This window comes from Rosa chinensis, chromosome 4 (assembly GCF_002994745.2).
Source record: "Rosa chinensis cultivar Old Blush chromosome 4, RchiOBHm-V2, whole genome shotgun sequence".
Classification (NCBI taxonomy): domain Eukaryota; kingdom Viridiplantae; phylum Streptophyta; class Magnoliopsida; order Rosales; family Rosaceae; genus Rosa; species Rosa chinensis.
In genome coordinates, this window is record NC_037091.1 from 49229282 (window position 1) to 49299574 (window position 70293).

At 38.9% G+C, this 70293-nt stretch overlaps 7 protein-coding genes across 14 annotated transcripts; 4 read left to right on the forward strand and 3 right to left on the reverse strand.

Annotated features, from left to right (window-relative positions):
• Positions 1–11383: 11383 nt before the first annotated feature.
• LOC112200152 (ethylene-responsive transcription factor RAP2-3) lies at positions 11384–13056 on the forward strand. Of its 3 annotated transcripts, none has more exons than XM_024341168.2 (2): positions 11384–11698; positions 12222–13056. In XM_024341168.2, the coding sequence occupies exons 1-2, from the start codon at positions 11506–11508 to the stop codon at positions 12809–12811; spliced, it is 783 nt and encodes a 260-aa protein (XP_024196936.1). In that variant the 5' UTR covers positions 11384–11505; the 3' UTR covers positions 12812–13056. The 3 variants fall into 3 exon arrangements, with proteins under 3 accessions (XP_024196936.1, XP_024196937.1, XP_024196938.1); XM_024341169.2 differs by having other exon boundaries at positions 12237–13056; XM_024341170.2 differs by having other exon boundaries at positions 12243–13056.
• Positions 13057–29669: 16613 nt separating this feature from the next.
• On the reverse strand, positions 29670–33254 carry LOC112201088. 2 transcript variants are annotated; one of them, XM_024342102.2, is made up of 2 exons: positions 32529–33254; positions 29670–29930 (listed from the first exon to the last, which is right to left on the reverse strand). In XM_024342102.2, exon 1 carries the CDS (start codon positions 33133–33135, stop codon positions 32533–32535), a length of 603 nt encoding a protein of 200 aa, XP_024197870.1. In that variant the 5' UTR covers positions 33136–33254; the 3' UTR covers positions 29670–29930; positions 32529–32532. The 2 variants fall into 2 exon arrangements, with proteins under 2 accessions (XP_024197870.1, XP_040375293.1); XM_040519359.1 differs by lacking the exon at positions 29670–29930 and adding an exon at positions 31293–31309.
• A 1265-nt stretch (positions 33255–34519) lies between these two features.
• On the reverse strand, positions 34520–36961 carry LOC121052866 (zinc finger BED domain-containing protein DAYSLEEPER-like). Its single transcript, XM_040518783.1, has 4 exons — positions 36947–36961; positions 35596–36562; positions 34731–35428; positions 34520–34633 (listed from the first exon to the last, which is right to left on the reverse strand). Exons 1-4 carry the CDS (start codon positions 36959–36961, stop codon positions 34520–34522), a joined length of 1794 nt encoding a protein of 597 aa, XP_040374717.1.
• A 1240-nt stretch (positions 36962–38201) lies between these two features.
• LOC112197997 (60S ribosomal protein L19-3) lies at positions 38202–40219 on the forward strand. The gene is made up of 5 exons (XM_024338979.2): positions 38202–38370; positions 38994–39116; positions 39204–39517; positions 39778–39824; positions 39932–40219. The coding sequence occupies exons 1-5, from the start codon at positions 38259–38261 to the stop codon at positions 39957–39959; spliced, it is 624 nt and encodes a 207-aa protein (XP_024194747.1). The 5' UTR covers positions 38202–38258; the 3' UTR covers positions 39960–40219.
• Positions 40220–41177: 958 nt separating this feature from the next.
• LOC112197817 (phospholipase D zeta 1) lies at positions 41178–49777 on the forward strand. 5 transcript variants are annotated; one of them, XM_024338697.2, is made up of 20 exons: positions 41179–41616; positions 41939–42040; positions 42186–42304; positions 42398–42539; positions 42829–42999; positions 43668–43841; positions 44286–44528; positions 44622–44738; positions 44891–45030; positions 45174–45323; positions 45584–45740; positions 45822–46343; positions 46627–46737; positions 47240–47386; positions 47465–47662; positions 47805–47906; positions 48615–48746; positions 48870–48935; positions 49153–49214; positions 49313–49777. In XM_024338697.2, the coding sequence occupies exons 1-20, from the start codon at positions 41383–41385 to the stop codon at positions 49560–49562; spliced, it is 3339 nt and encodes a 1112-aa protein (XP_024194465.1). In that variant the 5' UTR covers positions 41179–41382; the 3' UTR covers positions 49563–49777. The 5 variants fall into 5 exon arrangements, with proteins under 5 accessions (XP_040374092.1, XP_024194465.1, XP_024194466.1 ...); XM_040518158.1 differs by lacking the exon at positions 44891–45030 and having other exon boundaries at positions 41178–41616; positions 44653–44738; XM_024338698.2 differs by lacking the exon at positions 47805–47906.
• Positions 49778–53091: 3314 nt separating this feature from the next.
• LOC112198279 lies at positions 53092–55405 on the reverse strand. The gene is made up of 8 exons (XM_024339375.2): positions 55010–55405; positions 54795–54925; positions 54618–54695; positions 54461–54505; positions 54309–54353; positions 54143–54194; positions 53822–53918; positions 53092–53444 (listed from the first exon to the last, which is right to left on the reverse strand). Exons 1-8 carry the CDS (start codon positions 55332–55334, stop codon positions 53279–53281), a joined length of 939 nt encoding a protein of 312 aa, XP_024195143.1. The 5' UTR covers positions 55335–55405; the 3' UTR covers positions 53092–53278.
• Positions 55406–57663: 2258 nt separating this feature from the next.
• On the forward strand, positions 57664–58432 carry LOC112200569 (major strawberry allergen Fra a 1.08). The gene has a single exon (XM_024341605.1). It carries the CDS (start codon positions 57747–57749, stop codon positions 58227–58229), a length of 483 nt encoding a protein of 160 aa, XP_024197373.1. The 5' UTR covers positions 57664–57746; the 3' UTR covers positions 58230–58432.
• Positions 58433–70293: the final 11861 nt, after the last annotated feature.

Sequence of the window (70293 nt, forward strand, 5' to 3'; positions counted from 1 at the left end):
TTCAGGCTAAGTCACCAGCACCTTTCCTCCAGCAGCAGAGTTCAGTCCCACTTCATCAGCAAGTTCTACTACCAGGCTTCATCAACCGCCTTTGTCCTCAATGTTCTTATTGCAATGACCTTGGACTTGTTGGAAATTGAATAGGTATCCCAAAAAGAAAGGTTATCATCCTAAGGCGAAGGCAGCTGCAGTTCAGTTGGTCTAAGAACCAGACTTCTTTGGTGTGGCCGGACAGGATCATCATACAGCAGGTGGGGCTACTCCTACCGCCTCTATAGCTGGTCGTGGTAAGATTGGTATGGCTTTAAAGGTTTCTAACTTTGTTGGTTCTGATACATGGATTATTGATCCTAGTGCCTCCGATCATATGACTTATGATAAATCATATTTTACTGAATTATCTTCCCCACCAGTGTCCTATGTCACCAATGCCAATGGCGAGGCTTTTCCTGTGTTAGGGTCAGGTTCAGTGCGTATTACTCCCACCTTAGAACTTCATAATGTGTTATATGTGTCTGACTTGTCTTATCACTTGATATCTGTTCCACAGTTGAATACTGAGTCTAAATGCTCTATGACCTTTTATCCTATGTATGTGATTTTTCAGGATCTTCTCACCAGGGAGATAGTCAGTCGGGGGTATATGAGGGGCAGATTGTTCCATCTGGATCAGACATACGCAGGGGAGAAACCAGGAGCACAGTCCCACACTGCTTTGATAATAAGCTAAGTGAAATTTGGTTATGGCATCGCCGTTTAGGACATCCATCTTTTAGTCTTATGAGAAAAACCATGCCAACTTTGTTTATTGGTGTGGATGAATCTGTTTTACGTTGTGAAACATGTGTTTTGGCTAAGAGTCATCGTGCTACTTATTCTCCTAGTGTTTCTAATAAAAGTGTTATCCCTTTTGAGTTGATTCAGTCTGATGTTTGGGGACCTTCTAGAGAGCCCACTATTTTGGGTATGAGATATTTTGTGTTGTTTATTAATGATTGTACGAGATTGTCATGGGTTGCTCTTCTTAAAACCAAAGATGAAGTCTTTCCAGCTTTTCAAACTTTTCGTACTCTTGTTCACACATAATACCACAGCACCATTAAAGTCCTTCGTTCTGACAATAGGGGAGAATATGTTAATCATATGTTCTAAGAGTTTTTTAAAACCCATGGGATTCTTCACCAAACTACATGTCCACAAACACCAGAACAAAATGGAGTGTCCGAAAGGAAAAACCGTCATTTACTTGATATGGCTCTTGCCCTTCTCTTTAGTGCTCATATGCCTAAGTATCTTTGGGGCGATGTTGTCCATGCTTCCTCCCATCTTATCAATCGTCTTCCATCTAGTGTCCTTCAGGGAAAAATTTCATTTGAGGTTCTTGCATCTCATGTCTCCTTACCTTCATTTCATAATCTTCCAGCTCGTGTCTTTGGTTGTGTTGCTTTTGTCCATATTCCTAAAAACCAGAGGTCTAAGTTGGATGCCCGGGCACTTAAGTGTGTGTTTGTTGGCTACGGAGGTTATTAGAAAGGGTACAAGTGCTATCATCCACCTACCAGAAAGTACTATGTCACTATGAATGTTACATTCTTTGAAGACATGAGTTATTTTTCCTCATCAGATACAGCTCTTCAGGGGGAGAATTCATATTTTGAAGAGCTGTATCATGGAGAGGGGGTGGAATCAGAAGGAGAAGGAGAAGTCACACAGGCAGGGGGTATTCCAGTTGAGACCATTAGCTTGTCGCCTCCAGCAGCAGAAGCTCCTGACATCCAGGCACCAGTCTCAATCACTGACAATGAGGTTGAAGACACAACTGCCCCTCCTGCCATTGAAGACGCAATTGCCCCTCCTGCCATCGTGTCTACCCCTGACCCACAGCTTCCTGGTATTGAAGATCACCCATTTGAGGTATGTCCATCCACTGGTACTAGTAGTAGTGAGTCTGATGTTGGGCAATATGTGTTACCAAATAGGACTACTCAAGGTCAATCAGCCAAAATAAATGAACCTACTCTCACTGCCAAATCAAAATACCCAGTAGCCAACTATATGTCCACTAGGAGGTTGTCTAAGTCATATGAATCATTTGTGAATCAAATATCTGTTGTATCAGTACTTAACAAAGTACAGGATGCATTGGGGGATCCAAAGTGGAGGAAGGCAATGGAGGAAGAGATGGAGGCGTTGCAGAAGAACAATACTTGGCACCTTGTGCCTCCACCACAAGGCAAGAAGGTTGTAGGTTGTCGTTGGGTGTTTACCGTGAAGCATGATGCAGATGGATCAGTGAATCGGTACAAAGCACGCCTTGTAGCAAAGGGGTTTACTCAGATGTATGGTATAGACTACAATGAAACATTTGCTCCTGTTGCCAAGATGAACACTATTCAGGTTCTGCTCTCGTTCGCTGCTGCTTTAAACTGGTCACTCCGACAGTTTGATGTCAAGAATGCATTTCTTCATGGAGAGCTAGCCGAGAAAGTGTACATGAGCCTTCCACCTGGGTATGTAGTTGCTTCTCCTGGTGATTTTGTCTGTAGGTTGAGAAAATCTCTGTATGGTCTCAAACAGTCACCTCGTGCTTGGTTTGGAAGATTTTCACAATTCATGTGAAAGGTTGGTTACAGACAGAACCTTGTTCCGCAAGCATATACAAGGGAAGGTAACAGCTCTAATTATATATGTGGATGATATAGTAATCATTGGCAATGATACTGTTGAGATGGATAAACTGCGGAGACAGCTAGCCTCTGAGTTTGAGATGAAGGACTTGGGTGAACTTAAGTACTTCTTAGGAATTGAGGTAGCCAAGGGGAGAGAAGGAATCTATCTGTGCCAGAGGAAGTATGTTCTTGACTTGCTGACAGAGACAAGTCTATTGGATTGTAGACCTGTTGATACTCCTATTGAGCAGAACCATTGTTTAGCTGAGTATCCAGATCAGGTACCTACTGATCGAGCTTGCTATCAGAGGTTAGTTGGGCTCTTGATTTATTTGGCTCATACTAGACCAGATGTTGCATATGCTGTGAGTATGGTGAGTCAGTTTATGCATAACCCAAGTAAGAGTCACATGGATGCTGTTATGCGACTTTTGAAGTACTTGAAGTCAGCACCAGGAAGGGGAGTACTGTTTTCTAAACATAACAACATTCTTGAGGTTTGTGGCTTCACAAGTGCAGATTGGGCTGGAAATATTACAGACAGAAGGTCGACATCAGGTTACTTTACCTTTGTGGGAGGTAATTTGGTTACATGGAAGAGTAAGAAACAGAAAGTTGTGGCACGTTTTAGTGCTGAGGCCGAGTATAGAGGTATGGCTCACGGCGTGTGTGAATTGTTATGGGTAAGAAATCTGTTACGTGATCAGAGTTTCAAACTCAAAAGTACCATGCATTGTATTGTGACAACAAGGCAGCTATTGACATATCACAGAATTTAGTACAACATGATCATACTAAGCATGTGGAGGTTGATCGTCTCTTTATAAAGAAGAAGCTAGATGCCAAAATTATTAGCTTTCCTTTTGTTCCAACTGAAGAGCAACTTACAGATTTACTTACCAAAGGAGTTTCCAGGAAGGCGTTTTATGACTCACTAAGCAAGTTAGGCATGGTTGATGTATATGCACCAACTTGAGGGGGAGTGTAAGCGTGAGTCAGGGCATCACATTAGGGATGTAATATATTGTAACTGTATCATAGTTAGTACTTACCTTTTTTGATGTGTGGTAGAGAATACAGACGTAAGTCAATTGTATTCCTGTAGATCTCTTTATATACCTCTATTGTAAGGTGAATCATATATCAGATAATTCACTTTCTCAATCTCATTATCTTTGACTCACTGTGCTAGCTAGGGTTTTCTCTAGCAAACGTCGACGACTCGACCTAGTCTTTCACCTCCAAGCACTACTTGATGGATTCCTTGTCAGCAATTCTGACCTAAATTGAACATATTTTTGAAATTTGTGACTACTAATTAAATTGTAACTATTTATCCGTTTTGGCATCTTTTATTTCATTTTTTTCTTCTTGTAGTTCACAAGATTGGGGAGGTTCACAAGATTAGGGATTCGAAAGGACTTTGAAAACAAAAATCAGCTGTAGATCGAAAATAAAATGCATTTGTTGAGGCCTAAATTGCTTTTGTTGTTTGTATATAAATCGATTTTGAAAAAACTAATAAGCGTGGTAGATGATCATGCTCAACCAATCTCCCAGAGGAGTCAGACCAGAATGGAAGAAACAATCACAACAGAGTAACAGACACATCCCAAAGAAACAAGAAACAGTGCCGTTTATATGATATGCAGGCCTATTACAAGATTTTTACATGATGGATGTGCCTGGAAAAAATGACAACCAATAGATGCATGGTTGAAATGTCCGGCTCTGTGATTTTTTTTTTTGGAGAAGAAATAGAATCCATTAATAACCAAAAAAAATTACAAAGTATTGGAATAACCAGTTGTGGTATCAACACCACGACACATATTCCTACCAAGGTCCATAGTTATGGGCCTGTCACTAACAGTAACATCCATGAACTAAAAAGGTCCAACCCCTAACCAATTTTTACGCTTATCACCCCAGGCTATAAAGAACGATAATCAATCCCGAGTGTCACGATACGACCTCGTCACCAACATCTAGACGAACCACTCCACCCTCTTCCACACCGTGTCCATAAACTGCCAGACCACGTGCAAGGGAAATCCATCTTTCCGTTGATAACCAAACAACATCGAAATTGTAACATATTGTTCCCAGGAGTAACAACATATAGATGGCTCCACAACACTACCAAAACCTCCAAACCCTAGCTCAATTGAGTAGGGACGTTTTATTTGACCTAACCAAAAACCTGAAACTAAAACCCTAATAAAAAACTGAAAGAAACTACCATGATTGACCAACCGCACAGGCACCGCCACCTCCACTCGCCCAGTAACGGCCCCTCACCCACTGCACAACCACTGCCCTAATCGATTTAACCACCTGATATCTAACCCACCGTCGGTGACTGACCAAACTCCATACATCATCCCAAACTCAAGCCAACGCCCCAGTTTCAGACTCCACACCCACAGAGCCACCAACCACCGCCACGCATCATGAACCCAGACGAGATTGCCACAGATCTCGTCAATCAACATCCTAACACTACCTTCACCTCTGCGCAGCCTCCATAAGCCAAGAGTCATCCACCTCCACCATCTCCAATGTATCCCACCACCATCATGTCGATCACCGACGCTCTATAATGCCCCGTACCTTAAATTCTTTTACTAGTTACATTTTACTGTGGTTGTCCAAGGAGTGACTCTTACTTTAGCCTGGTAAATTAGGAAATTCTTTGTGAATGTCGTAGGTTACAAAAAATTGAGTTCGTGGACATGTAGTTTGTCTAGATCGGAGTTATTACGGGGAAGTTGTGATTTAATGATTGAAGTTACTATTCATTTTTATTTATTTATTTACTGGTTTCAAAAAGAGGAAAGTGGGTAAATAAGAGGAGAGAGAGTGTGAAAAATCGGGACAGAGCTCGACCTCCAGCCCTCCCCCTTTTCTTTTCTCTTCTCCTCGGACCGGACCCAAATTCCTGCGAAATCACCGCAGCCGGACCTTGTTGGACTCGTCGCCGGCCATTGAAGCTTCCTCTCTTCATCCTCTTTCATCTCAGGTACGTGATTTGCGTTGGGTAGCCTTGATTTGAACCAATTTGGGGAGGAATGCCGAACGGGTTTGGGAATTTTTCGATTTTGTTTTCAATTTCTGGCTGTCTCCGGCCGGAAATCCTTGTGATTTTGGTTCTCTGTGAAGTGTTAAACATATTTCCAATCTTATTGCAGCTTGATTTGGCTGGAGGAAGTGGGATTGATGATGAACAGTAGCCATCAGATTTTCCAATTTTGGAGTGAATTTCCGACCACTTCTACTTAGTTTTGGTTGTTATTGCAGGTATAAAGATTGTTGGGTTTGTTGTGGTGATGATTTTGGGCAAGATAGGTTGGCCGGATTTGGGGTTTGGAGTGATGGCGCGTGAAGCCACGCGCCGCCACTGTTGGTGGCGTGTGGAGGCTCCATTAGTTCATTAAAAATATTTTTTTTTAGTTGTTGAACTACATTTATTGTTGGAAGCCCTTGGTTGCCACTGTTTTTGCACATTTTGATGTTGGATGTGGTTTTTAGGCTGATTAAGGTTATAAATTTGGGTTGAGAACTTGTTGTCATAATTTTCGTGGTGAGTTGAGATCGTTGAGAGATTGGAGAAATAAAAATGGATTTTAGAATGTTAAGAGAAATTGGAATTTTGGAAGAAAATATATTTTTTTCTCTTTACTTTGTTGACTAATTGTTGGTGGCGAAATTAGAGATGGAATTATGAATTGAAAAAAAGGAATGAGTTTTGATTGTTTCCTCATTATGGTTAATTATATCATGCCCATTTACTACAGGACATACTGAGCCCTCGAGTGAAGAGGACACGGGCAGGCAGCGGGATTAGCTCCGAGATTCACCTGTGAGTGGACTTTTATTTTATTTAAATAATGCATGCAGCATGGTATTAAGTTTCTAATGGAATATTATTTGAGTTTATTTGAGTAAATGTGGTATCATGAAAGAAATGGATTTAAAGAAAAGAGTTGGCAAGGAGGCTATCTTTAGCGCATGCGTATATTACCTAGTTAGCAGTCCCTTCTAGGTAATAGTCTGGTTGGCAGTCCCTTCTAGACTACATTCTGGTTGGCAGTCCCTTCCGATGCGTCACCTGGTTAGCAGTCCCTTCTAGATGATATGAGATAGTTAGTTGGCAGTCCCTTCTAACTACCTGTGGCTAGTTGGCAGTCCCTTCTACCCACCGCCTCCTATTCCGGTTGGCAGTCCCTTCTGATGCGTCATCTGGGTGGCAGTCCCTCCCAGATGGCATGAGATGATTAGATAGCAGTCCTTTCTAATCATCAAATGAGTTTTCTTGAAAAGGATTGAGTTGGAAATATTGTGGAATCTCGCTGCATGTTGGTTTTGTTAACAGGAGAAATGGGGAAGCATTCAATTAATCGTTTCATAACTTATTTCAGTTTTGTCCACTCACTCTAACGGATTTTAAATGTTTTCCCCTGGGCCCTTCATTTTTCAAATGCCCAGATTTCAGATTTGCCGAGATCGCGTCCAAGAACTTGAGGCATAGGAATCAGCGCTTCCGTTTTTGACTGTAGGTTAATACTTAACTTATCTTGTATGATATCGGCTTAGTTATGTAACACTGCTCTGATAACCTTCTATTTTGGTGAATGTTAATGCTTGAGAATCTGTTATCATATTGAAGTTAAGGTGGAATTCGTACTTACTGAATGTAACTTATACACGTGGAATGTAAATATTGGATTGTGCATGTGAGTAGGATTTTATTATTAACTATGTCCAGGTTTTGTGAAATTTTGGGTTGCCTATTTTAGGGGAGGTTCTGCAGATTTTTCAGTAGAATTTCACCTGAAGTGGGCCCCACAGGCTCGTATCTGGGTTTCGAGGCGAAACTTGGGTCGGGTCCTGTCACGCTCCACCAGACAGAACCACCACGGCAATGAAGGACAGCCCCAACCAGATCACGTCGCCCCGAAGCCATCCCCCAGCCCACACCATATCTGCGTGGGCCAGCCCGCAATACCAACAGCGCCGCCACCAAAGAATGGAAGAAAACCATGCCCAAACAGCCAAGCTTTTTATAGCAGAGAGCAAAAGAACCAGAGGCCCGTCCGGCTGCTCCTATCTCATGCCGGCGAGGCATAGCGTCGTCACTAGCACAGAAGGGCCGCCGGACAAGCAGTAGAAAGCGTTTTGAAAACCCCAACCCTAAAACGCTCCGTTTTTCTCTCTTCCTCCTATTAATTGTGGCACACTTCAAATTAAGGGGCTTGTCTTGCTCTGTGTCTCTGTGATCATGAGTTAATACATAAATTATTTTGGTTTATTGTGGTGTTCATAATTCATAACATATCAAAACTATTTTACAATCAACATGATAAAGAGTAGATAGATATGGAAATATGACCCCAAAAAAGTCATTTGTAGAAGTTTCACTGATTAATAAATACAAACAATTAATATAATTGCTTTTTAGGTACTATGCGGAAGCTAAAGCCTAAATGTTCATATGCCGACCTAGTTTTTTAAAATTTGCATGTTATCAATTTTAATACCGTGATGTTTAGTCTTCTTCTGTTCTTATCTACTAAATGGCTTCATTGCTCGCACAACAAAAATTGCTTCTTTCTTTCCTTTCAAGCGTTACAAAAATCATTAGTCTCATCCATATTTTCCTTGATCACTATTTACTTTTGCTCTTAGATCATGTGTCACTAACTACATGTCAATGACGACTGGAAAGAAATAAAATGCAAAGGGTAAAAATCACAAAAAATACCTGAACTATACCTCAATCTTATCGATGGTACCTGAACTTCAATTTTGATCACAACTAGTATCCGAACTTTTCGATTTCATTTTAAATGGTACCTAGAGCCACCTTCGGTCACTATTCCGACTAAAAATGCATGTGAGGCGATCATAATGATGATCTTTGGTGATTTCAAGGGTTGCGATCATAGTGATGATCTTTTTAGTAATAGGCTTTCCTTGAACTTTTATTTTTATTTTTTTAATTTTTTTTTGGATTTGGCTTTTTTGGCCGGAATAGTTACCGAAAGTGGCTTTAGGTACCATTTAAAATGAAATCGAAAAGTTCGGGTACTGGTTGTGATCAAAATTGAAGTTCAGGTACCATTTGTGATAATAACCCAAATGCAAATTACATACTACCTTGTAGGAAAATTATATGATACGTACATGTATGTCATACTCATTTATAAATGTGACAAATCAAATTTATTGTCTAAGTGGTAATGTTGAGTCCTAATTTGAGAAACTTAGTTCTGTTAATGGTAATAATTAACACCACCTAAAACCTCGTTATAAGATTTTGAACAAATTCGTTGTCAATGTTATAATTTTTATTTAATTATATGTAAATAGTGTAAATGAGTTTGATAATTTTGTTCTCAATGTTGTAATTTTGATCATATCTATTGTAATTTTTGTTTAAATAGATGTAAATTGAGTATATGATAAACATCACAATACCATAACTTGTCCCCTACATTGTAATACTAACAAGAAATAAAGTTCTAAATATTTTGAACTTCTCCAATATCTCATAAACCTGGCCAATATACTGGTCCGATTATTGTCCATATCTCACATACAACATATGCACCAACTTCAATTCATTTTGTAGACGTAAACCTGCCTATTTCTAATGGCGCCGTACAAGAGCTTCATGCATGACTTCTATAGCAAGAACCAAGTCAGTTTATATGATATGCATACACAACTTCCTCATGATATATATATATATATATATATATATATATGTGTGTGTGTGTGATTAGAGTGCGATAAATAACAGTTATTAGTAGAAGTAACTGGTTAACAAAGATCAAGCAGGTCAATGCAGCCGTGAGCCGTTCTATCTCATCATCACAAAGAGCAGGTATGTCAATGGATCGAATACGTATTGTTTTAGTCCTTTATGCTGTATATGCTTGAGTAGTTAAGTATACCCACTGAATCCGAAAGAAACCAGCAAACTCAAAAGAGAAGGAAATACGTACCATACCGTACTACATCAGCAGTGACTAGGATAAAATCATCGCGTGGATGAAAAAGTTGTAGCTCAGTACCCAAATGCAACCCCCCTTCTCGATTAATTATTTGTTTTGGTCCAAACCCGGTTCTCGATTGGTTGTTTAATTTGTTTGGTCCCCAACTCCCCATGCATAACCATAATGGACTTTTCTTCTTTGAAATTTCGAAGCGTGCTTTTTTCTTCTATTGCCATGAAGAGGACAATTTTTCTTTACTATCTTCACTGTTTCTCCGTGGGGAGTCTGTCTGAGTTCCTGGGCACAACCAAATCAAGAGAAATCAGTCATTTAAGTTTCAGCTGCTTCTTCCACGCCTCATAAAGAACGAGATTTCTCAGTTTTAAAATATCTCCTGGCTGGTCTTAAAAGTTGTGAAAAATAGAACTAAGAGCAGTATGGGATGGGTTTTTCTTTGTTTATTTGTTTGTTAGGAAAATTCCATTGGACAGAAAGCGTTGCTTCGCAACTTTGCCCTATTTTCTTGAGCTGCTTCCTAAAAGCCAACTATCTGTGCAATTCTGGCATGAAGATGATATGGTCCTCCATCAATAATATCACACTGTCATTTCCTTCAGGCTTCGTGGTCCATGCTTTGTTTTTCCGAGGCTGTTAAGCCCGTCCATTATATTGGGCTAACTCCGAATTATTAGCTATATACCTCTTAACCCCTCCATTAGCTACCTAGTGGCTAGTAGCTTGTTTTAAGTAACAAGTAATGAATAGTTCGGACAAAAGTGGCATTCATATTATATTATTATACCCATGGATGATCGATTATGAATCAGATCATCTAAAAGTACTATTGTAAATCTATATTACTATTAAAAAACACATATTCTTAGTTATAAAGTGCATAAATAACATAGTTACAATATAAAAGTTTTTTTTTTCTCACGTTTAATACGCCATTAAATTATAGTGACACCGTATATCAAGGAATAAAAACTTCTTCCTTTATTCAAACATTACAACCTTTTCATATTCATGCAATTCGATCAGTTTTGTAAGCACGGATCGCGTGTTGCTGGAGTTTGAATGCACTTGCGTAATGGAGAAAAAACGTTTTTAACACTTCCGAAAGTACTATTTTTAGATCTACATCATTACATTGGCTATGAAATAACTTTAACGGCCTACGTAAGAACTTTTCATAATCAATCAATTCGAACATCAAACTGATAACCCGGACATGACGTAGCTATGGAAAAGAAAAGAAAAAAACCTACTGGCTAAGATGCTAAATAATGCAAAATTTAAGAGTCATTAAGAAACATTGTCACACCAAATGACCCAGGGCAAAGGCAGCCCCATGCAACCGTTAAAAGTTTTGGGCCTTTGGCACCATCCGACGTCCGTTACATTAACAGCGCCAGCAAAACAGCTGGTTTTCCGCGCCACAGTCTCAGTTCAACGTCGTTTTTTGACCATCCCTAATCAACCTACAGTCCCGCCTTGTTACCGCGGACCCCACCCCACTGAATCCTACGGTCAGCATCCATTCACTTTTTATCTTTTTTCTGTTTCACTTTCGACTTTTTTACCGACGCTTCCGGTGCCGTCCGATGGTGGCCCGTACCCGAAAAAGAAAGCCCAGGAAACAGTGCAATTTTTGTCTCTACGCTGAAAGCTACTCGAGAAAGACGGTCTATAAATGCCGATCCTCTTGTGGTTATTGTGTCCTTTACTCCTTCCAGAGAAAAGAAGAGCCTTTTCTTCTCGTTCTCGGTTTTGTTTTTATCGTGTAGCTTTTCTGGGTTAGAAAAAGTTTCTGTTGTGCCGGAATCACAAGAAACATGTGTGGAGGTGCTATCATTTCCGACTTCACCGAGGCCAAGCGTGGCTGGAAGCTGACCGCTGAGGGCCTCTGGTCTGAGCTTGACACCATCTCTGACCTCCTTGGCTTGGACTCTTCCAGCAACAACCGCCAGGTTCCGCACCACAACCTCGCTCAGAAGGCAAAGGTGGACCCAAATCCAGTCACCAAAGGTACATAGCATTTTCCTTAACTTGCCTAAAACTTAAAAGCTTGCATGATCCTTCTTTTTTTTTTTTTTCAGATTTTGTTGGAGTTCTATATAATTTTGGGTGTCTGTATCTAGGATTTATATGAAAATTTGGATTTTTCTTTGAAATTATTGTTTGACAAGGTGCTTCTGAAATCTCTCTCTCTTCTTCTTCTTCAATTTTTTTATTTTTATTTTTTTTTGTATGTCCATGCTTTTAAATGAAGTTATGAATTTAGGATCATTATTGATTTCATCTGTAACTAGATTAGGGGTTAATCCTTTTCAAAAAAAACAAAAAAACAAAAAAAAAAGATTAGGGGTTAAAAAACTGCAATAGGACCCACGCAAGTATTAATTTCTTATAATAATTTAAATTTAATGAGACAACAAAATACGGGTCGTTGAATCAAAAAAAAAAAAAAATACTGGTTGTTGTGTTTATTAATTATTCTGTTTCAAGAAATCTGTAAGGTAGTAGAGTAATTAAGTGGTGACGAAATCAGTGACATGTCTATCAGTTGCAGAAGATGGGAAGACGAAGAGAGTGAGGAAGAACATCTACAGAGGAATAAGGCAGAGGCCATGGGGCAAATGGGCGGCCGAGATTCGCGACCCGCACAAAGGCGTAAGAGTCTGGCTCGGAACCTTCAACACACCCGAGGAAGCTGCTCGGGCCTATGATGAAGCCGCCAGGCGCATCCGCGGCGACAAGGCCAAGCTCAACTTCCCTCCACAACCTGCCCCGGTTCCTGCTCCGGCTCCGGCTTCGGCCCAGCTCCAGCCACCCTCCAAGAAGCGGTGCATGGCTCTCGAGTCGACTGCACCAGCTATGATGGGCATGGAGCCTTACTATCCTTCATTCCAGAATGAGTTCTACTGTAAGAGTGAGACTGCTGCTGGTCACCATGAGTGTGAGCTGAAAGAGCAAATCTCGAGCTTGGAGTCTTTCCTGGGCCTGGATGAGTCAGTGTCGTCGAATGAGGTTATGAGTGGACTTGGAATCGGTGAGCCGGACTCAGTGGACCTGTGGATGCTGGATGACCTGGTTACACATCACCAGCAGCAAGGTCGTGAGCATCAGCTCGTGTATTAGGAAAGCAACCACCATTTAAGCCTATCAGTCCGTCCATTATGTTATGTGTATGTGTTCGTGTGCCCAGTGTGTGTGTTTGGAACTTGAGGCTGGTTCATCATCTATGTTTAATAGTAATTACTGTCTTAATCTGTGTGTTGCTTTGCTGCTGAGCAATCTAGCTATTTGGATCTGTTGCATTGTGAATAGAGTACTATTATATAATTATGTATGAAGAATAAAGAAGCTTGTATTTGCATGCATCATCGTTCTTGTTGTTTCGTTCAAATAATGTCGGTTCATGAATGTGTTATTTGTACTCGAAAGTGTTTATTTATAAGAGATCATATATATAAAATTAAAATAAAAAATACCATCCAGGTATTATATTTTTGGGTTCTTGCCCAAAAGCACCAAAATTAGCCAAACTTTTCTCACTTACCCCAGCAACAGATTTTTGTTTCCACATACACAATTTCACACCAAATGACCATTTTGCACTCAACCCAATTAAAGAATTACAACGACATCACTCTTTCTCCTCTCTCTCATCCCGATCTCTCTCTCTCTCTCTCTCTCTCTCTCTCTCTGTGCCATGGCCGCTCCGGAATCAGAGAACGCGGCACCGCCGGACCTTCACTGCACCTAGACCCCGCCGGACCTTCACTACGCCTAGACCCCGATTGGATCAGAACACAATCTCAAATCCCCGGCCAGTCTAAGCGCCTCCTGCATCCAGCTTCACTGCTTTCAGACCATCGGACCCTCCAGACAAAAATTGACTTCACTGCCGGAAGTTGCAGCCACCAGAGAGTTTGACATTAACAGAAGCAGTTGACTCAGACTCCGATTGAAATCGAGCTACATCACCGGTCAAACTCAATCTCAAAACGGCGTCGCCTCGAATCGACTGACATCATCAACGTCGCGTATCCTCCAGTGCTCGACGCAGGTTGTGGCAGAGAAGAAAGATGATTGGGTGCCCAAAGCATCTTCCTCGAGCATTCCTTCCTCTGAAACTCTGTTAGAGTCGCCGACGATGTTCTCATCGAGCAGTAGCCCACCAAGTTCGACACTGGCAGGTTTGTCGCCTGAGAGTGCTTTGGTCTTGGGTGCCCAGAGCATTTTCTGGGTGCCCAAATCTTTTTTTTCTTTTTTTGTAAACTGTGGGAAGAAATACGAGAAGGAAAGGAAAAAAAAAGTTGTATTGGGGGGCAAATCAAAATGGTGCTACTTCTGTTTTGCAACAGAAGGCCCGAAAGGAAAGAAAACATGAAAAATAATATTCTATTGCTCCCCAATAGACATCTATTGCTCCCCAATAGACATCTATTGGGGGGCAACATACGTCTATTGGGGAGCAATAGACATTTGAATTGATGTAATCTACTCATTTTTGTGTTTAATCAAAGTTTTATTTATCTAATTTCAGGAAAATTAGTTCCCATTCTGGCTATCGAAAGTTCTATTTGGGGGCAATAGACGGCTGTTGGGGGGCAATAGATGTTTTGAATTGATGTAATCTCCTTGTTTTTTTTTTTCTGTAATCAAAGTTTTATTTGTCTAAATTTAGGGAGATTAGTTCCTATTCTGGCAACTGAAAGTCCTATTGGGGGGCAATACATGGCTGATAGTCATCTATTGGGGGGCAATAGACGTCTATTAAGGGGCAATAGACCTCTATTGCCCGTCTATTAAGGGGCAATAGACCTCTATTGCCCGTCTAATAGGGGCAATAGATGTCTATTGGGGGCAAAAAAACTTTCCGGTGAGATTTTCAGTAAATTTCGGTGGGTGGCAGCCTGTGATCGGAATCTGGCAAAAGTTGACCAGATTCCAGCGACCGGTGACAGTTGACCAGGCTCCGGCGAAGTCTCCCATGGTTTCTCTCTCTTCCATTCTCTCTCTCTCTCTCTCTCTCTCTCTCTCTCTCTCTCTCTCTCTCTCTCTCTCTCTCTCTCTCTCTCTCTCTCTCTCTCTCTCTCTCTCTCTCTCAGTAACAAAGGGATGAGGGTAAAATGGTATTAAAAAAAAATAAAAACAAAACAAAAATCTTAATGGGGTATTAGGGAAGACCTCCTTAGAGTGTTTTGGGTATGAGGGAATTAAAAAAACTTAATGGGGTAAGTGAGAAAAAAATCTCTAAAAATGGGGTAAATGGACAAAACCCCTATATTTTTTAGGTATTTATACGTTCAATAATAAGTGAATAATGAAGCTGGTGATTAGTGAAATCTTTTTTTTTTTTGAAGAAACAATTTCATTCATAGCAAACACAGGTCAGAATGGCACGATACATAGATCCCACCAGGGGTGATAGGTGCCACTACACTTGAAAACAATTCCGCTCCTTTATGCAGGAGCCTAGCAGAATAACAAAATTCTAAACTATAACAATAGCAGACAGAGTTCCCGATGTCAATGCGCTCAATTGCGGTACACCAAAGAACTTTGCACCTAAATGTATAGAATCAACTATTATTCTGTAGGCTAAAAACAAAATACCTTAAAATTTCTCCTTGCCCTTCGGGATCTTCCGAAAGACAAGAAATTTATTGTAAATAGACAAAGCTAAAACATAGGGATGGGTCTAGGCAAACACCCCAGCCCACCATAGGAGCCCAAAGGGCAGCCCAAAGAGGAGTGACCCGACCACGGCCCATTAAAGCAACCTTGACATGACCCCAGCAAACCACCGCCATACCAGAAGCCTCTGATGCATTGACATGCGGCCTCGCCACAGTCCGGACCACGTTGTCACAACCCCCGCCAGCCAGATGCCGCTGCCACCCATCCCGCACCCAAAAGTCAAATTGCCCATTCTAACAACACCACGACCCTCGCCTCCTTCGAACCCAAACTGGCGCTGTCAAAACGAGTTCCTCTGATCTCAGGCAACACGGCTACCGGAATACAAAGGCAACCACCGGAATCGCTGCCAAGAACAACCCTACAAAAAACAGTGATCTAGCCACTCTAATCCAAGAGCTACTCAGGCAATCAATCAAATCCCGCCTGGCAGCAAAGCCATGTGGCTTCGGCTTGGTCAAAAGGCCAGCCTAGGCCAGGGCTGCCGCCAGACGAGTGTTGGGGAAGTTTGGAAGCAGCCTCCTTAGGGTTTTCTCTGAGAGAGAATTTGATTGTGATTATTAAATTAGTTCCTTGACAGTGAGAGCTATGGAGATGGGAGAATGCATGTATCTAATTATTTTATGGGACCAAGGGGTGGTCGTCGGGACAAAAATCATAACAAGTGTATCTAATTACTAATATTATAGTTAGATTTTGCTAATCCTAGATATCAACGAACAATTTTGTTTCTGGCTTTATTAATTTGTTTAAATAACGTATTAAGATAGACAATTTAATGAATTTATTAAAATACCCAGAGTGGTACTGCCCACTCATTATTCATTAGAAAATGCTTAATATTTTTCCAGAAGGTCCACTTTTTTTTTCCAAAAAAAACAAAAAAGTTCACATCACATTGTTCATGCATTAAGGAAAGAGATTCTATACTTGAGTATCAAATATTTTTTTGAGTATCAAATATTTTTCTATATCACGAGAAATGGTAAAATTTCGTCAGAGAGAGGAATAATGAAGAAATGATTATTCGGTCGATGGTTTTTTTTTTTTTGGTTCAAACCCGAAAAGTTCTCAAACCAAACATAAAAAACCTGAAAAGTTCAACAACTAGACGAGTAGACGGTTGTCCATTTATGGCCATCAATCCCATCATCGGCCTAAAGCAAGAGGAAACTCAGGAAAGCCCATAAGGTTTGTTCATGTTCAATATTTTCTGTTTCTATGTTTTCTCATGGTAAATTTTTAGCCATTAAAGTACAATTTATTGGAGGGTGTAGTATTGAAACTATAATAAATACATAAGTGATGAAACATTAAGACCATAAGTCAATCCAAATTTACTCATATTTTATTGAAACAATGAACATCTTCATTTGTCATTCATAATTCTCATGTCAGAACGGCAAATTACATATGCTTCCACTGTTAGAGCAACAAGTGAAGTATATAAGAAACATAATTGTATGTAAGATAGTATCATTCGTTCGATATGAAATCTCGATTAATCTAGTAACCAACTAGAATATAAGAAAGCGAAAGCACCCTAAGTGCCTAGACCGGGACTAAACCTGATAGCTTTCAAAACAATGTAGGGATTTATTAGAAAAGAAAAAAAAAACAAGTAAACTTAAAAGCAGCGCTAAGGCCCAAAAGGAAAAGCCTAGCCCAAGACCCAACATAAGCTAGCCCAGCTTTGGCCTAAGCTCCAATCCTCTATAAGGCAGATGTGCACACATCCCGCGACCGTCGAGACCACCACCACTAATCTAGAAATACCACCGTCTCAAAGTCACCACCCAAGAGTCCCGAAACGAAACAACATGCCGAACAGACTCAAATCCAACCGGATACGAATCCACAGTGCCTTAAATTGCCATCAACTCTCATTGATGTCACCACCGATGCTCGGAATAGAACCAAAACCCACCCCAATCTAAAACCCATCCCTTGAATCTATGCCTGCGACCTCCATAGCCTCAGGTTGCAAACTGGAACCTGACGTTGACCCTTCTGTCGCAACCTTCAAGCTTGACAATCCCAAAAAGCCTAAGCCTTCAATAGAAAACAATCACCCAACATTGACAATGGAGTGTCTCCGGATGAGATAATCTCGCAAAGGTCTTGCTCGAGATAGAGGCGCGTTGAGAAATTAGGGTTTGTTGTATCTCATGTAGCCTAATTTACTCATATACGTTTATTGCAATAGAAATACCAAAAAATTGGCCCATCCATGCACCAAGGAACACTCCAGGAGGTTAAATTAGTTTTTTTTTTTTTTTTCAAAAATGAAATTGTACTATTTTCCTATCATTTCTTTTGTGATGAGTAATCATCTGCTAATGTTAAGAACAACATTGTTTAAAAGTTAAGCAGACGTACGTAGTTAATGAAAAAAAATTGTTTAAAAGTCAAGTAGACGTACTAGTTGAGAAAAAAATGAGAAAGGAGAGTAGCACCGCCACTGTTGTGCATTGATCCATGGGGCTTCCCCTCCAGTGTTCACTAAGGCGGGTGAGCATTGCTGGATCTGCTTTGATCTCGCACAACGAATTCAAGCCGTGCATCTCCCGACGGGGCTGAGTTTTGTCAACAGCAACATAGATCCTACTTAGGTTAGGCCTCATCAAAAAGCCCACGGATCAAGTGGGCCAATGGAGGCCTGCCGACCTGAGGGCTAATAGCCCTGCCTGTTAAAAAGCCTGCCTCAGTGGGTAGTGTGCCGGCCTGCCAAAAGCCCGCAAAACCCGGCCCGCCAAAGGCCCGACCAGTAACAGCCCGCTAGGCCCGGCCCGTTAAAGCCCGTAAGATACTATATATATATGTGTGTGTGTTTATATATATTTATATATATATATATATATGTAGATATTTGTGTGTTTATAAATATATATCTACACACACACACACACACAGATTTATATTTGTGTGTGTTTATAAATATATATACACACACACACACAGATTTATATTTGTGTGTGTTTATAAATATATATATATATATATATGTGTGTGTGTGTGTGTGTGTGTAGAAGTTTTTATACTTCTTTATAGAATATGTGCATTAGTGCATATATATAATCTACATATTGGTTGACCAATTCGATCGAATTCGAAAATATGGTGAAATTGGCTAAATTTTTTACCACACTCATAATTTATTGTAATAAACTCATCTAATGGTCGGTTTTTCCATTTTCTTTGAATTTATAGGGGTTGCTCTTTGGAGTGTATGATATATAAAAATTGGTTTATAAGAGTAACTAAGTTTGACCTAGTGGATCGAATTCGAAACGAGAACCAAATTGGCTAAATTTTCTACAACCACCATAAAACATTACAATCTCACCATCGAGCGGTTTGTTTCTCCGAATTCATTTTCCACTTCATGGTTGCTTTAGAATGAACCTCAACAATTTAAATACAATATACAAGTCATACAACTTTAGGAGGAAAATTGGTATAGGCCAATGTGTTTGTAATTAAAATAAATTTTTTTTTATCTCATGTCCACACACATCCATCGATGGAATATTTACAAACGCGATGTGAAAAAATAAGCACGTTTCGCGGTCGTCATGCCATCGGTCAACCAAGAAAACATACAAGTGACGACGGTTGACCAATTCGATCGGATTCGAAAATATGGTAATATTGGCTAAATTTTTTACCACACTCATAATTTATTGTAATAATCTCATCTAACGGTCTATTTTTCCATTTTCTTTGAATCGATAGGGGTTGCTCTTTGGAGTGTATGATATATAGATATAGGTTTATAAGAGTAACTAAATTTGACCTAGTTGATCGAATTTGAAACGAGAATCAAATTAGCTGAATTTTTTACAATCACCATAAAACATTACAATCTCTGAATCGAGCGGTTGATTTCTCTAAATTCATTTTCCACTTCATGGTTGCTTTAGAATGAACCTCAACAATTTAAATACAATATACAAGTCATACAACTTTAGGAGGAAAATTAATATAGGCCAACATCTTTGTAATTAAAATTGAAATTTTTATCTTATGTCCATGCACATCCATCGATGAAATATTTATAGACGTGATGTGAAAAAATAAGCACGTTTCGCGGTCGTCATGCCATTGGTCAACCAAGAAAACATACAAGTGACGACGGTTGACCAATTCGATCGGATTCGAAAATATGGTGAAATTGGCTAAATTTTTTACCACACTCATAATTTATTGTAATAATCTCATCCAACGGTCCATTTTTTCATTTTCTTTGAATTGATAGGGGTTGCTCTTTGGAGTGTATGATATATAGATATAGGTTTATTAGAGTAACTCAATTTGACCTAATTGATCGAATTCGAAACGAGAATCAAATTAGCTGAATTTTTTACAATCACCATAAAACATTACAATCTCTGAATCGAGCGGTTGATTTCTCTAAATTCATTTTCCACTTCATGGTTACTTTAGAATGAACCTCAACAATTTAAATGCAATATACAAGTCATACAACTTTAGGAGGCAAATTGATATAGGCCAACATCTTTGCAATTAAAATTGAAATTTTTATCTTATGTCCACGCATATTCATCGATGGAATATTTACAGACATGATGTGAAAAAATAAGCACGTTTCGCGGTTGTCATGCCTTCGGTCAACCAAGAAAACATATAAGTAAAGACGGTTGACCAATTCGATCGGATTCGAAAATATGGTGAAATTGGCTAAATTTTTTACCACACTCATAATTTATTATAATAATCTCATCCAACGGTCGGTTTTCCCATTTTATTTAAGTTGATAGAGGTTTCTCTTTAGAGTGTGTGATATATAAATATAAGTTTATAAAAAAATTATCTTTAAAGATTTATTTGTAAATATAGCCCGCAAGGCCCGCCCAGAAAAAGCCCGCAAGGTTTAGCCCGGTCGGACCTGAAAAAGCCCGCGAGGCCCGCATTAAGTGGATGGGCTTGGATCCTTCAATTTACAATAAAGCCCGCCCCGACCCGCTACTATTTAAAAATGGAGTAAGGCCCGGCCCGGCCCAAGCCCGCTACCAATGGGCCTGGCCCGACCCGGCCCGTTGATGAGGTCTAACTTAGGTAGATTTGCTTATAGGTTGGGCGTCTGTGGCAATAACCCTACTGCTATAGGAAATTATAATGCGAAGGTTGGTGTGGGACCATGCAGGGTTTTGTCTCTAATTGACATGTAATTCGATTGAGAAAAAAGAATAGCAATCTACCCTTGGCAATAGAGTCTACTAAGAGCAAGTTCACCCGTTGGGTTATCGGGTCACCTACTATTTACTGCTTTTTAGTGTTATTTTCACCCTCTAGGGCAAGAGTACAATATATTTTGTGCCCTAGGTCACCCTGTATCACTTTTTGGGTCACCATGATGATCTGCACAGTGTATTTCGTGACCTAGAGAATGAAAATATACACTAAAAAGCAGTGAATAGTAGGCGACCCGATAACCCAACGGTTGAACTTGCTCTAATAGTACATGGTGTAATCGGTTTCTCTCTTCAGTCCTTCAGCTTTTATATTTTGATTAGTGTATGCACGAAAATGTTCACCTGGTCAGTTATTGACTAAGAAAATAATGCTCAACCACCCTTAGATGTAAATCCAAGGGCAGAGAAAATTATTATTAAGTTGATGTGTTTTGTTTTCCACCCTTAAATGTAAATCTAAGGCTTGTTGAGCATAAATTATTTGGTCATCAACTGATCAGGTGAACACCCACTGAGTGTATGCATATATTCATATAAGGGTTAATGCTCATACACCCCAAATTTGGGAAAATACTTCTCATACACCCCAGTGTATTATTTTTGTTCCCTTTTACACAACTTTTTCTCACTTTCTTTCCTACCTACCCGTCTTTTCAAAATCTCTACCATTAGTACCCCTTTGTTGTTTTGGTCTGTTAGAGTCTGCATCTGCATATGTGTCTTTCATAAATCTATATATGTTGTTTTAGAAACGTGGTGGGCCCATCAGAGTTTGTTTCATTTGAATATATGTATGAAGCTGACAGTCATCCTCTAATTCGAAAGGTAAACAGTACAATTTACTATTCATAATTTCAATAGTAGACAGACTTGAGCTTGTTGCTATATGCAAACATACTACTAAAGAACTGCAGAAAGAGAGAGAAAAACTGAGAAAATTAAAAACCTATCGGGACAGCCTTGATAGAGAATCTCCCAATTACTGGGATATTATTTATAGACTTCAGACTAGAATCTATAAAATAGAAGAAGAGATAGAAAATCTCCTATATGTTCTGGAAGAGGAACAAAAACCTCTGAATTATTTGAGCATTGGTTAGATCCGCACATCACTGGTATCAGAGCTTGTAAAAGGCTCAAAGGAGAACCCCTCCTTAATGGGGACAATGTCCGAATTGTTACTAGAGAAAATAAATTCTCTACTAAAAGCTTCTGATGAGAAATATCAGAAGATGTTACTAGAAATATCTAGATGTCAGTCGACACTAGAAACAATACCTGCTATAATCCACCAATTAGAAAGATTGGAAAACAAACTGGATTATATCAAAGATCTTCCAAAAACGGAAGAAGAAAGACTGACAAGTGTCAGTAGAAAAATCAAAGAACAGCAAAAAACGCTGGAAACTATACTGAAGAACAAGAAATTGCCTACAGTAAAAAAGAAGACTAATGGGTTCAAACCATTAGAGAAACCAGACTCAAATCGTGTTCCTAACATGATTTTTCTGGAACCATCTACTAGTCAGCCTAGTATCCGGTATGAAAACCCGGGAAATACAGAAAAAAGAGAAATGAAGATGTTAAGCATCTTTGGAAAAAAGAAAGGAGTTCAACTCCTAAATTCTGAAGAATTTGAATACAATGAAATCGAGCATGAGGTAAAAAACTCCTCAATTCCAAAGCTAGATTTCAAACAGATCTACCGACGGGGAACATTTGACCTGATGGACAGCCATCATTTCAAAATACTTGAATTCACAACCCCCTCAACAACAGGAGAAACAGATCTCTTGATGATCACCCCTGCTGAAGTTGCCAGAGCACAAGCAAAGCAGTATCAATTTATGCACATTGGAGCAGTCCAAGTCGGCATAAAACTATTGGCAAGAGAAGGCATCAACTGTTCAGTCCTATGTGTCCTGCAAGACAACAGATTGACAGACTTCCAAGCTAGTCTGTTGGGAACTCTAGAAGCATCACTATGCAACCAAGTAGCATATTTCAACTGCTTCCCCAACTTTTCAACCAGCTTGAAGGATGCAGCCCACTGCCTCAGACTGAGAGTCAAGACAGACGGGATCTCAATGAAAGAAGAAATGCAAGAATTGGCAATAGTATACAGAGTGTACTATAAACTGATGAGCACCACAGTGGAACCAAAGACAAGGATCTCCAACATCCCTGGTCTCACTACTGGATTCCTCACCAGCCAGAAAAACCATTCACAGCAGATTCATAAGGTTGCTTGGAATGAAGTAACTTTTCCTCTTGAATGGAAACTGTCCGGTCCAAAAAAGCTGCCGGAAAGAGCAAAAGCAAAGATCTACGAGAGTAGACGCACTGGAGAAATCAGCCTCAACTTTGAAGATCACAGGAAAAGTGATGTCTGTCCTGAAAACATCAGGATAAACAGCAGTCTTCTGAGAAGAAGCTACAGCACCAGAGAAACCGGTGTCAGTGGTACAAAACCCACTGTTGAAGAACCAATATCAGAAGAAGATCTGGAAGCTGATCTATGCAGACCAGTCCATATGCTCAGAGCTGAGAAGCTCTATGATCTTTACAAAGAAGCTGAGAATTGTGAAAGTCCTGAACGATTAGAAAAACTAATCGAGGAAATGAAAGAATTCAAATGCAGAAAGACAAGAAAAGTCTTTCCTTATCAAGATGTTGAAATGGAAGAAGGAGGAAGCTCCAGAACTTTCATAAAAAAAGAAACAAGGGAAATAAAACTCCCAGTTCAGAAAGCCCCCACGGGTAAAAAAGGAGAAAGAAATTCTCAAAGATTCGTCCCCGAGGACAATCTGCCAAGAGTTCCGATCACGAACTACGGCATCTGGTTGAATCTAGACAAGAGTCTAGACAAAAGAAAAACCATTGACCAATGGGTAGATAGCCTGATGATGGCTTCTGCACTGACCCTTGGAAAATTTGAAGCACCAGATTTGCAGGTGTACTATGAAACTACTCTCACTGGAGTAGCAAAAAAGTACTACCTATCTTTCAAGGAAACTACCAGAGGAAGAGACTGGCTTGAAGAGATAAAAAATTCAAAGTCTCCGTATGATTTTGCAGTACCCCTGTACGATCAATTCTGTGGAGATCTCTCAAATCTGAGTGAGAAAGCCAAAGAAACGGCAAAGTCGAATATCTATGCTCTCAAGATCTGTGACATGAGATATTTCGAAGAATACCTGAATGAATTTCAGGAATATTACTGTACAATTGGTGAACTAGAGAATACTGATCTAGTTAATCTGTTGCACAGAAAGCTCCCTGAACCATGGAGAACAGCTGTGAGAGAAAGCATAGCTGACAAACCAATTGAACGATTTTCAATTGGAGGAATTGCCGACAGAATCCGGCAACTACTGAAGGAGCAATGCAAAGCCAATCTTAGAGCTAAGATGGCCAAGAAGCAACTCAAAGGAGTTGAAAATTTCTGCTACGGAATACTGGATATGCCCACAAACTGGGGATGTCATGAATCCAAATTCCACAGAAAGAAGAAAAAAGAAAAATATTACTCGAAAAAATTCAAAAAGAGTAATCAGAGAAAGAATTGGAGATTCAAGAAGAGCTCCAATTACAAGAAGCAACAGGATGAAGATCCAAAAAAGAAATTCTTCAAGAAAAAGAAGAATACTCAGCAGCATAAACAACCTAGCAAGAAAGCTTGCAGATGTTGGTTGTGTAAAGCTGAAGGGCACTATGCCAATGAATGCCCGGAAAAGGGTAACAGATCTACTAAAGCTCTCTTTGAAGAATATGAGCAAATAGTAGAGGTAGCAAACATGAAAGGCTACGAAATAGCCTATTCTGATGATGAAGATGACGACAGGTCAGTCTATTCTGCCTGGTCTGAAGAAGAAGAAAGTTCATCAGAAGAGTCTGAGATAGATTCTGAAGTAGAGTACTTCGAATCCAGACAAATGAACGTTTTGAAAGTCAAAAACTGGGAAGAAAGCAAGACAGAATCCTTCATGTCTTCTTATCAGGTGAACCCTGGTTCATTCGTCTGTGACTACTGCTTATGTCACGAGAAGAATGGTCTCCCTATGTTCTGTGAAGAATCTAAAAAGACGTATCACAAAGAATGCTTCATAGCTGAAGCACGAAGAAAAACCAAGAATGGTCTTGTCAGCCAATGGGTTGAGCAAGAATATGAAGAGTATTTCGCTGAGAAAAAAGCGAAAGAAGTTGAAACTCTGTTCCAGGAAACCATGGAACAAACAAAGAATGTTGCAACGACTGTAGTCCAAGAAACGACTATGGAACAACCATCTTCCTCAGAAATAAAGGAAGAAATCATCGGTGAAGAAACAATCGATGAAGATATTGAACTGGTTGAAATACCAGAAAATGAAGCAAAAGAAGAACTGAAACCACCAGAAATGTTCATCTCTTAGAAAGACAAGAGATAGCTGCGGATACTGATACATGGGATCTACTTGGCCAACCTTCCGGCAAGTTTGATTACAAGGTCAGATATGATCCTCCCCCCTGGTTCAGTAATCCAGACAGCAAGAAGATAACTCCTACAGATTGGGATGATGATGACAAATCACCCACTCAGGAAAATGTTCCAGAAGAATGTAAGCCATTCACTCCAACGGAACAAGCTCAAGAAAATGAGCTTCACCAATCGAAAGTCGTCTCTACTAGTAGATACAGCAACTACATAGAGATCGGACTCAAGTTCCCTGATCACAGGAAATATCATCTACATGCTTTTGTAGATAATGGATCAGGCTTTACTGTTGCAAAGAGATTTGCAATTCCAGAAGAACTCTGGAAGGAAGACAAGAAAAAGTCAGCTACTGGCGTTACATTCGATGGAAGCCATCTCACCATGAAGAAAGTAGCAAAAAATGTTCATATCACCATTGGTGGAGGAACATTTATCATCCAGAATGTTTGGCAGTCTGAAGGCCAAGGATCTGATTTCTTGTTGGGCAATGATTTTATTCTCCAACAACGATTCATTCAGGATGAAGAAGCGATAGGCTTCAGAAAAGGAGAACGGGTGTTCTGGGCTGACCGCCTCCCACATGCATTCAGTGTGACCGGTCCCGGTTTTACTACTCAGTATCAGAGATCGCAACAGAATAGTGGTGATCTTACCCCCTACAAACCCAAATTTCAACCCATACTCCAAATCAAACAACAAGAAGAACTGCTTGTTGAAGAATCTTCAGAAGAAGAAGAAAAAGCTAGTGAAGATGAAGAAGCTAGTTTCATCCATGAGCACAACCTCAAGCACTTTCAGAACAAGCTTGAGTCTCAACAAACTCCCACTCTTGACAAAATCAAGAAACTACTCGAGCAGAATGTGGATACAAATCCTCAGAAGTTTTGGGAAAAAGACCCAGTGGTCTGTGAATTGAGATTGCATGACATGAATGCTATCTGTCATGTCAAAGCCATTCCTCAGTACAAAGAGGAAGATCAAAAAGAATTCAGAAGTGATATTGAAGATCTCCTGAAGAAGAGATTAATTCAACCTTCCACTAGCCCTCATCATGCTCCAGCATTCTACGTGAGAAATCATGCAGAGAATCTAAGAGGAAAAGCTAGAATGGTTATTGACTATAGAGATGTCAATAAGAAGACTGTCAAAGACGGATATCAAATCGCTCAAGTCAGAGTCCTGATCAACCAGCTCAGAGGAGCTAAAGTCTTTTCGAAATTCGATGCAAAGTCGGGTTTCTGGCAGGTCAAGATGCATCCTGAGAGTGTACCTCTCACTGCATTTGGAACACCACAAGGTCATTACGAGTGGCTAGTAATGCCTTTTGGTCTCAAGCAAGCTCCCTCAATCTTTCAAAGAAAGATGGACAACATCTTCAAGCATGTAGCGGAGTTCTGCGTCGTCTATATAGATGACATCCTGGTCTTCTCCAAAAACAGAGAAGAACACATGAAGCACCTCCACAAGGTAGCAAAGCTGATAGTCCAGCATGGAATTATCCTAGGCAAGAAGAAAATCTTCTTTATCCTCGATGAAGTTGATTTCCTAGGATTAAACATCAAGAATGGAGTCATAAAGCTCCAACCTCACATCCTTGAAAAGATCTGGAAGTTCCCAGACAAAATCCCTGATGCTAAGAGTCTAGAGAGATTCCTTGGTGTCATAAATTATGGGAGAGATTTCATCCCTAGAATCTCAGGGTTAACAGCAATGTTATCTCCCAAGACAAGTTCCAAAAGAAAATGGAACTTCACAGAAGATGATGAAAAGATCGTGAAGTAGATAAAAGACCTCTGCAAGAACCTCCCTCCTCTTCAACAACCAGAAGAGAATGATGAAATTATCCTCCAGACAGATGCGAGCGATAATTACTGGTCCGGTGTTGTTCTGGCGAGAGCGCCTGGAACTAACATTGAAAAGATCTGCAAATTTTGTAGTGGCAAGTTCAGCCCTGCAGAACTGAATTATCCCACAGGGGAAAAAGAGATTTTAGCTGTCAAGAAAACAATTTTAAATTCTCCAGCTTATCTGGGAAAAACCTTTACTGTCCGCACCGATTGTGCTAGAGTAAAGAATTTTAAAAATTTTAAACTTGACAAAGCTGCTGATAGAGGAAGATTAGCCAACTGGCAATTGTTTCTTAACCAATATGATTATACTGTTGAATTAATTGCAGGAAACAAGAACTATCTTCCAGACGCATTGACCAGAGAACTGGCAATGTTCAGCCAAAGAGAAGACGACGAAGGTCGTAATCCCAGAAGCAGAAGGACTGGGAAAGAACAGGAATCTGAAGAAGATCCAAAAGAAACCAAGGAGAAAATCCTTAAAAGGTTTCTGCTAAGCTCAAAAGGCTTGGCCTCAACTGATCAATCCCAGGGTAAAGGATTGGCTAGCCCGTCTCAAACGGCAGACGGTAAAGGCACATCAAGACCGTTGACGGCTGCTGCTTTGCCAAAAAGCAGACCAACTCCTAGTGGAGTTATAAATGTTTTTAATTACGAATTAAGAACTTTTGATACTCCTGTGTTCAGAACTGGCAGGAGACTAGCGTATCACCAGAAGGCAATCCTGGACAATCTCTTATTTGCCTTTCAAGAAAGAAGCAGTGGATTAATGTTCCCAGCTCTGTTTGCATTAGCTGAAGAACTCTACGAGAATGGTAGACCACAAGGAGAAGAGCTTCATACACAGCAGAGTGCTGTAAGGAAAGAAAAACTATCCTTCCTTGAAAGTCCAGAAAGTGCTAGGGTCCCTATCATAGCACTCAATGAATCAGATTGGTATGAATTCCATAATCTGATAGGAAGGCACAATCCTGAAAACCTAGTTCCTCCAACCCTCTTTATTGTCTCAGGACCATATGTTGGAAGATACCTGGTAAATGTTCAGAGTGAACATCCTCAAGAACACAAGCTATGGCTTGTTGAAAATGGTTTTGTCCATAATTTATGGACTAAAACTAATGATGATCTAAGAGGCTTGCCGCCTATTATTGTCAACACGGTCAAGAACATCAGAAAAGACAACTGTATGCTTCGTCTGAAGTTCAGATCCACACCTCCTGAATGGATCCAGAAGACAGATGGTGAAGTTGAATATCTTCCTCCATATCATTATGTGAGAATTATTCAAAGAAGATATCTTCAACCAGCCTGTGTAGCATACAACGGCCAACCAAATTCTAGCATTCCCTGGATGAAGGCCATGGCTCTTGACTACATCAAAAAGATCATCTCTGAAGACAGCAACAACACATTCCTGGCAGCAGGAGAAAAGACAATTATCACTGCTTACGATCATCCTGACGTAGTCAGCAGCGATATATTCCTATCTCTAACCAGAAAAGAGATAGACTCGACAATGGCATGCATGCGTTGGGTGGAAAAGCTTGAAAATGACAACCACTACAAGATGTATGTTGATACAGACGTCGAGGATAATGCAACAACAACTCGCATGGCCCAGACAGACAACAACTCCTTTGTCTTTGGCCACCATTCTGAAACGGACGAGAACATGTGAAGCTACAGGTGAAGAATCAGCACCAAAATAGCAACTGTAGAACTTTAGACTTTTCTAAAGCTACTTTTGCTTTTTCCTTTTCAAAAAGAAAAGGTTAAGTGAAAAACATTTCACTTTTTCCTTTTGCTTTTCCCTGACCGACCTCCACCAGCAGGAGCACTACGAAAAGCAGAAGTCACGGAGTTGTCCTGTACATTTTTGTATTTTGAATTCTAGTTTGAGTTCCGCTCCCTATATAAGGAGCTTCAGCTTCTCTTAGAAGGCATTCGAAGTTTAGATCAGAAAAACTCCTCTGATAATAAAAATAGTAGAATAGCAGTGTGCTTCCCTTCCTATCTAGGTGTGAAGTAGTGAGCTTCCATTACAAGTAAGTAACTGGTCTCATTCTTATGAATAGCTAAACAGCTTTTGCTGTTTACCTGAGAATGAGGCTCTGATTGTTTAAAGTTTTATATGTATATTTAAATAAATAAATTCAGATGGATGTTCACCCACTTCTTTAATTTATAAAATGTTTATGTCATTATCTTTACATATTGTAATCATCTTTATCATGCATAGTTTACTATGTCAAAGTTTGAACATTCGAATGCATGCATCCCATGGAAAGCTAAAGTTCTAAAGCCTTACTGTTCAGCCAAAAGAATCAGTCTTAAAACAGAAAAATTAGGACAAGCAGCAGTGATTCCGCCCTGTGAGTAGCCGTTTAGACAGGAAGTCGTTAGGCGAAATGTGGCATGTTGAAGGCTAGTCTTGTTTTTGTTTTAATGTTTTTTGTTGTTTCCTTTTGACTGAATAGAACGGTAGAAGAATCTAAGGTCAACATAGGATACAGATGGCATTTGTTTGTTAAAACTATCCCTGTTAGTCTTTGACTTTTGTCAATAGTGAAATACCAAAGTGTTGGGCAGTTGGGAAAAATACCAAGGATTTTTGGGTATGCGGGAATTACCCCTTTTTTGATCCCGCCGCAGAGATCTACTCTTTAATGTATTTAACTTTTTAAAAAAAAATTATTTAACTTTAGAAAGAAAAAAAATTTCTTTTTAACTGTCACTTCACATTAAGAAATGACTGCTCCATTAGATGAGGTAACAAGTTCGGTCTTTCCTCTCCAAGATCAACAACGCATCACTGAAGATGTGCGCACATGAGAACCCGGAAGCCAAGGAAAGCATCTCCATCAAAAACCAAATGAAAATGTTGCAAGCACAGACAGCGATTTGAAATAAAAGTTGGTGGTCAACCTCAAGTCACAAGCACCGGATTACCGACTGCTACTCACAGAGTCACAGGCACATAATTATTGACTTAACAAACGCTTGATTCCATTTGTCTGCAGAACCCCCAACGCCGAAAGAAAGGAAACGTAAAAATTAAAAAAAGAAGAACGCAAGTGAGAAAAGGATGTAAAAGAAAGCAATTGAAAGTTTGTAACCACTAACCACTAGTAATTAGTAAATAATTTCCAAGCATCAACGAATAAGCATCAACGAATACTTATCTACTAAAAGAATAAAATAAAATAATTTTTCCTCTGTCCTTGCCGTTGCCTTTTCAAGACTCAATAGTCAAAGAAGGTTTAAAACGAATGATGATTCATTGCATAAACTTACATTCATGAATCCATGTACAGCACCATTCATAACCCCTTGATATCGTTCTACTCTTATCTTAGATAGATGTTTACTTTCTCAGATATAAATTCTAGACTAACTACTATAAAATGAAAACTGTATATGAGTCGGGCACTGGTAATTATCATAAGCCTGTCAATCCTAAATCCATCTTGAGCTCTATTTCTAAACAAATGCAAGAGAAGAAAATTGTCTTGTGAGAATGTGACTTCATCGCTCCCGCACCTACTAAACTGATTATTTCTCACTGATAAAGGAAAGGGCTCTGATAGTCATACTGGAACCACCACTAAATTAGACTACAAATAAAGGGAACTAGAAAGCTTTGCCTAGCTAAGCCAAAAAAACTATTGCAATGTCAATTTCTAGATGTAGGTTGGTGCAGCACTTGGACAAAAACAAAGGGAAGGATGCATGAACCAAAGCAAGAACCACGTCTCTAAATCCTGGTGGGTCCTTAACCTAGGTGCCTAGGATAGCTGAAAATCATAATCTATCAGTATCTTAACCCACTAGATTTTTTCCTTATCCTTCGGCCAATTAAATATAATCTTTATTGGAACTATATATGCTCCTGAAAGTCATTTAGAACTACTGTTCATGTCAGCTGACTCAGCTGACCTTCCGAATCATCATCTAGGACATTTTCTGAAAGGAATCATAGCCAAGTTCACTACCAAAAAGACCAAGTGAAGAGAATGAAGTGTTCAACTTGGCAGTTAACTAATAAGTAGTTGCACGAAAAAATAAAAAGTAGTTGCACTTAAGGGTCCCAAAATATATCACTAAAGAATTCTTTTTACTTAACAGTAACTGCAGATTGCAAACTTATAACATTAAAGCTAAATTGCAAATTGTAACGATTACAAATCTTCAACAGTCCCTGACAAACGATAAAGAAAATAGCTGCTGAGACATATACTCCTACTATTCACATCATAATCCTAAATACAGGTAGCAAAATAGCACAGGTAACAGATTAGGCATAAACAAAATGTCATCAATCCAGAAGACTACTTGCAGCATTATTTGAATTGAATTGAAATTAAAATCCAATTTGCATGCAAACACAGTCATCCTGCATCGTAAACTAAAACTGAATCATTTGTCACCTTGATAATTTGAGTTTCACTTACAAAGGCACTGTTACGAATCATGAATCTATACAAACTCAAAGAAAACAAAACCTGATCAGAATCATTCAGGATTAGGCTCAAACTTTTTTAACTATTAGAAAACCAACCCTATGGCATCATATCATTTCACAAACCAACACAAAAGAACCAGAAGTTCATAAATGAATTCTAATGCAACAATTTAGGCTATAAATTTCTGCAAGGATATCATTCGGTATAGGTTTTTCCAAGCATATTAAATATTTAATTTGTATCGTTTCTGCAATGCGCAATGCTTTTCACTGAGACCTTTTCTTTCTCTCTTGAGTCTTGACCAAGTTTGTTTCCCCCTCAATAAAGACAACCAGCCATAAGAAGAGAAATGAATGGGGCATCAACTTAACTCACCTTCACCCATCCTCTTCTGGCTTAAGAATCCACCAATCCATAGTGGGAGTACCATCTGGTACCATGCCTTACCAATGATTAACCATCAACCAACACTAAAATAACCATTATTTTACAAGTTGATGATAATACTTAATTAGCTTTCTTTATTTTACTTCTAAGTAACATACAACTGGACTTGACTTAAACTCAGCCAATTCAATATTCACACTATCATTGACAATAATTCACATTTATCATAGACAATAATAATAGTATAAAGAACCAAATCTAAACAGAAGTATTACCGAGGCCTCAACAACAACAACTTATACCTCCATCTTTGGATCATGGTCTACACATCAACTTTTTACCCTAAAAAGTCACACTTTCAAATGCTTATATTCAAAGCTTTCTTAGATGCAATGAGAAAAGAAGAGGAAGAAAAGGAAAAAAAGAGTTTCCAACGGGGCAAAGGAAAATTCTCGGGGTTTGCACAAGTCTGCTCATCAATTTTCTACCCTAACAAGTCAGCACGACCTTCTCCAATTTGGTACAAAGAACTTCAATTTGTAGTTCTGAAATGCCATTAGCTCATCCTTACACGATCATCAATTCGGGATATACAAATGCATTACTAAATTGACCATACCATCTATTCAGAATACCAATCGAAAATATATACGATATATATATATACAAATTGAGCATCAAATGAATACCCAAACAAACACAGAAATTAAACCCAAATTCTGATCCAGTTTATACATTGAGCAGGTGAGAACGAAACAATACCGAGTCAGCAGACCGAAGCCAATCTCATAGGCACCTTCTCTCTCTCCGCATCGCCTAACCCATCCGCCACGATTCGAATCACCCTCTTGAAAGCAAAGTGCACGCAATTCGAAAGCGCAATCCAACCCATCACCTCGTAGACGAAATCGAACGCCGGATCGGACCGCGACGACGACGAATCATCCCAATTATGCCCTCCGAATCTATCGAAATTCCAACCCCCGCCGCCGCCGCCGCCCCATCCGCCGTTGAAAAACGGGCCGTCGCCGCCGAAGAACCCGCCGTCCTCCTCGCCGCCGCCGTCGTTGGAGTCGTCGCCGCTCGACGATCTCCGCCTGGTGCGCCGCTTCTTGCGGAGGAGGGTGCGGGTGGCGGTTTTGTAGGAGTTGGAACGCACGCGCGGCGGAGCGACGGCGTCGATGGGGAAGATGAAGGCGGAGATCTGGAGGGAGTTGGACGGTGGGGATTCGTCGGGGTGGGAATCGGCGACGGAGATTTGGTTGGTGGAGGTGAGGTGATGGTTGCGAATCGGGAAATTTGAGAACCCTAGACCCTGCGCGGGGGTGCTGGCTACTGAAACGGCGTCGTAGAGGAGGGAGATGTCCATGGTTGGGAATTCGATTTCGGGTGAAATCGAATTGGTTTGAATTGGTGAATTTTTGTTTATGACTTTTTTTTTTCTTGCCGGGGAAGTGCGGGAAAATAAGGAGGGCAAAACGGACAGAAAGAAGGGAACAGAGGAAATAGTCAAATTGGGGAATGCAAGAGAGAATTGGAGACAGCTGTGTAAAGACCACGTGTTGTTGGCGGGTGGCTATTGTACAATATTGAAATGTAGGACTACCACGTATTATTTACGGATGAGTCGGCCACTCGGACATGGTAAATACATCCAATTTACTAGCAGTACATCCTCATAAGAATTGTAGTAACCGTAAAACTCTCAACTTCTTGTAAAACCTAGTAGTAACCGTAAAACTCTTTGTTGTCAATAGGCTTGGGATCGGTTTGACTCGGCTCGGTAACATGCATATACCGATACCGATACCGAGTTTGAAGTCGGCTCGGTTCGGTTCGGGACGCCGGAAACTCAGCTGCCATACCGATTAGGCCCAAAGTCAATCGGTTCGGTACCAATCGGTACCACCTGTTTTGAATAGCAAAATTTCTAGAAACCTGATAAAATGCAGCATTGTAAATTTGCAAACATCTCTAATTAGTTCTCCAATGAACTTCATGCACATTTCTGTCCAAAATGCAGATCAAAGCAGAACTTGGAACTACAAGTTAAACCACAGTAGCAAGTTCTGCAGAAATAAAGAACTTAATATTACATGTTCTAAACCTAACAGCTTAATATTACATGGAAATGTTCAGAAACCAGTTAACCACAGTAGCAAACTAGCAATTGAAATAAGTTCATGAAAATATGAAAGAGTCCATCTTTGCAGCATAAACCAGAAAGTCAGAAACTGATCACATCAAGGCAATAGGCATCAACTGTTTTCTGAATCATCAGACACCATTTCATCCTCGGAGTCATCTTCACTGAGTTGAACAACTTCATCATTAGTTCCAATACCATTCTTTCCCTTAGCTTTTGGAGGAGGACAAGAGGTTGAAGAGGCTGAGGTTACATGATCTACATACCAAAGTACAAAACACAAGAAACTATAGTCAGAATGTAAAAAATAAATGCAGAAACTGAAATGTAAAAACTAAAAAGGGAAAACTGAAAACTAAAAAAACAAACACACAAAGTTAAAAATTTGCACCTTTCTCACACTTTTCATAGAACTCATAATCTTTGATGCATGGTTCATCTTCTATGCAGCTAATATCATTCCCCCTCAACCAACTTTGTAGACAAATCAATGCTTCGACAGATTTAGGAGTCAATGAACTCCTAAAGTTGTCGATTACTCTCCCTCCGGTGCTAAAAGCGGACTCCGATGCAACTGTCGAAACTTGAACAGCTAACACATCTTTGGCTATTGCTTGAAGTATAGGGTACTTGGCTCCATTGATCTTCCACCATAACAGAATCGGGAACTCGAACCCTTCCTTCTCACTTGTGAATTCAAGAGGGTCCAACAAGTATTTGTCTACTTCATGTGAAACCACAGCCACATCAAGCTCAGAAACTACTTTCCTCCAATCATTGATGTAAGATTGTCTTCCTCTGCTGCCGGTGCTTGTTACAGTGCTTTGTGAAGATGAGCTTTCAACCTCTATTTGACCTCTCTTCTTTGCAGGGGCCTCCTTTGGTGCATACTCTTCATACAAGGACATCAACACATCACGTAACTCCGTCGTTTTAGTCCGCACATCTTCCAATTCAAACCCTTCATTTGTCAAAAGATGAGTTACATGCCTTAGCTTGAATCTAGGATCAAGGATCAGCCCCATAAACACCAAGGGATTCAAATCCCGAAAGCCACCATAATACTTGATGAATTTGGACCTCATATTTTCTGCCATATCACTCAAAACCTTCTGGGTGTCCAAACCTGTTGCAATTTCTGGTTCTATGAAGAGCTTGCTAATCTCCGATTCGATTGACAACACATCATGAAAAGTGGTATGAATTGTGGGCCCATTACTTGCACTAACTCTTAGAGTTACTTCATAAAATACCCTAAGAAACTGCACAAACACTTCCGCCTTATCCCATTCATCCTCGGATGGAGGCCCCACTCTAGGCCTCTTGCTTTTACTTGGAACCAAATTCCCATCCTCATCATACTCTTCGTCAGGCTCTTTGAAATAGGCTGAAAAGCCGCTGTCCGGTTGCTCCTCCATCCTTGCAAAGGCTGCTTTGAACTTCAAGGCAGCTTCCTTAAGAATGTTGAATTCCACCTCGTGGGAACATCCATAACAACCAATCCTCTGCAAGGGATCTGTTCCAGTTCTACACATGCCTTAAAACTATCTAACCTTGCTGGTGAAGACCTAACAAACTTCACCGCATTTCTAATGGCCAACACTGATCTATTTAGTCTCTTCAACCCACTACCAACAATCAAATTACAAATATGGGCAGTACACCTAACATGCATGTACTTACCCTCTAAGATTGATTCTGGTTTTTCTCTTTTGTTAAGTTTGGACCTAACAAACTCAATAGCACACTTATTGGCTGCTGCATTATCTACTGTGATGGTTAAAACCTTGCTAATCCCCCACTGAAGCAAACATGACTCAATCAAAAGACCTATGGAATTCCCACTATGATTACAAATAGTGCAAAAATTGATTATCCTCTTATGCATTTCCCACTTATCATGAATAAAGTGTGCAGTTAGCACCATGTAGTTGAAATTTTGAACACTTGTCCAAGTGTCAGTGGTTAGGCAGACCCTATAGTGTGCTAAATCAGTTTTCAACTTCTTCTTTGTCTTATCATACAATGTAAGAAAATTTTTAACCAAAGTTTTCCTACAAGGGACCTTAAACATTGGCATTGCAACATGACAAAAATGCCTAAACCCTTGCTTTTCAACGAAGCTAAAAGGAAGCTCATCAACTACAACCATTTCAACACATGCTTTCATAACTTCAAGAGGATTAAATGCTACCATTTTCATAGAATTACCCTTACTTTTATCACCAGCAAGCACTTTCTGATTTTTATCTATCGCTCTCCTTCCGGGATAATACTTACATGATTTGTTTATGAGCCTAATCATCCCTTGAGTCCCATTTTTGTAGGGATCACAAGCATAGTCTCCTAGAGGACCCTTAGGACAATATATACACTTAGCCCTCCTAAATTCTTCTACAATATCTGCTTGACCCTTTACTTTAGTGACTTTTACATCCTTATATTCCTTAAAGTGCTCCCACACCCAACTATGTTTTCTATCAGCTCGAGGATTGTTACTAACCTTGTCAGATGAGGAAGCTGGAGCTCCTCCATCCGTGACATCTTCTTCAGCTCTGTCAGGGATTGAGGGAGAGGTACCAGTTGAAGAAACAACTAGACTAGAATCTCCTTCTTTCTGTCCTTGAGCTTTCTTCTTACCGCTTTTAAACTGAAACAAGTAAATTACACAACAGTCAGGTTACTCGATTACATATAAACATGCAAATGCAATGCAATGCAATGCAATGCAGCTTATGAAGTTATGAACGCGAAAACAGAAAGTACAGAGCCTCAAAGACTTTGGCTTTTTCTACAAACCATTTGTGACCTTGTGACCCGCAAACAACCACAAATGAGGCATAATCAATAACTAAGACCATCTTATCATTGTCAATTTAAATCAACAGAATCCCAAATTCAAATCAACCCCAAATTCAAATCAATCGAGCTACACAATCATGTTGCTACACAATCCCAAATTCAAATCAAGCTACACAATCATGCTGCTACACAATCATGAAAACAGAAAAATCTGAGAAAGTGAGAGACTTACTCCCAGTTTTCCCATCGATTCGGAGTGGGAGGCTTGAAGAATCGAGTTGAAGAAACGAGTTGAAGAATCGATTCCTTGATGGAGGGCAGAGAGGAGTGAGAGCCTTCGAATCTTCGAGGAGGGCAGAGAGGAGTGAGAGAAGAGCGACAGCTTCCGATCTTCGATGGAGTAGAGGAGTGAGAGAAGAGTGAGAGCCTTCGAGTCTTCGATGGAGGAGACTTGGATCGAGTAGGTAGAGCTGTTGTTTCGGTCTCGGTTCTTCGAGAGGCTGAGAGTCTTCGATGGAGGTAAGCAAAGAGGAGTGAGACTGTGAGAGTGAGAGTCTTCGATGGAGGAGAGCAGAGAGGAGTGAGAGGTTGAGAGGCTGGGGCCTGGGAGTCTTCGATGGAGGAGAGAGGCTCGATTTAGGGTTTGGGTGAGTTTGAGAAATGAGAACGGCAGAAGTAACGCGTTTAGGTTTAGCAGTTTAGGGCTAAAATCAACGACAAGTCGTGCGTCCTATTAGAAAATCGGGTCGGGTCGGTCAAAACGGTATGTATTTTACCCATACCGAGGCCGACCCGTTTTCATGCTATTCGGTTCGGGTCGGGTCGGTATTGTGTGGAATTGAAGTTACAGACCGACCCGATTGGTATCGGCCCGGATCGGTCGGATTCGGTTTTTCGGTATGCTATTCCCAGGCCTAGTTGTCAACCAAAAACAAAAAAACCGTAAAACTCTTAGCGATTGGCCAACACTCCCTTTACACTTTGATACTTTAAACTTAATAGTTATTTAATGTATGTCTTGCAACACCAAAACATAGTTCTTTTAGTTGTCGAAATTTCTTATCTTGTTAACAATATTATAACTTTATGAGAGAGCGATCTATTTCATATTTAGTTCATTGTCTTTTAGACCTACACTTATAACCAGGCTTATGACTATATCCTTGACTTTTTCCTTGGGTGTTAAATTGCAAGCTAACTTTAAAATTGTGGCTAATTACACTTCTACTTTTCTCAATCCTACAAATGCCATCTTCACCCATATGTTTAGTTTTTGTCAAACTTTATTGGCATTTTTCTCGTATATTATTGAATATAAATGAATAGTTAGTCAAAGGGTTAGTTAAATTGACAAATACAATTTAGAAGTGGGGTTGAAGAGCTGGTATCATTCTCTTGGGCCTTTAGTGGAGTGGATCTTAGCCCACATTTGTAAACTTGCAGAAACAGAACCGCTAAAAACCCTAACCATATATATCATCCCGGATCTCAATAATAGCCTCCAGGCTCTCTCTTTCCCGTAAAACCCTAGAGGAAGAGCAGCGATGGTGTCGTTGAAGCTCCAGAAGCGGCTAGCTGCGAGCGTCCTCAAGTGCGGACGTGGCAAGGTCTGGCTCGACCCCAATGAAGGCAACGAAATCTCCATGGCCAATTCCAGTACGTATCTCCCTTTTCATTTCAGGCTCTACTCCAATTATTTAGGGCCTTTTTATTGTTTATGGATCCGAGTTAGTTTGATCTGAAAAATCCTTGATTTTTGATCGACGAGTATAGAATTTCCAATAGGCTCTTATGATGCATTGCAATTCTACTGTAACATTTTCTGGCACAACCATTGAGTTTGTTTCATTTTGTGAGTTTTAATGTGTCACTAGTGAATCCATTATCTTATCTTTTGAAAAGCCCATCCGAGATTCTTTATATCGTCACTTTTAGCTTGAAATATTCGAATTGTTTTGTTCTGTGTAATTGTTCCTTGCTTTGGTTTACTTTGGGTTTTCGTATGGTGTAATGCTGGTATATATTGGCTTGTGTTTTCCAAAAGCAATGTCTTACGTTCCGATGATAGAGATGTTGAATGAGATTAAAGAAAGTTCATGATTCCTGGAGTAGTTAATTATCTACTTGCTATGATTTTGCTAAATTTTTGCTTTCCATCTTATTTCAACTACTCTGCCCTTGTGCTATTGCTTTACAATCCAAATAGGGCATTGCATTCTACTTTTTCTTTTGGGTTTCCTATTGGTTTTGATGTCGCAGATGTTTATGACCTTTTGCAGGGCAAAACATTAGGAAGCTCGTGAAGGATGGTTTCGTCATCCGGAAACCAACAAAGATCCACTCCCGTTCTCGTGCTCGGAGAATGGCAGTGGCCAAGAGGAAGGGACGTCACTCTGGATATGGTATGTGTGGTTTATGTTGAATTATTAGGGACATCACTCTAAGCTATCGATGGTAAAGATTACAATGTGCTTTATGAATTTCTCCAGGTAAGCGCAAGGGTACCAGGGAGGCAAGACTGCCAACTAAGATACTCTGGATGAGGAGGATGAGGGTACTGAGGCGCTTGCTCCGTAAGTACCGAGAATCCAAGAAAATTGACAAGCACATGTACCACGACATGTACATGAAGGTGAAGGGTAATGTTTTCAAGAACAAGCGTGTGCTGATGGAGAGTATTCACAAGTCAAAGGCTGAGAAGGCAAGAGAGAAAACTCTGTCCGACCAGTTTGAGGCCAAACGTGCCAAAAACAAGGCTAGCAGAGAGAGGAAGTTGGCTCGTAGGGAGGAACGCTTGGCACAAGTAAGTACAGACATTTATGAATCCACTTGAAATGCCCTATTTATTATCTATATGTAATGACGTGGCTTCTGATTGGAGGGGAAGATCAATATATGAAACAGAATTTGGTTGGTTTCTAGTTTTTCACTATTTTTAAAACATGTTTTTGCTCAATTGGCTAGGATTTAGTGATTTACATGATGCTAGATTAGTTATTTCAAGTTACATGATGCAACCCATGTTATGATGTATTTATGTATTTGGGTTTTTGAACATTGCAGGGACCTGGAGAGAGAGCAGCACCCACACCTGCATCCCAATCTGCTGCGTAAGTTTACTTGAGAATTACTTTTAGCGGTCGATTGGACGCCTTTTTTGGAAATGCAAACCTCCTATCAGTGTACTTATGAAATGCTCTTTTCTTCAACTTTGTAGGGGAGGAGCGAAGAAAGCTAGGAAGTGAGTAGTGATAGACCTCTGCAGTGAGAACACTGAAGAACAATAACTCTGTTAATGCGCTTAATTTCAAATCTATATAGAAGTTATATTTTTTGAGCTACTACTCTAGTTTCTGATCTCGTTGCAAATTTTCCAGTCCAAAACTATGGAACTATATGAGTTGCAGAGTTTCTTTTCTTAATGTTGATTGATGTGTTTGTGACTTTGGCAAACTTCAAACTATCCGTGTTTAAATATATGTTTTGAGAACCCAAGTTCTATTTATTTGCTTTACAGTTCAGCGGTGCTTAATTGCCCGAGTATGGTGTTGAATCTGAATGTGGTATCTGAATTATGAATGATTTTGTGGTTGTTCGAGGAAGGAATAATATGATTATGCCTTCAAGCCCTAGTTTAAGTACCTTTGAGTCATCAGCACGTGTTATTTGAAAGCTAGGTTCAACTGGGCTAGTTGTTTCTGGTTGTCACTGTTTTTATAAAGAGTTACATTGCCTTCTTGATACGGCATTAATCCATGCCAACCAGATGTGGCTTGGCCTCTCAGCCATCTTGACCCCTTTTTTACTTTCTTTGTTACATTGTAGTATTGTACCAATTAGGCCAAGCTTGCAGAAAATCACAAACGATAAAGAAAGGTTCAATATTGATAGAAATTGTTTTGCACTAATGTTTCGATCAAGGGCACGATAGAGGTGACTGCATTGAACCTAGGTTTGTGTTTGTGTGGAGTACAAGACCGATTGATTCCACTTACCAATCTCCGGCTGAGAAGGTGTTCACATTTTCTATTGTTTTTGGTGCTACCCGACATGGTCTTACACTCTTTACCACCATATGGGATGAACGGGGTGAATTTAAAAAAAAGAAGGGCAAGAAGGGTTTCGATCTAGGACAGAGGTGATGAGATCAAATTTTACCGACATATGAGATGAGCAGGGTGAGAAATAAAAAAACAAGGGTAACGAAGGATTTAAGCCCAAACAAATTGGCCAAAAACATGGACGGAATGCTTGAATTTAACAGGGAGTGTACTTGCATTAAATCCTCTATATTGTTTTTGTCTATCAAAATTCAAAATTCAAAATTAAATGGGACTGACATTGATACAAGGAAGAAGTTTATAACATGCGTCTGATTTTGAAACACCGGACCCTCGAGAGGAGAAACAAGACCACGTATAAAAAGGTATAAAAGGCCAAAATCAAAAACTTTTTCTTCTCTTTTGATCGCACAGTGAAACAAATCTGTCGTTCATAACTGACCAATTCCTTCTCTCTCCCTTTTTCAAAATTGCGATCCGAAACCATTCGCAAAAGGACACATCCTCTTTCTTCTACTAATTATTTTTATCTTTATAGGAATACTATTATATATATACGATATACAAATTCGATCAATTCTCGTAGTGATCGAAAGAAGCGAAAGGGATGGAATCAGAGCAGTTGATATCATCGACGGGGAGCGGTTCCCGGTATATGCAAATGCGATCGGAGCAGTTAACGTCGCCGTCGTCGCTGTTATCGTTCCGGCACTCGTCCTTCGAGCCCCCGCGGATTTTCGACGAGTTGCCCAGCGCCACCATCGTCTCCGTCTCCCGCCCCGACGCCGGCGATATCAGCCCCATGCTTCTCTCCTACACTATCGAGTTCCAATACAAGCAGGCACGATCACCATCTCTCTCTCTCTCTCGCTTCTTCTTTCTTCTTTCTCTATGGACGAGATCGCTTTGCATGACATGCTTGGTTACAGTTCCATCTGAACTATGCTATTGAATTTCAAGTTTTAAACCTTTTTTTTTTTTGTAAATTTGATGGAAGCACTGCTCTCTTTGTGACTTGAACTGTTGGATTTGATAATGATTACTGGTTATTTCGATTTTGGGCTAGCATTACTGCAGAGTGCGCAATTTTATTATTCTGGGGTCTTGGTTCGGTTTTGTTTATATAATTAGGATATGCTAATTAAGGTTTTATCTTAAACCAGTTTAAGTGGCGCCTATTGAAGAAAGCATCACAAGTATTCTACTTGCATTTTGCGTTGAAGAAACGGGCATTTATTGAGGAAATTCACGAAAAGCAGGAACAGGTGTGTAAGTTTTAGAGTTGGATTTTATCATTTGAATTGCTGTGGCCATGTCAGTCTGTGTTTTCACACTTCCATGCCCTTTGGCAGTAAGCTGCTTATTTGGGAATGTTTGGAGTTTAATGTCGTTTCCAACATTATATTAAAGGTTAAAGAATGGCTTCAAAATCTAGGAATAGGAGATCATACGGACGTCGTGCACGATGATGAGGATATTGATGATGAGACTGTCCCCCTGCATCACAATGATGAAAGTGCTAAAAACAGGTTACTACCTTTTGAATTAGATGCATGAAATACTGCTTTCCTCTAGTGAAAAATCATTTATGACTAACAACTTTAGTTGCATCTTTTGTTCAGAGATGTTCCATCTAGTGCCGCTCTACCAATCATTCAGCCAGCCCTTGGTAGGCAGCAATCCATTTCGGACAGATCAAAGATTGCAATGCAAGGATATCTTAATCACTTTCTTGGAAACATGGACATTGTGAACTCTCAAGAGGTGTGTCGGTGCTTGTTCTTACTATGGACTGTTACAATAACAAATTTGTTATAATCCTACCGGTCAGTGGTGTTATCTATCAGATGCAATTGCATTTAATATGGTAACATGTGATTGCTTTGGAGTTCTTAGAGATATCCCTGAATCATCCCATAGTGATGATTTCTAAACATTCACTGCTTTTAGCTTTTGTCATCTACTTTATTCATTTATTTCTCGCACAGCTGTATCCGTTGTTGAAACTACTTTATTTTTTACGTGTCTTACCATAAAAAATTATGGATTGTAGGTCTGCAAGTTTTTGGAGGTCTCTATGCTATCATTTTCCCCAGAATATGGCCCTAAGCTGAAAGAAGATTTTGTAATGGTGGAACATCTACCAAAATTGCCAAAGAATGATCCTTCCAGGAAATGTTGCTCGTGTCGTTGGTTCAGTTGTTGTAATGACAACTGGCAAAAGGTAATGAAGTCCTCTTTGTAGTAAGTTTAGTTCATACTCACCTGATAAGAAAGCCCATATTAACTGTGTTTTCAGATCAACCCATAACATTATGAGTTTTGACCTTGAAAGTTGTTTGTAGTGTTGGAGTTTATTGTTTTTGATTTTTCTTTTAATGGTTTAGTTGGTATCTGTCATTGCATGTTTTTATACTCCTATTGTGTGGAAGTCCTGTGCTCTTTTAGCTTTTGTGGTTATTTCATTGTTGAGAACTTGAGATCTCTCGATGGATCCTTCATAAGTTTATTTTTTTAGTTGATGGCTTCTGGACTAAATGGGCACCTCCTCCTCACAAGCAAAGGTGGAAGGTGAATTTTGGGGGTAAATCCCCTGGATGCATGTAAAAGAAATCAGTCCATTTGCTACCTATTGTTGCATGCACCATTCTAATATCTTTCACACGACAAAGTTTGGTCTGTTGATTCTTTTTGTTTCTTACATAGCAACTATATGCATCTTTTGTTTTTCTTTCCCCAAAAAGTGAATATTAGGCATTTGAGTAATATTCTGAGATATAGAACCTCAAATGTAATAACTTCTTATTTTTATGTTTTTTAATTTAAGGTAATGTTTTCGCACCTTTTGTCTTTTGCATCATACTTTAATTGATTCTCATTGATTCTCTGCAGGTTTGGGCTGTATTAAAACCAGGATTCTTGGCCTTTCTGGCAGATCCTTTTGATACCCAACCTTTAGACATAATAGTATTTGATGTACTACCAGCCTCGGATGGTAATGGGGATGGCCGTGTATCACTAGCGAAAGAGATAAAAGATAGAAATCCACTACGCCATGCCTTTCAGGTTAGTAGCATTGAGGCCTTTTGTTTCTTCTTCTTCCTTGTTAGTCTCTGGTACTCTAGTGCAGTTTCTATAATTTGTTTCTTGAACTTCTAGTGTTGGCTTATAAGTGAAGCAGAGGCTAGTACATATTCTTTTTCTGTAATGTAGGAGGTTGTACATATATGGTTTATGCAAATCTGGGTGTGTATATTAGTTGGAAGAAACTGTGTGTTTTATTCTTAAAATATTAAAGGAGCATTATTGTTTTTTTTTTTTCCGGTACCCAGCACTGGTAGAATTTTTGCTTAATAATGCATTTCATGATAAGGAGCATGCTCAAGTTGCTGGTGGCTATTTCTCTATTTGATAGAATACCTTTCCCTTTTCTACATAATTGGTGGGTGATGCTATCCACCCATTGAAATATCCAGACAACCTCTGATATATATTGTGAAATTTTAAAAGGTGGCTTGTGGAAGCCGGAGCATTAAATTAAGAGTTAAGAGTAGTAGTAAAGTTAAAGATTGGGTAGCGTCAATCAATGATGCGGGACTCAGGCCTCCTGAAGGTTGGTGTCATCCTCACCGCTTTGGCTCCTTTGCGCCTCCAAGAGGCTTGACTGAAGATGGTAGTCAGGCTCAATGGTTTGTAGATGGTCGGGCAGCATTTGAAGCTATTGCTTCTGCAATTGAGGATGCAAAATCAGAGGTCTGTTCCTTTGAGTTCCATGTGTAGAATTCAATTGTTTCACAATTATAGTATTGCATTTTCATCTGGTTGATGATACTGAGTTTCATGCAGATATTTATTTGTGGTTGGTGGCTGTGTCCAGAATTGTACATGCGGCGTCCGTTTCTTACTCATGCTTCTTCTAAACTTGATTCTCTGCTGGAAGCAAAAGCTAAGGAAGGGGTTCAGGTAAACCATAGTTTTGTGCAATCTGTAACCTTAGATATCTACGTGTTCCTCATCTATGATGGGTAACTTAAATTTCGTTGTTCTTATCTTCTAGCATTGAAACCTGTCTTAGTTCAATACCAATGAAGTATGATGCAATAATGTTTCTGCAGATTTACATTCTTCTCTATAAAGAGGTAGCTCTTGCTCTGAAAATCAACAGCGTTTATAGCAAGAGAAAACTTGTTGGGATTCATGAGAATGTGAGGGTATTACGTTATCCTGACCACTTCTCTAGTGGTGTTTACTTATGGTACGCACTTAAGTTGCTGAGTTATTTGGGGATTTTGTTTTACTTGTTAGAAAGTCTCATGGAATTTCTTAGATGCTGATGTTTCAATTAATTGTTTCCTGTGTCTTGTTCGGCTTCTGATATTATATATTTGTTACATATAGGTCCCACCATGAAAAACTTGTCATTGTTGATCATCAGATTTGCTTTGTTGGAGGACTTGATTTATGCTTTGGTCGTTATGATACTGCTGAACATAAAGTGGGTGACTGCCCTCCTAACATTTGGCCTGGAAAGGACTATTACAACCCCAGGTGAGCTTCTTACCTGCACTTCCATTAATCATGGACAAAAGCTAAACACGATCATATTCCATAATTATCTACCTTATTGGCTTATTTTTTCTACTTGCTATTTGAACATTGAGAGTGACACCAATCTCACCTCATCCCTTGCATCTTGAGCTTGGCTTTGTGGATTTAAAATGATATATGTAGTGCTTTTGTTTTTATTTAGCTCGAGTTTTTCCAGAAATGATTGAAGTGAATATGGTTTTTTGATCTAATACTGTTAGGGAATCTGAACCAAACTCGTGGGAGGATACAATGAGAGATGAGTTGGACCGTGAAAAATATCCTCGCATGCCTTGGCATGATGTCCACTGTGCTATTTGGGGACCTCCTTGCCGTGATGTAGCTAGGCATTTCGTTCAGCGGTGGAACTATGCAAAGGTTGGTATCTTGCTATCACAGTATAAATTTTCATAAATATCAAAATATATTATGTTTTAAACGAAATGTCGATTCTTTCAGAGAAATAAAGCTCTAAACGAGCAGGCAATTCCACTACTTATGCCGCAACAGCACATGGTAATTCCTCATTACATGGGGAAAAGCTCAGATGTGGAGATTGAAAATGAGAATGCCAGCAATAGTAAAGACATTAAAAGGCAGGATTCCTTTTCGTCGAAATCATCCTATCAGGATATCCCCTTGCTTATACCTCAAGAGGCTGATGGGTTGAATGAAAACCCAAGACCATATGGGGTGGACTCTGCTCATTGCCTCGATCAGCCAAGCAGAGTTGGTAACAATCTTGCTTTCCCTTTTCGGAAGACAAAAATTGAACCAGTTGGTCCAGATACGCCAATGAGGGGATTTGTAGATGACTTTGAATCTATGGATCGACATGGGAAATTGGCTTTAGATGTGGTGGCATGTCCTGCAATCACAAATTCAGATCCAGAGTGGTGGGAAATACAAGAACGTGGAAATAAGGGTGGTTTCACAGATGAATCAGGACAAGTTGGTCCTTCTAGTTCATGCCGTTGTCAGGTTGGCTAAAACATTTCTGTTTTTTAGATCTGAATATTTATGGTCGAATGTTAACTAACATCATCAAGGATTATGTCACCTTCCCATTGTTACTCCATTATAAGTGTCTGGTTGGTACTAAAAGCAATGTTTTCAAATTAATAAGGGGGTCTCTAGAATTTCCTATAGTTTTCCAAGTGCTGGGGAGATGACATTCGGAAAATTCAAATGTTTCTATTTTGTACCGTATTTCATAATAACAGACCTGCATATTGTACTATTTTTAACAGCATTCTACTTTCAGGTTATCAGAAGTGTCAGTCAGTGGTCAGCAGGAACAAGCCAAGTTGAAGATAGCATTCACAGTGCTTATTGTTCTCTTATCGATAAAGCTGAGCACTTTATTTACATTGAGGTATGATTCTTCAATCTTTCTTATTTTGCAAACACAATAGTTTATTCAATTATCCCCTCCAAAATACATTTTGAATAACCTCATATTCTGCAATATTGTTAATATTACACATAAGGATATATTGTGTAATTAAGAAACTTGTCAGCATGTAGTATAATTAAGAAACTTTTCTTTATTTTTCTCCACTGTAAGGGGAAAATTCATAATGACTGACTACTAGTGCACACATTTTTTTAATGTCAAGTCATATAGGTGCATACATAGGACAGCCTTTAATTCTGGGCATAACATGTGATCATCTAGGTCTCTGACTCAAAAGAGCTGGAAATCCATGGTTTATATTGATAGTGATCTTGATAATGATTATAGCCGCAGTTAGTTTCTTTAATATCTTTAAAATAAAATAAAATTATTCAGTAGTTCTATTGATATCTCTAGCATTCCTCAAGGTCTCTGTTTCATTTTCTTTACTGATTTAAATTCTTTGGCAACTTCTTTCCAGAATCAATTTTTCATCTCAGGTCTTTCAGGAGATGAAATAATACGGAATCGTGTGTTAGAAGCATTATTCCGTCGTATTATGCGAGCATACAATGATAAGAAGTGTTTTAGAGTTATAATTGTCATACCACTCGTACCCGGTTTTCAAGTGAGTTCTTCTCGAAATGCATCAAATTCGAATGTACTTTGCCCATGTATCTTTTTTGTTGATGTTCTAGTTTGATAGGGTGGTTTGGATGATGCTGGCGCGGCATCTGTGAGAGCTGTTATGCATTGGCAATATCGAACCATTTGCAGAGGGCATAATTCAATTCTACACAATTTATATGAACTTCTTGGTCCAAAGACACACGACTACATTTCTTTCTATGGCCTTAGAGCCTATGGTAAACTGTTTGATGGCGGTCCTGTGGCCTCCAGTCAGGTACTTCTAACATCAATATAGCTTATGTAGTTATGCCTATACTCATTCTTTTTAGTCTCAGATACTAGTATTATGGTTGCCAAACTCTAGTTAGTAGCTCATCAAAATGTCATCATTAAGTATATGTTTTTTGATACTGCAGGTGTATGTGCATAGTAAAATCATGATTGTCGATGATTGTACAACTATAATTGGATCAGCTAACATCAATGATAGGAGTTTGCTTGGTTCAAGAGATTCTGAGGTATCTCATCTGCTCTGGGTTTCTCCTACATTTTCGTTAACATATATCATGTGGTGCATTCAAACTGTAAAGTTAGAGAGAATATATATAGAATTGAGATTATTTGAGGTCAAATGCATTAGATCACTTAATAGTGCACAAGTAAAAAAAAAAAAATGCAATGAATTTTGAACTGGACTTACAAGGACAAGTGTAGATAGGGAACTAATGTTGAAGTTAGAGTTTCTGGTATCTGCTTTTATATTGTTTCCATTTTGTCAAATGGGTCACTGCATTCGGCAATTATCTCACTTCATGAATCAAATAGATATAGGCTTCACAAATGAGCTATTTCTATTCTTGACTGTGCTGGTGCTTGAACTTGAAGTCTGGAGATAGGATATGTGCCGCCGGACCATTGTTGGGATGTATAATTATTGGCTAATAGTTTCATATGTTACAAGTTACAATCACATAATTCAGTCATATGAGTTACATGTCACTAATCATTATGAAGCTTTTAGGCTTGTATATTTCTTGGGCAGTGAACCTTGCAAATGTTGTTGAGTGACTTTGTCTAGTCAATTTTGTTGTTAAATTAACTCGTCTTTCCTATATCTGATAAGACTTTTGATTTTAGTATGCTGTCTTGCTCCTTTTGAGACATGACTTTTGTTGTCCTTCACTCCTATGTAGCTTCTGCTAAATGTTTTTTTTTTTTCATATCAGATTGGTCTTCTTATTGAAGACAAAGAGTTGGTTAATTCATATATGGGAGGAAAACCATGGAAGGCTGGAAAATTTTCATTGAGTCTTCGCATGTCGCTATGGTCTGAACATCTTGGTATTCGCGCTGGAGAGGTTAGCAATATTTTGTTTGTATCTCTATTGAAATTAGTTTTGCTAATTTTTGTTGTAGATGACTAGAATTTTTGAAACAGCTCTTGTCGGTTCGCTGATTTTTGTTTTAATTTTTTTCCTCAGATGGACCAAATAATCGATCCAACTGTTGATTCAACTTACAAGGATATATGGATGGCGACAGCTAAGGTAGGAAAAAGTAGGAAAAAAGTATTATGATGGTCAGATATGTAATCCAAGTGGAACCCTAGAACTGGAAACTGGTCAACAAATTATTTCAAGCTTCTTGAACTAGATGAAGTGGGATACGGAAAGCTGGAAAAGAAATAAATATATCTGCTGAATAATAACTAAGTTGTTTTGAATCTGCTAATGGTAATGTGTGCTGCATTTGTGTTTTTAACAGGCAAATACCACCATCTACCAAGATGTCTTTTCCTGTGTACCAAATGATTTTATACATTCTAGGTACGTGCTTCTCTAATCTTTTACAAATTCTCCTGTTTTCTTGCCAATTTAGCTAAGAAATAATTTTTCCTATCTGTCCTTGTGTGATGTATACGCAGAGCTGCATTTAGACAAAACATTGCCTTTTGGAAGGAGAAGGTAGGGCACACAACCATTGATTTAGGAATTGCTCCTGGTACGCTAGAGTCGTATCAAAATGGAGATGTCAAGAAAGCAGATCCCATGGAGAGGTTAGAGTCTATAAAGGGGCATCTTGTTTCTTTTCCTTTGGATTTCATGTTGAAAGAAGATTTGAGACCCGTGTTCAATGAGAGTGAGTATTATGCGTCGCCTCAAGTATTTCATTGAGCATGATTTTGAACTCAAAAACTTATCTCCACACGGCTTTAGTGTTGGATTTTTGTATGAAAATATTTGTCCAACGAACTTGTAGATTTGTAGAGAGATATAGAAATAGTGAAGAAGGCAAAAGCTCTGCTTGCGATTTTGCGAAGTGTTCAAAGAGCTGATTAGAGAATGTTTTTAGAAATAACAATCAAATGAAATTAAATCGATTCTTGTCACTGTGCGAGCGTGAAGACTTTCACCTTACATTCAGTCATGTTACTTGTTCAAACAGCATCAAGACCTTGAGCTACACCTGCTCTAGCCCAAGCAGGCTCTACACCTGCTTTAGCCACTTTTATTTAATGGAAGGGCGGTGCAATTGCAACTTGCCAACTTCTACTAGTGGGCGGTGCTACTGAATCGGCTTGTAATCGGAAGCAAGATATTGGTTCACCTTGTCATTGGCAAGTGAGCTAGGAAACCAAATTCCAAACTCTTAAATGGCAAATTATAGCCTCTCTGAAGGAATCATGGTAATGGATTCATATTTGGAGCAATCCTAGTGCCAGACTCCTAATGTTTTAGACTTGGCATATCATTTTTGACCTCCTATATTTTTTGTAACTTTAATAATCCACTTTACCCCTAATTTAAAAAAAAAAATTTAAAATAAAAAAAAATTCTGAAACTCACCTGACTCAACCTTGTAATATTGTAATCAGAGAAAGCCTTGTTGCTCGACTTCAGGTATCCTAGCAGCTTCAAGCTCTCAAACCTTCTTGCTTCTTGCTACAAGGGAGAGGAAAGGTTAACCAAGGCGTTGAACAAGGTTTAATCTTCATTGAAAAAAACCTTATTAACAAGGTACCAGAAGCTTCCATATTGATCGTTGAAGGAGGAGGAGATCTCTGGAGAAGGCATGCATGTTTTAGGCAAGACAAGAATCCTTTCGTCCTTTGTTTTAGGCATTATCGACATTATGCAGAGTGGAGGTTGAAGAAAAGCATATTATAGAGGATAAAAATAAAAATTTTGTAGGATCCGAATATTTAACCGTTATTTGCATTTTTTATAAAACATGAAAAAAGGTATCTTTCAGAGGACAAAACCTCCTTATTGAAGATATCAAATTAGATCCTGCTATCTTGTACCTAGTAGTTTTATTACAAAAGAACTAACTAACTAATATTAACCTAAAATCTGGAGAGTAATGTATAGATATATCACAAATGACTTTAAGATTTTAATTTCCACAAATATCTTAAACTTAATTGTATCAAAGATCTAGCTAAGTGGTTAGAGCACCTACTACTTAAGATCGAGGTCATAGATTCGAGTCACTATGGTGGTAGGAGTGAAATCATTTGATCTTCTTTAGCAAAAGAAAAAAAAAATTGTATCAAAGATTTCATAGTGATGTTATTTAATATGAAATTAAAAGATAGAGACCTTTTATGGACAAATAGTATTAAATACTACATGAAACAATATAACAAGAAGATCATGATCAACAAAAGTTTTCCATGATATATATATATAGAGTATAGACTTGATAGTTATGATTGAAGGGACAATACGGACATTCTAAACCGATTTATTCCAAATAAATATTTGATCAGAAACAAACTACAAAAGTCATGCATGTTCATTTACTTTTTGTGATTGATAAATCCCACATCTCATCGACAAACTTTTCACAGACCCACTGAAGCAAGCATATCATCTTTTGACTGAAATTATACCAGTTCAGATTTGAATGTTTCAGTGGTAATCAATCTTTATTAGCAATAGGTTTGGTTCATTTTCTAATCTACAAGACCACGAACAGAACCAAATTTAAATTAGCATTAGGTTATTATGATCTCTATTATCTCATTTACCTTAGTAGTAAATACGCTGATAGGTTGGTAATGCATTAGAAATTCTTCAGATCAAATTTTAGAGCAAAGCTGCATTATTTAAGGCATTGATCCTAGATATGAACGTTCAGTTATCAGAGAAGGCATTCTGCATTATAAATTATGCTGGTTTTACAAGTCTTGTTTAACATTTCAAAAACTAAGTTTTGGGGCACCCACGTAGATTCAACCTTCAAGAAACTGGCACTGTATGCTCTAGTAAATGGCAACAGAATCAAATCTCAATAGTTCGTTTTGCGCTCAATGCATTGCTCAATGCCATGTTATAATTTAGGCAAAACAAAGACTCATTTCGTCCTATATGTTAGATTATCGACATTATGCAGTGGATATCCATCTTGTGGATATCCATCCATCTTGTATTGTATGGTGCCCAGATTCTGTCTAATGGGCGAGGTTGAAGAAAAGCATATTATAGAGAATAAAAATAGAAATTTATAATAAATTTTACTGTTGAGGGCTATTTGCATTTTTTATAAAAAAATGTAGAATACAAGAATAAATTACCAGAATTTTATAAACATTATTCTTTGGAAATTTATTGGAGCCCTACCGCAGAGGCAAGGCTTTCAAAAATTGACGGGCGACTCGTTGCCTAAGTAGGGCTTGAGCCGCTCGCACCCAATTAAGTGTGTTCGTTATCCATAGTTGTTGGCACGACCCGCCGTCACTGACGATCATTGACGAGTCGACCCTCAACCCTGACAGGACAGGTTAAAATAATCTACATCTGCTTCTCTACTTTAATAGGCAGCCTCTTGGCCTTTCTTTGACCAACTAGCCGATGTGGGATGGAATCACTTGTTATAATCACTATGGCCATTTTACTTGTCCTTTTTGGGTTCAATATACAGAGGACAAAATCTCCTTATTGAAGATATCAAATTAGGTCCTACTATCTTGTTCCTGGTAGCTCCATTACAAAGAATTTGATAACTAATATTAACCTAAAATCTGAAAAGTAATGTATAGATATATCAGTAATTGAGCTATACCTTAATGTCACGGATAATCCTAAGCTCCAGCTGCAAACATGAGAATAATAGCCCTCATTACTTATGTTTATGTGATTTATATTGAAATGTTTCTGTATCAAGCGATGTAACATTTCAATCACTTCTACACAATTTATAACTCTTCGACAGCCTCAGACGATATAGTATGTGAACTCTTCGATGGCCTCAGAGCATATGGTAAACTCCGGTGTGCTGCAAAGATCCAGTACTTGTTCAGTAGAGGGCGAGGCTTACAAAAATTAAACTCGGAACCAGCAAGTGTGTTCGTTGTCCATAGGTATTGGCACGACCCGCCATCTCTTTAGGGTCATTAACAGGTCGATCCACCCCTGACAGGACAAGGTTAAAGGTTGATTTTGTCGTATTTCGCTGCTTTAGTAAGCACCCTCTTGCTCTTTCACTACACATTGGTGATGACAAAGTAGTTACTTCATAGCTCATACTTCATATATTATGGCTCTGTCCCAACATGGAAAAACGAAACAAATCCCTTCTCTATGTATTATTCTTAAGATGAACTGATTACTGGTGAACTATATACACCTCTGTGTTTGTTTGACTCTACCTTTAAACAGGTTTCAGTATGAGGACGTAAACTTTCATTTCACATGCATGTTTCAAGAAGGAGAAGGGAAAAACTGGGATTAATCATATACATTACAAAACTCAACATAATGTCACAAGGGTAACTCATAGCATTAGCCCCTTTCTGCATTGGCGAGATAAAAAAAACCAATGTCAGACCTTTGAAGTTCAAAACATGACGACTTCTTTTGCAAATACTTGGTCCTAACTATCTATGTTAACCACCGTAACGGATCTTGAGGGATTCTGGAGGCTCTTCTTCCATGATTCCCGAACCTGTTGTAGCCAAGTACTTGCGGATGGTTGTTTTACGGTCTCCAAGGAAAGTGTGATCCAAGAAGTTGTTGTATGCTATATCGTTGAGATTCTTTGCTGCTAATACACTACAAAGGAATACTTAAACCAATTTAGTGTGCATCATATAAGTTGATATTGCAAACACCATTCAGAGGCAGAATATGAAATTCTCAAGTAACTAAAGCATATAAGTAGATTAGCTCGCTCATTTCAGAGCCAGAAAAGAAATTGAGAAAAGGCAAAATCAAGTCGGTAACAGTTCAAAAGGTATTAGCAAAATATGTAATGAAGATGGATACAAGGCATGGATTCCTGCAGCATAAAGTTACTAAACTAACAATGCAATGGTCTCTGGCACATCTTTCTCCAGTTAAAACTAAACTACCAATCAATTACAGAGCCAATATGATCTTTTAATGCAAGTACAATGACCTAATGAAGTCATTAAAAGATCTATACTTACCAGTGACGAAGGTAAGTTCGGCAAGGTAAGATATCATCCCTCCAAATCTTATCGATGTCATATCGCCCAAATAGCTCAAAATACATTTCCTTACTTCCTGACACCAGAGAGAAAAAATCAGCAGCATGTATTGGATAACAAAATCAAAACAGTTCAACTAAAACCATGCATTATTTCTTTGTATCTAGTGATGCTATCTGAAAACTACTAGCTAACTACACTTGTGTTATAGTATACTATCTATAATCATTTCAAGGTTAATTAGTAGTAATTACTAATTTAATGGAAGAAGCAGTTAAATTCAAACTAGGGATGATTTACCTTTGCATCTGACTCTGAAAAATTCTTCATCACTATAACGAGCACAAAGCACCTGCATTGATACCCCAAACCAATAAACCAACACCACCAATAACCAAACTAAACCCAAAACCAGGTCAGAGCAAGTTAAATCATTGGTATCACATATTTCACATTTTCCACTCACCGCTCGATTATCAAATGGCTTCCCATCAAGGCTTTCAGGCAGAACCTGCAGGAGGAACAAATAAATTTGAGATTAAAACGCAAAGCTTTAACATTTGCTTTTTTCTCTTTGGTGATTAAAAAGCAAATGTAGGAAGCATTCTAGTTACTTACCGCTAGGAATCGAAATTCAGGCTCCCTATTGATAAAAGCCGGAATCTGAGTAACGTAACAATAAGTTGAGATTAGCTCACTCACACTAGTTCCCCTTCTATCTCAAACACTCAATAGGCACTGAAAGTCTGAAACACATATAGTCCTAATTTCTTACCTCCGATTTTTCAATCTCAAACACCGTCACTATAAGGCTTTCGCCTTCATAAGGCTCCACACTCAAACTCGAAATCTCCTGCAACATTTACCAAAATTACAAAGTTAACGACTTCAAATTAGAATTTGGAATTCAGACCAAAAGTTAAGCTTGCTTGTTTCATTTTCTTTCACCTACCTTGGTTTCAGGCCTGGCAATGCCACGCTCGAAGAAAATCGGGGCCATGTGAGCGAAGACTCGCCGGAATCCGTTCAACCGCGCCACTCTGAAGTTGATCAGCTCCGGAAATGTACTCCTCGCGCTTCTCTCTGGTTCCCGATCACACACCCGCACCGTTTAACAGGTAACCGTACGGAAACAAACAGGGACCAAAAAGACGAAGGATTACGTACCGGAGAGGAGAGAGCCGAAGCCGCAGATGGAGATGTAACCATCGGGCGAGACGATGGTTTCGAATTCGGACTCGTCGTTGAGCTCGATCGGTTGGGGTGGTTGAGTCGCCGGAGAGACTGATCGGCCGGAATCGGAGGACATGGCGACCGGAGATGGATAGCGGTGATGGGAGGAGCGGAGGAGAGGAGTGTGGGTGGAGCTGTGGAGGGTTGGGAAGGTGAGGTGGCAGTGGGAGTGGGAGAGAGGTTGGCGGTGAGGACACGCGCCGGGAGCGAGTGATTGAGGAGATGGAAGGAGGGAGAGACGGAGAGCAGTGGTAGTCATGAGCAACGGAGACAACGAACACAGCGGCGGGCACTGAATGACGTGCGCTTGAGCGAGGGTAATACTAATGGACGGTTAGATATCATCGAGTAATTTTCTATAACGGCTGGGATCAGTTAGATCTATTACTTGCACCGTCCGTGCATAGAAGAATTTTCCTTTTTTCTTAAATTTTTTTTAATGGCATCACCGGTATGATTGAATTGAGAACTATATCGTACATTGTTCCACTTGTCCCAAAAATTGATATCTAAGATTACATGTACATTATACACAGTTCTACATGTTTCAAAATTTGGTGCCTTCGACAGATTTCACATATGGTACCTTAGCCAGATCCCAAAAACTACACATGTTAGCCAAGTAGGTGTATATGTACATAGTGCAAAAAATGGCCTGTTAGACTTGGCAAAAAATTGTTGATGCTAGTAGTTAAGATTAACTATTTTACATCAGATACTCGGAGGAGTCTTCAGCTGATTCTGTAATGTCAGATTCATTGTTTGCAGAAGGTAACAATTCTTTTAAAATTTCAACTGAGATGTCGTCCCTGCTAGACAGAAACAATCATGTCAGTTTGGAATCAGAGGGAAGTATAAATTGTGCATCTTATTTGTCTGCATGAGGAGTAGTGTTATTGTTATCATTATATTGAGTTCATATATCCATTGAGACAATACTCGAAAAAAGTGACTTAAAAATCATTTTGAGAGTTGAGACACATGCACATCTGCGTCTTCATTGTGTATTCAGCCGTGATTGCAGATGAGATCATAAGACAATATTTTCTCTATGAAGTAAAAGTTATTGTCGATAACATACAAAATTTAACTGTCAGTGTGAAATTTTGTATACATATATATATATGTTATTTATGTGTACATATTTCGAAAAGTAAGAACTTTGTGGAAATGAATGAAACATTTCAGAAAATTATTGACAGAAATGACATATCATATGAATTTTGTTTTGATATTTCAAAGGCTAAATACTAGTTAGTACCCTATGGTTTAGATCCAAAATCAATTCAGTCCCTAGACTTCTAATTTCATCAAAAACACCCCTACACTTTCAATTTTGATCTAATAGGTCCAATTCATTAATATTATGTTATGGGTTCAAGTTATAGTTGGATTATTTATTGAAAAACTATTTATTTTTAATAGTAGGACTCACTCCTAAATTGACTATGCAGACCACCTCAACAACACATTATAAAACATAGGCCATATATGAGCCACATCAATAAGTTAAATAACTAAATTGTCGGAAAACTAACAAATTGGACTTATTAGATCAAAATTGAAAGTATAGGGGTGTTTTTGAAGAAATTAAAAGTTTAGGGACTGAATTGATTTTAGACCTAAACCACAGGGTAGTAATTTGTATTTAGCCCTATTTCAAATTTACGGCTTGCCTTATACTAAGGTGAACTCGGTGGTGGAATAACCGAGTACTCGGTTTCATAGGTGAAGATACCCTTTACCAGCTTATGACTTGGACAATGATGAAAGAAATTGGCGTTTAGGAACTAGAGAAGGTCTTGAGTAGTTGAGTTGTGAGAGAAGGAAATGCTATGGCTTATGGGTGGTATTTATAGATACTCATGGGATGAGTCATGACTTACAAGGGCGAACGCACCCTATAGCTACCTACTGTGAATTAGCAAGTGTCCCAGTAGATGCAGGCTGTACTTACTATGCTCTTGGATATATCCAGGGGTCAATCAAAGCACCCCAGCCCCAGTTATACTATAGTACGTACCTAATTGGCTCTGGATGGAATGGGTCATCATGTTCTAGATGTTCTTATTTGCACTCTCTCTTTGAAATTCCAGTAGTTGACTTTTTACAGTTTAGCTAGTTTAGACTTCATGTTAAGTCTAACATGTTGAAAGTGAGTGCTCCTTGATAGCGACATTAATTCCTTGCCTCAATCAAGCCTGATCTCTACCTCAAATAAAGCTCATTAACACTAATATCTTCTGGAAATGTACGTCAGTTATTGTATTAGCATTGATATTAGGCTAATCTTGTGGATCTTGCTATAATATGCGGTTATTGTTAGGCATGTAATACTCTGCTATATATATGTGTAAACTTGTAAATCATTCATTAATGGAAATCATATTCAACACTCCTTTTTCCACGTTAGGATGAGAAATTTGGCTTTTCACAAGTTAGAATTAGCCCATTTGAGGCGGCATCTTAGACTAGAATGACAATTCAACAAGAAAAATATTAATTCTTTGAAAAACCCCCTTGCCTAAGCTCAAGCTCTGATCTACAGGGTGAGCTTCATCCTTAGCTATAAATACCACCTCCAGGGCTCATACTTTCTCACACCAATATCAATATTCACTTAGCTTCTTCCACATTTCAATTTTCTCACTTCAGCTCCTTAATCATCATCATGGGTGTGTTCACTTATGAAACTGAGTTCACCTCTGTCATCCCACCACCAAGACTCTACAAGGCCTTTGTTCTTGATGCTGATAACCTCATCCCCAAGATCGCCCCACAGGCTGTGAAGAGTGCTGAAATCGTTCAAGGCGATGGAGGTGTTGGAACCATCAAGAAGATTCACCTCGGTGAAGGAAGCGAATACAGCTATGTGAAGCATCAGATTGATGGACTTGACAAAGACAACTTTGTGTACAAATACAGTATAATTGAAGGTGATGCTATCGGAGACAAAGTTGAGAAAATCTCCTACGAGATTAAGTTGGTGGCATCTCCAAGTGGAGGCTCCATCATCAAGAGCACCAGCCACTACCATTGCAAAGGTGAGGTTGAGATCAAGGAAGAGCATGTCAAGGCCGGAAAAGAAAGAGCCGCTGGTTTGTTCAAGATCATTGAGAACCACCTTTTGGCCAACCCTGAGGCCTACAACTAAATCAAACTATGATAATGCTACTGCATTATACTGTGTCGTTGTGTCATGTTCTTTATATATTTGGTGTGGCTTTGATATTCATTTCCTTTTCTATCGTACCAAGCCAGAGATTGTTTTGGTTTGCAGTCGCAGTGATGACGAATTGTGAAGTTTTTACATTTCATTTGAATAAGTAAAGAATAAAACATTTGTTCCTCTTCATATATACAAATCTGTGGTCTTCAGGTTTTTGCCAGGAACACCATTTTGAGGTTCAAAATGCAGTAACTATGATGGAAAGCATATATATATGATATACCGGACAGCAGGGCCGGGAGTCAGTTGGACCCTTGATGAAGTTGTATATATAGTCTGGTAGAGAGTTATCTGGCAAGTGACTGATTAAAGTCTTTAGTAATTGTTAATTTTTAATATAACAGTGTTAGAATTGACCAATTAATCTGGCTAGAGGAATCTTATTCACTAAAACTCCAGTCTTTTCATCGATCATAACCATTTTGATTAGGAGAGGCTCATTCTTTAGAGAAGTTCCATAATGGAAAATGATTTGTGGCTTCAATGAGACCTAAGATTTGTGGCCTCAATTCTAGGTGTCATGTCATGTCACATATACACATCACCTATTTGCCAAATCATGCCATGTAATTCTTGAGTAAAAAGACTATCTTATCATTCCAAAATCTAATGGCTCTAAATTATTTTCGTTTTCATCTAAAAATAAAATATTGTTTAAGGATATCTCTATTTGTGTTTGGCCCAAACTCTAGGTTACTTGACCTAGTGGTAATAGGGTTTAATTAGAAGAATCTAGAGATTATCTTTCCTTGTATGATTCTAACTCTATGCATTGTAATCCTCTATATAAAGAGGCCCATATTATCAATGAGAATACACAGCGATTATCTCTCAATTCTCGTTTCCCTAAAACACGTTATCAGCACGAGCCCTAACCCTGAAACAAATAGCCAAACCCTGATTCAAGAAGCTAAAAACCTTGAATCCGAATACAAACCCTTGAAGCCTTTTCTACCTCCACCTCACACCTTGAAGAACTCGATCCCAGGAGTCTGGAACCGGCAACCCCACCTCAAGAACCGGCCGGAAAACCACCGAACCGGCCACCGGAAGCTCTATACAACTAGCAGCAAATATTCCATCGGTTCACCATCTTCCGGACCTCCAATTTCCACCACATTTTGATAGCAGAAGCCTCTTCATCTGAAGTTTCAAGAACCGGAAGAAAAACTCTGAAAACCGGTCTAAAACCCACTGAACCGGCCGACTAAAGGTCCGGCAGAAGAAGAAAAGAAGAAAAGAAGAAAAGAAGAAGAAAGAGAGAAGAAAAGAAGACCCAGCCCAAAAGAAGCCCAGAAGCCCAAGCCCACTGACGCAGACCCCACTGCCATGTCAGCACCTTGGTCCACTGCCACATCAGCAAACAGGGACCCACTGCCACGTCAGCAGGTCAGCGGTCATCGATCAACTGTCAACTCCGGTCAACTATTTCCCGGCGACTTTTCCTGCCATTTTCCGACGACTTCCCGGCACTTTTCCGGCGACTTTTCAGGCCATTTTCCGCAACTTTTTCCGGCGACCTATTTCGAGGTATTTTTTACTAAGCATTCCCCTTTTTTTAGAGTTTTTAAATTCAATTTCTCTTCTTTTTCGGGGACTTGTAACCTCCCTTCTTCTACCCCCCTTTCTTCATTATAGGGGAGACCAAATTAAGCAGAACTGTGGGGGTTCGTGCTCACTCCAAGCTTAGAGCTTGTTGAGATCTCCAAACTTCGAGTTTGTAGAGAATTTATGATTGACCACTTACATCATTGTTTCGATCTAATCCAATATCTCTTGGAATCGAATTTCTTGGAAGCGACTACGCTCAGAAATTCCTAATTTCTTGGAAGCGATTACGCTAATAAATTTCATATGTTTTCGTGGTAGCCTATTTCGCTCCGAAACTAACCCTAATTTCTTGTTCTCTTTCAGGATGAGTAACCTGAACAAATTGGACTTTGCTCCATTGGGAACAACTGGCTCTGGATATCATAGGTGGGTTCGTGATATCCGCTAGCATCTCAAGGCTACAGGAATCTTGGATATGATTCTCGAGCCTAGCCAGGACGTGATAACTGTTGAGCAAGCTCAAGCTTTGGAAGCAAATAGAGCAGCCTTAGAGGAAAATAAGGCGAAAGCCATCATCCTAATGACTCGTCATATGGATGATTCGCTCCAGTACGAGTATATGAATGAAGAAGACCCCAGAAGGCTGTGGGTCTCACTCAAAGAAAGATTTGGCAACGTCCGTGACTCCTTGCTTCCTGCCTAGAAGTGAGATGGCATAGCCTCCGCTTCTGTGATTTCAAGTCAGTTCTTGACTATAACTTGGAAGCACTTCGCATTAAATCCTTAATGGAATTCTGTGGTAAAGGGATTACAGATGCGATGTTGATTGAGAAGACTCTCTCTACCTTCCCCGTCTCTGCATTGATGGTTGCTAAGAACTATCGAATCGATGTAAATGCAAGACGGATCACAAGGTTTCATGAGCTCATTAGTGCTATGAATGTCGCTGAAAAGCATGACAATATCCTTGTGAAGAACTATAATTCGAGATCCGTGGAAACAGAGCATATTCCGAAATCCAATTATAGTCGCACCTCTAAGAGAGGGCGCCAAGAGCAAAACCCTAATCTTAGGTATACTTCTGGACATTCTGATCCATATAATCGCTCTACTTGGGAAGGTAAACGCCAAAATAGGTGAACACAGAACTGAAGAGGTAAACGTGGAAAGAGAGAGGGAGGCAATGCCTCTGGCCATGTTGGTGGCGCCACCAACACTAAAAGCCATCTAAATGACGCTTTCAAAGCGCCTCAATCAATGGAGTTCGAGCAAAGAGATGTATGTTCTCGATGTGGAGTGTCTGAGCATTGGGCACACATTTGTAGAGCTCGTGAAGAACTTGTCACCGCCTACAAAGCATATTGTGAAGCAAGAGAAGCTCACTATGTGGAACAAGAAGATCAAGAAGATGATCTAGAGTAAAGGGTTGAAGACTACAAATCTGGCTGGGATCAATAGATCGCCAATTCTGTTTAAGTCTTTATTTTCCAAGAGATGTAGGCGATTGCCATATTACTTTTATTGGATTAGATCAAAGAAAAAATGATGTACTCCATTGGCTTATGAATAAAATTTCGAGTTCTTTTCATTATGACTCAATTTTGATTCTGAGCATATTACTTTGTGACTACGATGGCTGGGCCATCAATATTAATTCAAGGACATGGAATAGCCCAAGTTCCACTTGCCAAATGGCACCTTAATTACTGTCACAGAAACTCTCTACGCTCTTAGGACAAATTGCCCTATGAATAGCCAATGGATTCCATGCAAAAACGCATGTAGAACGGAGATGAGTTCCTTTGCGAATACCTCTAACGATTGCGAACAAATGCCCATCTTAGAGAAGTTTATGTGTCTCTCTAGTGGACTCTATGTCACTATTTGAGCTATTAAATTGTCACACCCCGACCCGGGTCAATTTTTTTTTTTTAAAATATTTCCCGAAATCCGAGGTGTGAGTAAAAATAAAAATAAACTAATAGAAAAAAAATAAAATCGACACTTTGATAATGGAATTGACTTCTCATTTCAGTATAAGGATAAATCCAACTCAAGATCACTAAGAGTACTCACTTCCGGAATAATGATCTTACAAATACAAAACTCCAACTAACTCTAATTGCTTTCGATCAATAATCTTCATAGTTCTTGTGTTTAATAACCTGCAAGACTGTTAAGGGGTGAGCTCAACCTGTGGCTCAGTAGGGAGCTATTTCTCTTCACACAAAAGATAACCAAACAATCATTATATGGTATGCATGAATGCATGTTCTATTCCCGATAATTCACACAGCAGAATAAACTGAGCCTACATGTCCCATACCATGTATTTTACCACGAAGGTGACTCAGAGTACTCAACTATATGAACTAACCCCCACCCAAAATCAATCCCCCTAACCCTCTTTTGCTAGTCATCTTGTCCATGCCCTTTCGCCAGTCCCGAATTACCCCTTTCAATCCTATACTAATTGCGCATTAACAATGGGCATACCTGAGATCTGGTACCTGCTGAGGTTATGGACTCAACTACGCAAAAGATAAATTTCAAACTTTCTTATATCGATAACATTACACATATCACCATCACCACCCTTATACTTCATATGTACTCAATGGATAATGCATCAATTAATAATATATACTTCGCAATGTAATTGCATCAAATATTCATTCATTCCACAACAAACATGTCAGGCAACATATATGCATACAATATAATTGAGTAGAGGTTCCCCAGATCCCCCTACCTGGATTCCAAGCTATTGTATAGATACATGTTCCTGCATAAAAAGTAAATATCCAAGTACAATTCACATTTCCTATGCATAAGCACATAATTTATTTTAAACACAAAGCTATGATTCTGCCTTAAGAACATACTTCAATATCGAGCTTATGTCTTAAGAAAATGGTACCTAAAATCTCAGGCCATTTTGGATTTCACTTGAAGTACTAAATAACTAACCAAAACATCTTGCAGATTTATTGTGAAGGAAAACTGATTTCACAATGACATAAGTATCTCATATGAATTCAGTAAAGGGCGTTACATGTTTTGGTTAAAAAAAGAATCTCTATATATGTTCAGTTTGTAGTCGACCTAAACAAGTTTGAATAAAGGAACCTATTGAAACGAAATGGAACAAACAGAAACATAATGAAAATTGCAGAATTTCCTGATGCAGACCCTCAGCTTCGAAAAATCATAACTTACTCTAGAAAAGTCTTTTTCATGAGATTTCAATTCTGAAATGATCTTTGAGATGTCTACTGAAACTTTCATGAAGACACCAACTTCAAATACCCAGCCGAAATGTACAGTTTTTAGTAAAAAGAAAACTGTGTCAAAAACAACAGATTGCAGACCTCTGTTTTTAGCCTCAAAATTAACCACTGAATCTTACATGAAATTGTATGAAACTATACAGATATCAAGCTTACATTATAAGCTTTCAACACATGCAGATGGTTTCTAAAATGAAAGTCTAGATCAAAGGATATGGTTGCTCAAAATTAACTAAATGATTATAATGCAGAAACTTGTTCTAGCTTTCTCCAATGCCTACAAACTAATGTTTGAGGTTACTGCTCAGTCTAAGGTTGTTAAACTGATGCATATAGGTTCTTTGATCACTCTAACCTCTTGTTGTTAAGACAAAATAAGAAATCTAACCCAAAAAGCAACCTAAGAATTTACTCAGGACACCCACCTTAAGAAAACCAAGTTTCTTATCATCTTAATCTGCTTCTATGCTTGCCTTCTTTGAATCCCAAATCTAATTCTCCAAAACTAATCTTTGTAATCATGCCTTCCCTTCTCTTTCTTCTACCCCTTTCCTTTTCTCTTCTTCCCTCTCTATTTCATTCTCACATATCTTTTTCTTTCTCCCAGTGTCTCTTTCCTTTTGTTTCCTTTCCTTTCTATTTATTTCTTTCTTTCTATCCTACTCCTTTCTCTCTATCTCCCTCACTCACGTTCTGTTTTCCTATTGCTCTCATTGTAATGTGTAAAAGAATCAAGTAGATAGCTGCTATTTATACTAGTTAGGTTCTTGGGCATCAAGCAAAACAATAAAATCTTCATATAGATGTGTTTGTCCATACCTATCACTTAATGACTTAATCACTAAGCATTCAATAGATATACTTGTACAATCCTATCTCTTAATAGAAACCTTCATCAGTAAGTATTGCAAAGATAGGTATGCAAACTCTTATCCCTTTATAACTTAATGACCAAGGTTATATATAAAAACATATAGGAAGAAAATAAGCTTTATTTCTACAATCTGGGGATATCCATGTGATAGCAGTAGACTAGAAGTTTTAATGATGGATAAATAGAGCTTGAGCTATAAATTGAGTGATGCCACCTCAAGCTACTAGCTAGCTTAGTCTACAGGTTCAACAACACCTATAATTCCTAACTTTGCATAATCACCCAAATAGAATACTTACTTACACTTGGATACGAACAATGACTAATAAGAGATTCATTGATTCGGTTTATAAGGTCTCATCCGAAAATGTTTAAACCAATTGAGTAAAACTAGCTTCCTCACAAGTCTACATGTAATAGGTAATAGACTTCTCGAACACACACGCTAACACACACACACACACACACACACAAGCTAGTAAAGAAAATATTATCACACGATCTAATATATAATTAAAATTTCGGGTTGTTACATAAATCCAATAAAGTTATGAGAGAAGATCTCTTGGATTTAGACACATATTGGCTTTGTCACAACAGGATAGGTCATCCTGGTCATGATATGATGATCCGTCTACTAAAGACTTCACTCGGACATCCATCATTTTTAGCAAAACGAAGCAAGAATCTGATGACGCCATAAAAGGCGCCAACCATGAGCATAACGCCATGGTTGTTCCTCCTTGTGGCCATGACGCCATACATGCTAATTTCCATGGCTCCAATGCCATGATGGGAGATGTAGTCACACATTTTGCTTATAATAGCGCTACAGACGCTCAGACCCAACCAAAATCCTCATCGGTCGCTTCTAAGGCCTCTCGCTCATTTTGCAAAGCCAGTTCATTCGGGAAATTAGGACTGAGACCACCCTACGCAAAGAATATGAAAATACTCATTCTGTTCTTACATTAAATCCATGGGGATTCTATGGACTGATTCAACCAACTTGCGGACGTTTAAATATCTCATGATGTTGGTTGACATGCAAACACGCTGGTCACGTGTCTTGCCATTGTCCACTTGTAATGCTGCTTATGCTACACTCCTAGCACATATCATATGACAACGGGCTCACTCCCCAAATCATCATATTCAGTCAACTGGATTTGACTATGCTGGAGAGTTTACATCGAAGACTTTCGATGGTTATTGCATTGGGATTGATGTTGGACATCATATTCCCATGTACACCCCAATTGGTCTCTCGGAAACAACTACGATGATAGTCTGGACATTGGTAATGCGCACCATTCTCCTTATATCCGCTTGAGGTGATGCAATATCGCATGCAGCTATGCTAATTCGTCTACGACCTACCGCCACTCAATGTACCCCTGCGTTACAGCTAGTGACTGGGTACAACTATTTTGTACTTACGCACATTTGAGTGAGCCATTTATGTGCCCATTGCGCTGCCATAGCGCACTATGATAGGTCCTTACAGACGAATGGGCAACTCAGTTGGATTTGAGACTCCAACAATCGTCCGCCACTTAATGCCCTTGCAAAGCGATCTCGTTCCCACTAGATTTGCAGATGTCACTTTGATGAAACAGTCTTCCCGTCGTTCGGGGGAGATAAGAACACAGATGTTCAACAGAAACGACAGGAATTGTCGTGGTCTGTCTCCACTATGTCTCATCTTGATCCCTATTAAAGTGACGAGATCACACAAATATGCTGCAAACATGCCTGCAAGGAAGTACGTCCCTACGAGAGGACATAGCGCCACCCTACACGGAGGTAGGCATGGTGCCAACGCCAAAGAGAGTGGCACTCTGGCGTTACAGGCCATGGCCCCAGCTAGGATGCGTGGGAGGCCCGTGAGTTCGAAAGATACTTTGGTACATTTCAATCCTTTGATCATTAAGACTCAAAATCCGTCTTATGAGAATCTTCCGGGTTATGGTTATCGTTGGGGGACGCCTCAACGTCAGAACTTATTCCTGAGAATATAGAGCTCTATGAAACTTACACTAGTGTACATGAGACGTGGGATAGAAACTCCATCATAATTGGTGATGTGGTTGTGTATTTCGTTGCGCATAAGTTTGTTGAGTCAGATGACATCGAACCACGCTCCGTTGATGAATGAATGCCAACGTAGAGAGATTTGGCCTAAACGGAAAGATGTGATCCAGGTTAAGATGGATTCTCTAACGAAGAGGAAGGTTTTCTGAGCCAGTAATGCCAACACCTCCTGACATAAAACCTATTGACTAATGGGTCTTCATTAGAAAGCATGATGAGAAAAAGAGATGGTAATCTCGCCTTATGGCGCAAGACTTCTCACAAAACGCCCTGGAATCGACTGCGATGAGACATATTCTCTCGTAATGGATGACATTGCACTCCACTACCTTGTCAGTTTGGTAGTTTCCGAATAACTGAACATGCAGCTTACAAATGTGGTCGCTGCGTATCTATATAGGGATCTAGATACGGAATATACATGAAGGTTCATGGTGAACTTCATTTACCCAAGTCAAGAGGCTCTAGACCACGGAGCGCGTTTACAATAAGATTGAAACGCTCACTAAAGTGACTACTTGATTGGGAAGGGATATGCCCACGCGTTTCTATGACAAGTTTCGGATTCTATCGCGGTTCATGTTGGACATGATCTTCATTAGAAGCCCTTAAAGAGTTAAGGGAAACCTCTGAACACTTGAAATCCGAGTTTGAGATGAAGGATTTTGGGAGAACACGATTATGTCTCGGTTTAGAACTTGAGCATCGTGTCGATAGATGCTTAAGCATTTTGACAAGGTCAAGCTTTCAAGCACCCCCATGATCGTCCATAGTTTTGATCCTGAAAATGATCCCCTTCGTCGAAAGGATGATGACGAAGATGTGCTAGAGGCAGAAGTGCCTTACTTAGTACAATAGGCGCATTATTGTACTTATCCCAATGCACAAGACCAGACATCTTATATGTTGTGAACTTGTTAGCTAGATATAGCTCTGCGCCAACGCGACGCCATTGGATTGGTGTAAAAGATATCTTTCGATATTTGAGATGTATGATTGATATGGGCTTGCTATATCCCTACAAAGAGATGATGGATTCGGACCCATCACACACTAGGTACGACGCCAACACTAGCCTGCGTCCACTACCCCCATCCCAAAACGACATGTGTTTTGGAAGGTTTTGCTGATGTTGGGTATCTCTCTGACCCACACAAAGGTCATTTCCAATCCGGTCAAGTGTTCACCATCGGAAAAGACCCTGACATCTTGGAGGTCTACAGAATAGACCCTAGTCGCTATATCTTCGAACAATGCAGAGATCATTGCTCTTCACGAAGTGGTTCGTGAATGTGTATGGATTGGATCCATAATTACGCATGTTCGAACAATTGTGGTTTGAAGTCTACCACAGATGAGCCTACAAGCATTTAGGATAATGCTACTTGTTTTGAACAAATGAGGCAAGGCTACATCAAAAGCGATAACACCAAACATAATCAGCAACAACAGACTCTCCTCGAGATCAAAGTGAACTAGGTTCAATCTGAGGACAGTGAGGCAGACTTGTTTATTAAGTCATTGCCCAAATCCACGTTCGAGAAACATGTGGCAAGAATTGACTTGCGGAAATTATCTGAACTCCCATGATCGTAGTCATCAGGGGGAGGCGCAGACATCAGGGGGAGATGTCTACATGTTCACCTCAAAACGTGAAGGGTGTGTTGTGTTCTTTTTCCCCTTCGACCGAGGTTATTTTTTGTCCCACTGGGTTTTTGTTACTCGGCAAGGTTTTTAACGAGGCAACGAGAGAAGCACCGCGTTTGGACAACACAAGGGGAGTGTTTAAGGATATCTCTATTTGTGTTTGGCCCAAACTCTAGGTTACTTGACCTAGTGGTAATAGGGTTTAATTAGAAGAATCTAGAGATTATCTTTCCTTGTATGATTCTAACTCCATGCATTGTAATCCTCTATATAAAGAGGCCCATATTATCAATGAGAATACACAGCGATTATCTCTCAATTCTCGTTTCCCTAAAACAAATATATTATTTTGGTTTTTTTTCTTTCTTTTTTTCGTTATATATATAATTATATATATATATATAGATATATATGTTTGTGAATATATATATATAATTCGTCAAAAAAATATATATATACAAATATGTGTTTGTGTGTATAAATATATATATATATAATTATATTATATATGTATATATATAATTCGTACAGAAATTTATAAATGTATATTCGATGTAGAATTAATATGGTATAAATATATATATATATATATATATATATATTAATGTCATAATTCTAACCCACAAAATTAAAAAAAAAATTGATTAAAAAAAAGTCAAATTTAAAATTGATTCCACAAAAATGGAATGAAAATATATTAATATCTTAATTATAACCCATCAAAATTGGTAAATTGAAGTAATATTCAACTCTTTTAATAAATGAATTTAATAAAATTAATGGAAGATTAGTTTACCTTACACTAACAAGTTAATTAGAAAAGTAAAAAACTAAATTGGATCCACAAAAATGGAAAGAAAATGTATTGAAATCGTAATTAAAACCTATGAAATCTGGTAATTGAAGAGGTAAGAAAATATCATTAATAAATTGAATTGATAAAATTCTAGATTCTATCATTTCAAAATTTCTCGATAATTTAATATTGTAGCATCCAAACACAACATTAGGAAGTGTTCCTTAAAAGTCAAGTGAGACTTCATTAATACAACTGTTCGTTTACTTTTACATGAGAAAACAATCATAATGTTATTAATACTATGTAGAAATTCAATGAACAATAGGTGTATAACATAGCAATAATAAAAGAAAAAGTGCAATTAAGGAAGGTGTAAAATAGAAGTCATCGTCCACATTAGCATTAAAGTCAGCTAACATGTCTTACACGAATAAATAAGTAATAAGTAACTAATAATGAGCCAGTAATGTTTACTGGGGACTTTTCCCTAATGACATATTTACACTGAAATAGAAATCACCATCCACACTGAAATTTAAAGTTAGCTAACATGTCTTACAGTAACAAATAAGTATTAAGTAGCCAATGATGAGCTAGTAGAGTTCACTGGAGACCTTTACCTAATGGCATATTCACACTTAAATAGAAGCCATCATCTACTGAAACTGAAAGAGCTAACATGTCTTGCACAAACAAGTAAGTATTAAGTAGTCAATGATGAGCTGGTCAAGTTTACTGAGGATCTTTTTCTAATGGCATAATTACACTAAAATAGAAGTCATCATCCACATTGTCTTACAGTAACAAATAAGTACAAGTAGCCAATAATGAGCTAGTAAAGTTCACTGGGGACCTTTTCCTAATGACATAATTACACTAAAATAGAAGTCATCATCCATACTGAAATTTAAAGTTAGCTAGCATGTCTTACAAGAACAATAAGTACTAAGTAGCTAATAATGAGCCAGTAAAGTTTACTGGAGACCTTTCCCGAATGACATATTCACACTAAAATAGAAGCCATCATCCATTGAAACTTAAAATAAGCTAGTGTGTCTTGCACGAACAAATAAGTACTAAGTAGCCAATAGTAAAGTTCAACAGGGAATCTTTTCCTAATAACATATTCACACTAAAATTGAAGCCATATATCATTCACGTTGAAATTGAAAGTCAGCTAAGTACTAACATGTCTTATACGAACAAAAAAGTACTAAGTAGCTAATAATGAACAAGTAGAGTTCACTGGGAACTTTTTTCTAATGACATATTTACACTAAAATAGAAGCTATCATTCACATTTAAAAATCATTATTGTCTATTGAAAAATTTGGGATCAACAAAACAATTATACTTTCAAAAATTAATTTCCTCATGTGCAATATATTGTATTCCATATTAAGCAATTTCTTTTCAGATATCAACTTCCAAATCAATTTAGATATCTAGGTTTTCAATCACCAGATTTTATGAGTTAAAATTACGATTTAAATACATTTTCTTTCCATTTTTGTGAATCCAATTTAATTTTTAACTTTTCAAGTTAACTTGTTAATGTAAGGTAACTAATCTTCCATTAATTTTATTAAATTCATTTATTAAAAGAGTTGAATATTACTTCAATTTACCAAATTTGATGGCTTATAATTAAGATATTAATATATTTTCATTCCATTTTTGTGGAATCAATTTTAAATTTGACTTTTTTTTTAATCAATTTTTTTTAAAAAATTT

Excerpts from the sequence above, each read along its gene's own strand:
- LOC112200152 (XM_024341168.2), top strand. The coding sequence starts at position 11,506 with ATGTGTGGAGGTGCTATCATTTCCGACTTCACCGAGGCCAAGCGTGGC. Across the intron at positions 11,699-12,221 it reads CCCAAATCCAGTCACCAAAG|TGACATGTCTATCAGTTGCA; the intron begins GTACATAGCATT and ends TGACGAAATCAG.
- LOC112201088 (XM_024342102.2), bottom strand. The coding sequence starts at position 33,135 with ATGGACATCTCCCTCCTCTACGACGCCGTTTCAGTAGCCAGCACCCCC.
- LOC121052866 (XM_040518783.1), bottom strand. Across the intron at positions 35,429-35,595 it reads ACCAGAATCAATCTTAGAGG|ATCCCTTGCAGAGGATTGGT; the intron begins GTAAGTACATGC and ends GAACTGGAACAG. Across the intron at positions 34,634-34,730 it reads GCTCATCTTCACAAAGCACT|ACAAATACTTGTTGGACCCT; the intron begins GTAACAAGCACC and ends CACATGAAGTAG.
- LOC112197997 (XM_024338979.2), top strand. The coding sequence starts at position 38,259 with ATGGTGTCGTTGAAGCTCCAGAAGCGGCTAGCTGCGAGCGTCCTCAAG. Across the intron at positions 39,117-39,203 it reads GGGACGTCACTCTGGATATG|GTAAGCGCAAGGGTACCAGG; the intron begins GTATGTGTGGTT and ends GAATTTCTCCAG. Across the intron at positions 39,518-39,777 it reads GGGAGGAACGCTTGGCACAA|GGACCTGGAGAGAGAGCAGC; the intron begins GTAAGTACAGAC and ends TGAACATTGCAG.
- LOC112197817 (XM_024338697.2), top strand. The coding sequence starts at position 41,383 with ATGGAATCAGAGCAGTTGATATCATCGACGGGGAGCGGTTCCCGGTAT. Across the intron at positions 42,041-42,185 it reads TTCACGAAAAGCAGGAACAG|GTTAAAGAATGGCTTCAAAA; the intron begins GTGTGTAAGTTT and ends ATTATATTAAAG. Across the intron at positions 45,741-45,821 it reads AGCGGTGGAACTATGCAAAG|AGAAATAAAGCTCTAAACGA; the intron begins GTTGGTATCTTG and ends CGATTCTTTCAG.
- LOC112198279 (XM_024339375.2), bottom strand. The coding sequence starts at position 55,334 with ATGACTACCACTGCTCTCCGTCTCTCCCTCCTTCCATCTCCTCAATCA. Across the intron at positions 54,696-54,794 it reads TTGCCAGGCCTGAAACCAAG|GAGATTTCGAGTTTGAGTGT; the intron begins GTAGGTGAAAGA and ends TAAATGTTGCAG. Across the intron at positions 54,506-54,617 it reads TTGAGATTGAAAAATCGGAG|ATTCCGGCTTTTATCAATAG; the intron begins GTAAGAAATTAG and ends TACGTTACTCAG.
- LOC112200569 (XM_024341605.1), top strand. The coding sequence starts at position 57,747 with ATGGGTGTGTTCACTTATGAAACTGAGTTCACCTCTGTCATCCCACCA.